Source organism: Mya arenaria, chromosome 3 (assembly GCF_026914265.1).
Source record: "Mya arenaria isolate MELC-2E11 chromosome 3, ASM2691426v1".
Taxonomy (NCBI): domain Eukaryota; kingdom Metazoa; phylum Mollusca; class Bivalvia; order Myida; family Myidae; genus Mya; species Mya arenaria.
The window spans coordinates 11232837-11304925 of record NC_069124.1 but is presented as its reverse complement, the minus strand read 5'-3'; the positions used below and the strand labels follow the sequence as shown (position 1 = coordinate 11304925).

Below are 72089 nucleotides of genomic sequence, written 5' to 3'. Positions count from 1 at the left end.
TTATTACATTTAATATAAAATTGCTTATAGTTCTGTGAAAATATTGCACATATTGCATTGAATTACTGAGTGTTAATTTTAATATGATATGCGTACTTTGATTCCGTAGTATGGGAGACAAAAAATTAAGACTTTAATTGCCAATTTCCAGCAGGACCAATTTATATCAGGTTAAGTATGCACTTAAATTGTCGTGACAAAAGCTCTCTTTGCTCGAAATGGCTTTTAGAAATTTGTTTGAAAACAATAAAGGGCAAACACAGAGCATCCATGAAAACACATAACAGCTATTTTGTTGAATAATACTAGCAGCTATGCCTACTCAGATTACTCTAGTTTGATAATAGTTCAACGTTGTATCCGTTGGTTGGGATTTGAAAATGATGTAAGCCTAAAATAATTTGAAGACATTTAGTTGCATCTTATTAACAACATTAGATAAACGAAGAAATGTGTTAGTTAGATAACTGAATATTTTCGCCATAATTACTGAATACAGGATGGTTGAGTTTGAAAATAAACATTATGAACAATAGTCATCTTTTAAACTGCTGTTTGTTTTCTATAATAAAAAAAAATTAATACATATTTTAAACAATTGTCAATACAAATCTTGTAAAAAGACCAATGGTAGGCCATCATCTGACATCCTCGATACACTACTGTGCAATGCTTTGTTGTGGAACTTGTGCGATTTGGCAAGGAAAATGTCGTTATTATGAACAATTGTTGAGGCAGTTTCATTAATTCGGCCAGGGAAGCCCACCGGAAATCTGACTGAATTGCACATAAACTCAAACTAATAGATTTCTCAAGAAAAATAATTCTCACTGACGAAAGCTCGAATTGAACTCGGTTCGCCTGATCACTACACATTTTACATCAGAAACTTAAACCACTCGCACAACTGGCAATATGGGGCTATTGAGGAGTTTTTAATTGCAATAGACGAGTTAATTGGTAGAAGATTTGTTTCCCCTGCCTCATGCAATTCCATATAAGGTGTCGGCACACAACAAAAACTGTCGGGTCGTTGTATTCCTTTGTTTAGTTATAAACCAATGTTTCATCTCATTTAGTCTTTTATGTATGTTGAAGTTTTCACAAGGTTTACACTTTATTTGAGGAAATGTTGTTGTGGTTTAAACGATATTTTGCAGGACCTCTTTCTTGGGTGGGTGGATTCAGAGATGACCTTAGAGATGCGGCCATGTCTGTGTCACATGTGACGTTAAAGATTGTGACTGTAAACCAATGATGATAGAAAAAAAACGAAACTATCTTGATATGGTTTTCTGGTGTTAAATCGACAGACAGTGTTCATAATGTGTGAGAAAATGGTGATAAATCTGCAATATGTTCTGTTAAATCATAATTGTACATATAACAAAAACATGGGAATTTCGTTCCGGGCCGGCACCATAAACGAGAATTTGTCAGTCAATTTCCCCACGGTTGTAACGGAATTAAGTACCGTGGTTGCCGACGATAGTGGTAGATAACGTATACAATGATAAAAGTGAATGAATCCGGCTGGTGTCGACTTTCAACAAACATATTTTGTTCTGATTGAGGTTTAAAAATAATGTCTCTAAGAGTATAAACTAGATGCATTATTTCACTAACAATTATCTATTCTACCATTTTATTGAAAATCGCGTCTAGCTTTTTCGTGTGTTGCAGAAAATAACATCATGGATATTTCTTTTGGGAAAGTCGTTAGGTATTCGGTCATAGGACATTAAATGTCCGAAGAGGTGAAACTATATTTAAAAGCATGCAACATCAATTAACGATATTGTCCCCTATGTTTTCAAGAGTAAAACAAATGAAGCGAACAGTTTAATGTAAAGGAATGCATGTCGTATTATATTACGTACTGCCCAATACTTAATAGTGAAGATCCTGTTGTATTTCACTATGATGTTACCGAAACCATATATTGTAAATGACTTGCTGGATGCTGACTTATCGTGTGTGGCCGTGTTTTATGAGCACGCATATTCCCATCTCAAATTGTTTCTTTAGAATAAATATCCCATTAAATCAGCGCTAGGTCAAGAGATCCGCAATTTACTGACTAAAAATAGCTTGCCCTGTCATAACTTCAACATATAATTTAGATATTGTTTTTTTTTTCCTATTCTTCAAGTTCTTGTTTGTCTAATTATTTACTTTGGGCTATATTTCTTGTAGTAATGCTTGTTCTTACATTAAATGTATTTGTTAACGTTTGGATATAACTGAACAAAACAACAATTACACACTTTTGAAGAATGTGTATTTGTAAAATAGTCTTGTTATTGGATACATTACCCATTAGTCACTATTGGCCTAGACCGATAGATCAACTAATAATGAGCAAAAATAGAGTGTGATTTATACCGAAAAGTGGTCTATCGCTAATTATTTTCTCCAATCATTGGCTTAAATTCCTCTTCATAGAAAATTGATTACCTCATCGACTAGACTTCTTTTCATCACTGTTCTTACATAAACAGACTTGACGTCCAATTTTGAAATGCTCTGATTATTTTAGGAATTCAACAATAATGGATTGTGAGCAGAAAGATATCTCTGGCACGTCGTTTTTCAAGTGTATAGGAAGAAATCTGTTTAAAGACTCATAGACTCAGTTTATTCTACGTATTTTCTTTTGTCATTTAATAAAACATTTTTTTAGTTCATTTACTTGTCTATAGCTTATCATTTACTTTTGTATAATATATTTCGCACAAAACGTCGTTAACTCAACTAGTTGTGCCTTCATCTGCACTTACGGCAAACTGTTGCTCTTAAAATTATTATCTATGCTAGTCAGAGTCCGAGATTCATTCATTGCCAAGCGCATGATTTACCCTCGTTATTAGAAAAAATATCCTCTTTCCTTAATTCGTTGTTAAATGGAGTGTCAAACAAGAAATTTGCTTAGTACAATGTTAACACGAAAACAATATGGCAAAACCCAGCACAAATCTGAACTAAAATAGAAACAATCCGCACCAGTGAATGAAATTTGTCTAAAGATTTAAAGTCAGGCATACATACAGATAGACAGGCAAGCAAGCAGGCATACAGCCAGACGGACTGTCCCATACAGACTCAGGTTATATCATTTTGATTTTTGATATTATTTGGATTTTGAGGGTCCTCGTTAATCAATTGATGATATCAGAATAAACTTCAACTGTTAAAAGCAGTATATGGTTATATTTAAATAAACGTTTCATAAGTGCAAAGTTGGTCATTAATCATGCTCCATTTTACGCGTTTGAACAAACAAACTTCTTTCCTTGCACCATCAGAATAATATGAAAGTGTGGTTCTAGACTGGAATTATCTGAAAGTTTGTCTGCCAGACACCGATAATCTAATTTAGTGTATTAAATTCAAAGAAATATATTGAACTGAACAAAGTCTGCGTTGTACATAACTTGGCATGAACAAACACAAACATTAAACTGTGTGTGAATACTATTGAACGATGACGAAACAATTTAAAATATATTAATATGGATAATAAATGTAACACATTGAAATTGGCTTCATATCGTATTTCCTACCAATACCTGTACTCTTTAGAATTTTCTCAAGAGTCTAAAAGACAATGTAATCTTCCCATGTCCACCAAGGATATGCTAACCACTTATGGAAGTAAAACTGTACATTTTTGTTGTGCTTATTATAGTATGATTTCTAACACGGCAATGCTTATTCTGACATATTTTATATGTTTAATTCGTAAAATATATTGTTGTCTCCCCCAAAAAGCTACATCAAAACATTATTTATGTTGGACAAGAACAACAACTTTTTCTTAGTGTAAAGACTAATAACCTGCATTTTTTCTAGTGGTTCCGCTCTATCAGACAGTCCCTGTTACACAACAACAGCCAGGAAGGCTGATTGTATATATTTCTCGCTTGTATTCTCTTCAACAAAAGAGTCTTGGTACATAAATATAGAATGTCGTGTTATCGGTCCCAGACAGGTACGTGTCAATTTGTTTGAATTATGTTGTTGAAGTTCTGACGCCACTATTGGTAAACTGTTGTCGGAAACCAAAAGCTATTAAAATCCCCCAACACCGGACCTTAGATTTTTGTTCAACCCTAGAACTTTTGTTGTCCCTTTAATCCAAATTTGGTGACGTGCTATTGCCAAGGAAGATAAGTGAACAATCTGTTTCACGAAGAGGCTTTAAAGAGCTTAGGCAATTATTAAACGTTTTAGACTAAAGTGTGTCCACTGTACGGATGCATTTAGGTCGTCATGACATTCGATCGAAGAATATTCCATAACAAGATAACATCATATCTCCGGTGCCACTACGATGTAATGATGACAGTTTCATTGTTAACGAATGTTTGTTAAAGTGAGTGAAGTGAACGTTTTTGAAAGCCTTATAACAGAATGAATATATCAGATGTAATATTCGGAAAACAATGTGACTAATGCATAGGCCAATTAGTATTACCTTATGGTTTACCAAGATGCTAAGATAATTAAATTTATTGCCTAAGAAATAAATTTATTTATATTACTTTCAAGGGGTACAACTCGTTACAAAGTAAATAATTAGTACCGAGTTTATAATTTGAATAGTATTATTTAACCGTCTCATCTTGCTGATATCACAACGCAATAATTTCACAGATAATTTATGCTAACCCGATTTACGCAGTATTTTCATAAGATTTTAATTTTCAAGCTAAATACCAATTGAAGGTCTTCAGTGTTCATTTTTTGATCGTTCTCGGAGTAAAATTATGTCGGAAAAACTTCTAAAACAGGGTTTCTGATATCATAAATTAAGGACTCTTTCAAAATAAGTTAATGGTCATTATACTACTATCTCAAAGTACAATAGTAGTTGTAAATCGCTGATTGCTAACAGTATTGCTCATCTCGATTGTTATGGTAATGTTTTAAAGAAATTTCGTAAATTTAATTAAAATGTTTTTAAAAACTAGTTAGACAGATGAAATGAATAGCTTGGATTTTATTTAAACCCTGGATATAACGATAATATTTTGAAGAGTACTTGCCTTTTTGTTTTTGAAAATGAAATCCTCATACAAAATATAAGGGTGAATATAGTGTCCTTACATAACAAAACTTTAAATGCTTTGATTTTATTAACATTTTGCATATTCGTATTATCTTTAAAACCGTTTTTGGCTTGCTAGGAATGTCCAGCGTGTGATGTCTCTTTCTTTTAAGATTTAACGTAATCATTTCGAAGAAAAGTTAAGCAAAAACATGTCCTGTTTTTATTCTAAATAATGTTTCTTTGTTTGTTCCCAGTTTTAGTACAATGCTTTTTTAATGAAACTCTATGATCACACAGATTTAGACCTTTTATTTTATAAGGCAGACTGTGTGTGATGTTTATAGTTTCATTATAGAATGTTTGAATAAAAACATAACAGGCCGAATTTGAAAAATAATGGTTTTCCCAATTATTTGTTTTTAATAAATTTGGAAGTGAACTACCCAAAGAGCATCCCTGTGAATGTTGATTAAAATTGGTCAAGTGGTTTCATTTACATTTTACGGACCGTTCCAAGGCGGTAACTAACAATCTTTGATTTGTTTGAGGAGTTTTGTGCTGTTTTTCCATGTTTCTTATTTGTGATTATTTTGTTTTGGTGTTCTATGCCTTTGGCGTTTACCCTGTGCCATTAAATGGAGTTAATGTTTATACATTTGGCTACTGAGCTTTTTTCTGTAGTTTTTCATATATATATTTATGCCCAATACCGTTCTTTGTGTCATTATTGAATTCATTGATATTTTGATTGATATATCTGTTAACTGGAATTCTGCATTCAGAAAAATTGTCTTCAAAGAGCATCTCTAGAGACCACATGCCTGTTTCAACAATGAGGTTACCGCAAGGACACAAGAATGCACACCACAAAGACAAAGTCAATGCAATCTATGTAAGTTATGCAAGTAAGGATAAAATAGCACAAGTTAAAAGTTTGATTATTTACAAGTGTAACTTAAATCAAGTCAGGACAGTCATAACTTTCAGACAATTAAGATATGTTGTGCTTAAACGGGACTAGAAAGCGGATTATTCCCCAAAGACAATATTTGGTCAGGCCTCATGCCACTGCCGGGAGGTAGAATAGTCCGATTTTAGCTCACATGTGCACAACGTTCTCAGCGTGAACTTTTGTGATAGCGTGATTGTCCGTCGTCTGTTGTCGTCCGTAATAAACATTTTCCTCAAAACAACTTCTGCTCTTTAATTACTTAGGCAATTTCAAACACACTTCACATGAATGTTCTTTGCGTGGTACTCTTATAGAATTCTTTAATACAAATGAACCATGCAGAGGTCTGGGTGCCATGGCAACCGAAAGCAAGGTATCATTTTCTCAGAATCCGCTGACGCTATTTTAAAATATTTTAAAAGAAATGTTCTTATGATGAACCATATAACAGTTTATTTGCAAATTTTATCAGCATCACAGCAGATCCTTACTCGTTCTCCTAGTTTTTTTAAGTTTTTTGTAGATGTTTTTAAAATCGTATTTTCCGATCGTCAACGCATGTTTGTCCTTCATTAATGTATTGCATGTTAGATGATAGAGAAGATACCACTCATGATACAATTTTTTGGCGATGATTCTGAATAATTTTCAAACAATCACGGAATTTGAAGTCAAATGTTTTAAATTTCTAGAAGAATCCATTCTCAAGTGTAAATTTGCGTTTCCTTGTACATATGCTTGGACTAAACACGTTCATCCTATGTACTGTACGTGCTCGTTTTAACATATCATTACAAACTTTACTAGAGTCGATGCATGCGCTAATTGGTGTGCGATTGGCAATGAACAGTTAGTTGCAAGCATGCAGCTCCTATATTAGATCCGATGTCTATTATTTCGCAAGTCAAAGAGTACACAGGTCATGGTTCATAATCACGAGTGTTTACAAAATATCGCCTCATGTTCAATGAGTTTAAATCATGTTGATATTAAAATATTAAGTGTTTGATGTTTTAGAACTGCACCGGCAAAGAGAGAATTCATTTCTGTGGTAAGTTAAATTTTGTCATTCACCATAGAACTGTAATTAACTATCGTTGAATGCTGCATGTTTGCTGCATAAGCGGTTGGTGTTAGTGCACTTGTAAATTTTCTTACCGATTTTCTTCGCCAGTGTCATAATCATGCAGGGTGATGGGATTTTATAGGCTATTGGTTGTTGAGGTCGGTTGTTTGCGGACTACTAGTAAGATTCTGAAGCATTATATGTGGGTTTCCGCGGACATTTCAAAATAAAAAATTGAAGTCCTTTTTTCGGAGATCATATGACTGTAGATAAAATCTGCTATCCAAATTAATTAAAATGTACACTGCACCTTGTTATTGAAACAATATGTATGTAAGTGACTATCTGACCACTATCAGGTGTATACAATTCGAAATCATTTAGTACTACCTAGCAGCTCTAGATGCATCGTTTTCACTTTTCCCGGATAACAATAGGTCTTGAAGATCGATCATGCTGCTGAACAACACGACAAGCTTATCTAGTATAATGTTGACACTGACATTTAAAGTAATCTTGATTGTATTTTGCTCGATTCTTTACAATCATTACAGTTATCAACTTCATACTTATTGAACTTATTCACAGTAACATGGTGCACTAAAGTAACTCCATGTTAAATAGTGTAAGAGATATGGCCCTTTGGAACATCTTAAACATAATATCAATGTTTTTATTTTATTTAGTTTCTAAAACGGGATTTGTTATATTTTCACCTGCTTGCTGACGCCAAAAAAGTCCAGAACGTTCGTGCTAAAAGAGATAGCTGTAAATTTATAAATAATTGTACTATTCCAGTAGCAATCCAATATTTATATTGTATCGGCTATATTCTACTATCACAAACACTTCCCGTAAAATACGGTGAACAATATGATCAACAGCCATGAGAACATCAAGCCATTACGTTTGCGAATAATCTGAGTATCTAGGCGTATTACTTTAGTCTGCTTTTACGAAAGCTAATAACCGTAGCGTTGGGACCATATGTTCCGAATTTAGATTTAACTTTATTGACAATATGAAATAAGCGCTTTGAGATATGCTATTTGGAGGAAATGTTATCTTTCCTCGTTGTCTCAGAACGTATTGTTTTAAGCATTTGTTCTAAATGTGCAGTGTTTCGACTCTTAGTGTGGGGATGGCATTTGAGAAACTCTTAACTACATAAACCGAGAAATATAATATTTTTTACCCAAACCATACAATCTTGTTTGAAACGGGAATTGTGTAAAGGATAAGGTTAAGAGTAGGATTAGGGTAACACTTAAATAACCTCAGACTATATATAATCTTATTGTAGGCATTCTCTAGCTTTTAATTTACGACCGTTTTAATGGTCAGAGGATGGCCAACTTCTTGTTTTTATCAACAAGCAATTACAATTTAAGACAGATCTGAAACGTTTATATTAAAATTGGATTGCAATATATCTTTATTTCTCATTTCTAATCCACGCTAACAACCTCCATTGTAGATGATAAAGATAGTACAGGAACAACAGTGTTCGTACAAACGCAAACAATGAATTTTGATTAATGGCTAACTATGATCTCCTTAAATTACTGTTGTATTCGAATGTATTACCGGTATTTACTGTAAATGTTTATTTTCAGAGAACGTTTATTTAAAAAAAAACTTATAAGCCAGACGTACAATTTTCAGATAGAAGCTGGGCTGTAGTCTTGAATGCAATAACGAATATTCCCAAATTAGTTGTTTGGAAAGGTTTACTTTATTGTATTTATGTGTTGCCATATTTTATTGCCAATAAAGTGACGTTTACATCACTCAAAGAAAAATAATCGTGACTTATTGCAGTGACCTATGCGGTAATGACATGTCTTCACTTTGAGAGCTAAAAGAGTTGACTTGGAACTTTGGAGTAAAGAGCTTGGTCATATGGCTTCGTTGCTATGCCTGGTTCGCATTACTTACACAGATACACATTAGACCACAACTAATAGACACACACACACACACACACACACACACACACACACGCTGCAGCGAATAAACATAAACAAGTAATTTGTTGATATTTGGAAATGTCCGTGAATGAATTCATTGCGAAATGACCTGAGAGTTGTATAACCAAGCTTCTGCTCTGATAATTTCACGCGAATATTCCAAGCTCCGTTTTTAAAGGTTTGTTATAATATCAGATCAAATTTTAACTGCAAATAACAGTAAAGAATTTAATTACAAATAGGTTTAAGAAAGCAATCGTATGTTCTGATTGTGAATGCATGTCAATGTTAATTTTAAGAAATATAAAATCATTTTAACTGACAGCAAAAGAACAAACGGGGATATATTTAACGATTGTTCCGAATTGTTTAGCAAGATGTTCAGCTGTATTATAAATAAACTGAACTGATCAAAATGTATTATTGTCGAAAAGGAATAGTCACAAAAAGTGTTTACGTTTGGAGAAGAAAGTGATCAATTGTATCGTTTTCATTCAATGCATTTTTCTAGCTTTACATCATAGCACAAAGGCATTGTTATTATTGCAGTTAAGCCTGAAGTGGTATACACTAATTTTATCCTGCAAACTTTCAAGAAGTAATGGTACTAGCTTGTTTTTATACTCTTACTTGTTTTAAAGCAAGAGGCAAACACTCAATATACGTAGAGTTCTATGAAGATAGAATGCGGGCCCATTTATTCCATTTCCGGCGTGCGATTACTGGTAATATAATAGTAAGTGGCAATTATTCAACTGATTTATTATACATGAGTGTTGCCGTAAGTACTAACGCATGCTGGGCCATTTCTGTTATGCTTTCTGTCCAAATGAAATATTTGATAATTTCCTGGACTACAATCGCAATGGGACATTTATTTTTCCAATAAAGAATCGCATGGAACTAAATGTGGTCGCGTTATTTGTTCCTACGTTCAGAATTCCTGGTAATAGGCACTTGAAAATGTATGTTACTTGTTTATATATTGCGTTTAGTTTGTACAATTGTTTATCCGTTTCTTCCATTTATTACATACAATGTTTCCGTATTTTGAAAAACAGATTCCAAGACTTGTATTACCGATTTACAGCAAAACACATTTATATTAGATAAATTAAAGATGCCGTGACAAATGCTCCTTCTGTTTAGTATGTCTGTGAGATCTGGAAACAACAGACAGTAAAAAAAGAACAGCCATGAAAACACGTTTCCGTTAATTAGGTGAATAATATCAACAGAAAAAACGTACTAATGACACTCTCCTTTTGGGAACAGAGAAGACTTCAACAGACAAAATGTCATCTCCGACACCTGCGGACAACAGTTTTGACTGTTACCAAAGTAACCATGATATACTGTTTTGATACTTGGTCGATAGTTTATCTTAACAAAAAAGGATTACATTACCTGATCAAAATCGTAAATGATATATTTGCCGTGAAAATAAAGACCTCATAGCGCTAGAGGGAAACCGTTCATACTGATGACCGGGGAATAGTTCATTCGTGAGAAAACGTATAACTGTCTGATAAACAGCAAGATATGTTGTATTTATATGACGAATGAGGTAATAACTTTTAATAAAAATTTCTCGCTTAGACCTGATGCTCTTCATTTCACTGACACTTTTAACTAGCGAAGTAATCTGCCTACTACAAAAGTGACTGTTTTCCTTCGTTGATTCAGTTTTTTCCTATTAATAACTATCAGCTTAATAGCGCCTGATGCTATGAACATATTTTTCCATAGTGTACAAGCAATTCCATTGTACAAACATTGGGGTACTGTAAAATAAAAGTTGAAATAAAACAAAAACAATTGAGAATAATTGTTTGATTCATGAGTTTATTTCTGTCTGATTTCATAGTTATTATTACGGTTGCATAGATGTGACCTTCGTGATATTTTTTATCTGGTTAAACGGCTTACGTATCTCGTGTTTACTATTTGCACCAATCGGCTAAACTAAACTAACCTAAAATACACTATTTTACCTATAACTAGAACGGATTGATATTTTATACAAAACCACTTGCCGCTTTTGCAAATTATTGGCTTAAATTTTGCAAGACGTCGTTTTTCTGTTTACCACATTGCTTGTATAAACAGACTAGACATAGGAAGACTCTGATTGTCTTAGATATTCAATAGCAATGAATTGTCAGCAGAAAATACATGACTGACACATCGCTGTTAAAGACGAGTATATATCAATCTCTCTGTCAACGATCTGATGAAGGAACCCTAGACAATGCTTTTTCTGCGTTTTTTCTTGAACCTGAACAAAACTTGGCTAGTTGATGCACTAATTCACTAATCTGTCATATATTCTAATGAGATATTCAGTTCCAAACACCGTCAGACAATGATGAGTTTTACTTTTATTAGGTTTATTTCTAGAAATGTCAACATGTTACTCTCATGTGTAAAACAAGTCTGCGTAGGCTTATGAATGTTACATTGTGTCTGCTGTAAAGAAAATGTCATGCTTATGTCCTACTTAAATGATATTGCTGATCAATTTATACTGTATATTATTGCGGATCTAGATGCTACCTTTCCGGATCTTTCCGGATTCCAATATGTTTTGGATTAACGATCATGCCACGAATATGTCAAGTGTACCTAGTATAATGTTGAAACCAAGCAAATATTGCAAAACAAAGGCCGAACAAAGTGAGAGAAATACGCATTATCAGTATATATTACACTCGTGTGAAGGAAGGCAGACATATAGACAAACAGGTATATCTACACACAGACAAAATAACAGACAGACAACTATAAAGATATATAAACTGCTTTTTGGCACGGTATATGAAATCGACCAAATCAATAGGTATACTTCTTTTGTTTTAAACCAAATTAGAGTTGATGCAATAATAGTTGTACAATACCAATAATTGTTATCAAACAATAATTTATTGAAAAAAATACTGTAGCAGCTTAACCACAAATGATTTGTATGGCAAAACAGAGATGATGGCTAGGTCTTGTGTCGATTTTTCACACGCATCCATTCCTAAATCATTTTTTCTGAATTCAAGATAAAGGCAGCGTTTTGCTAGTCTCTCAGTGTGAAAATGTATACACTATTCTAAATAAATTCTTATTTTTTAAAATACAATAAAAATAGCAGGGACTTGTACTGTTGTCGTTAACTTGTTAGACAGGCAGTAAACCAGATCATATAGATGTAGACAAATACGCTATAAACTGCTATATGTAGAATGTTTCTCTTATGAATTTAAATAAAGAAACAATATGCAATTATGTCTATAATATTGTATATAAATGAGTTAATGTTACATGTTTCATACATGTGACATAACCGTTTGACGGTTGCCATTCCAGAAGTAAAATGAATGGCTGTTTGATTGTTTTATGTTTTTCATCCCTAAATTATCCAAGATGGCATAAATGCTCATTCACTCTAGCACTACAACAATCAGTAACGAGATCAGACACATACATCATTATATTCACATAAAAAGCCCGATAAAATGGTTGAAAAGTACGTGTTTTACAGAATGCTGTGACAATTATAGACGTGAACTTATGGTTAGACATTTGGTCCGACATTTTTCAAATACTAAAAAACTATTAAATATTGTTTCCATACAATAACTCACGCTGACAGGCTGTCAGAACACTAATATCACGCTGCCAACATGTAGTCAGGCTACAAAGCTGCTCATTCCACGATGCAAGGTCTTCAGACTGCTAACTCCAAGCTGCCAGGTATTCAAACTGCTAACTTCACGCTGCCAGGCCTACAGGCGCTAACTTTACCCTGAGAGCATGTACGCTACACACCAGTGCAATATATAATGTTTGTATAGAAATTTAAAGCCAGACAAATAGCCGCTCATCGAAACAAAAATACAGACAAATATGAGGTCCATTTAAAAATACAAAGACACTGTCGAATTGAAGTTTTCTCAACGTCCGATCTCATCGACTGGATTTCGCTTCATCACTGTTCTTTCATACACAGACTTGACGTCCAATTTTGGAAAGCTCTGATTATTTTAGAGATTCAACAGTAATGGATTTTCAGCAGAATGAAATCTCTGGCACGTCGTTATTTAAGTGTATATGAACAAATCCGATGGACTCCTAGACACAGCTTATACTGCGTATTTTCTTCTGCCATTGAATAAAAGTAGTTCTTAGTTGATTTACTTATCTACTCCAGTCACTATTAATGATATATTTAGTACCAGACATCGTGACACAATGACTGGTTGAGCTTTGATCTGGGCTAACGGCGACAAATATTGCCAAGCGCATGATTCACCCTCTTAAGTGATATTAAGATCCCTCTATTTAATTTATTGTTAATTGGTGTAGCAACAAAACAAATCCTGCTTAGTATAATGTTAACATGAAAACAATATGGCAAATCCCGGTATAGATAGAACTAAACTAGAAACAATCCGCACCAGTGAATGAAGTTCCTCAAAAGATTCAAGGTTAGACCTAGAGACAGGTAGGCTGTTAAAAGTTGGGGTGGTACAGAACATGGCATGAACGAACACTATATCTAAATTTGTGTGAATACTATTAAACGTAGATAACAAATGTATTACCATCGATGCCTATTCTCTAGACTCTACTTATTCACACTAGGGTGTGCCCATCGAGGGTAGGGTTTGAATCGATACCATTATCCTTTCTCTTTATAATCAAGTCCTTCCGAGCATATGGTTCGGAAAAGACTTAATTCCGCTTATTTGATTAAATTAAGGGCTACTCTTTATCTATCCCTAATATAAGCTCATGTAATTTTCCCATGTCAACCGAGGGTATGCTAACCCTTTATGGAAGTAAAACTGTACTGTTTTTGCTGTGTTTATTATGGTTAGTTTCTTTACATGTCAGTTCTTATTCTGACATGTGTTTTATCAACGTGTCCATTTTTCTAAGTATGTGACGTTTTAAATATTAATGCATTTAACGTTAAACTTGTAAAAGATCATGCAAACAACGTAAGCTTATCATCCTGTAGCTTCAGGCTCTTGTTTTTCCCCCAAAAAGTTATATTAAAACTTTATTGATGTTAAGATATTGATATCATGTGGAGCGAATGCTCACGTTAGAGCGCCGTGCCACTTCAGTAGATTAATGTTTATTAGTTTATGATATCTAACACTCTGATTTTGGGTTTCCATCAAACTGACTTCACAGTAAACTGAAATGACTACTACAATGAATTAAAACACCCTTTAATAAAGAACATTCGCGGAAGTGGACGGAGATTAAAAAAGAAAACGCACTAAATATCATTTCATATGCAATAACTAGAGTTAAGATAATTGCCTAGTGGTTATTTACACTGATTTTTCAAACAGTGACCCTGTGGTCAAAACTGGTCATATCCTACTGCCCACTTGCTTAAAGCACGGAGTGCTTTTAGGTGATATTTGGAACGTTCACTTTCCGTTGTACTTTCCTATTAAACCACTTGGCCAATTTTAATCAACTTTCACAGGGATGCTCTTTGGGTGGTTCACTTCCATTATTTAAAAATTGATTTAGGAAATTCACTATTTTTTAAATCGGCCTGTTATTTCATTTTCTACTAATCGAAACTTAATCGAAGTGTAATGAATATTGCAACATATTATTCAAAGGAAATTGGTCTGATAGCATAAAATCATTTTTATCAATTTAATTCATATTAATTAAGTCTTATTTAAATTTAGTCAAGAATTAATAGAATGGAATAGATGATAACAGCATATTCCAAAGACATTCGGTGTGTTCATTTACATTAAATATAAATTGTTATTATAGTAATTAATTGCTACCAATAACGATTGACATGTCAACCATATACCAAAGCTTATAATTACGCATGGTTACCAAAAACACAAGACGCACACATGAAATAAGACTACCCGATAAACCTTTGTGTTACTGACATGGCAAGGCTAGTTACCTCCCTGGGCGTATGACAAAAAAAAATACATGTCTAAATAAGGATCATTATCCACATGCTTACGATACAAATCAACGTCAAAAGTGTGGTCATGCTGAATACTATTTAAATAAAACAAGAACACGTATTCTCATTTCTTTGCAACATAATTTAAAAAAAAATAGAATTTTACAGCCCTTGTTTATCATTTCTGAAATTTTGTGAACACGTGGCCGTTATATTTAAAGACTTTTCATCAAAAAACGAAGCGACAGGACAGTTTGCCTCATGTTTAAGGTTTGTCTTGCGTGACACGGAAGTGCGAAATTTGTTGGGAAATGATGAAGAGCAAATTTATTACTACTATGGAACCATATGATAGTTTTATTGCAAAACATATTAGCAGCACAGCGGATCCTTAATCGTTCTCCTATTTGTTTTAAGCTGTATGTAGAAATGATTATAAATCGTATTTTCTAGTCGTGAATGCATGTTTGTCCGTGGTTAAAGTGTTTATGCAATTAGATAATAGAGAAGATACTACTCATGATAAAATTTCTTGGCGATAGTTCTGTATAATCTTTAAACAATCTCAGGAAATTTGATGTCATTAAGATAACCCCAATGTTTTAATTTTCTAGACGAAGCACTCTACAGTGTTTTCATTTCAAGGGTAATGTTTTTCATTATGCACTTTCATGGTAGATCAGCGCTTCCTTGCATGCATGCTTAAACTATGCTCACAAAAATATCAAACCGTTACTTGTGTGAATCCTATGAACAGCTAGGCGTATTACTTTTATTCTGCTTTTACAAAAGTTCTTAATCGTACCTGTTTGTTGGGACCCCATGTTCAGACCTTAAGTTGCATTTTATTCTATATGAAATAACTACGAGCTAAGAGATGTGTTATTTAGAAAAAATACGTTTTTCTCCGTTTTTCTCCTTTCATTGTGTCTAAAGGTGTTTTGTTTTACACTTACTGATATGTTCTAAATGGGTAGCGTTTCTACTCTATATGTAGAGGTATAATTTGAGAAGCCTTTAACTAAATTAGCTCAAAATAATCAAATGTTTCTAAAACTTGAAACGGGTAATGTGTAGAGGGTAAGGGTATTTGTAGAATACGGGTAACCCTCAAATAACACAGACTATATTAGCTCTTTTTGTAGTCATTATCAGTGTTTTAATGAGTAGTGAGTAGAGGAAAGCCTAGCTCTAGTTTTTATCAACAAGCAAATACAATTTACGACCGATATCAAACTTTATATTAAACATGCATTGCAATATACTTAATTTATCATTTGTCATCCAAGCTATTAACTAGAATGTATTATTTTTTTACAAGACAAATGTTGTAAAATTGTACAGCTGCTCTTCAGCTGACTTTATTAATTTCAAATAAGTCGGCCCCAGAACCGCCATTGCAGATGATAACGATGGGACGGGGAAAACAGTTTTCGTGTAACTGCTAACAATACATTATGATTAATGACCAACTTTGCTCCCATGAAATTGAATGTATTTCTGGTATTTATTGTTAATGTTTATTGTCAGAGAACGTAACTTGTTATGTTTTTTAAATCAAACTTAAAAGTCAGACGTGAAATTTTCAGATAGAAGCTGGGCTGTAAAAAGTTATCTCCTGTTTTCTCTGTAAGATTTTTAGGAGTTGACGTGGAACTTGGAGTTAAGAGCTTAGTCATATGACTTCGTTGTTACGCTTGGTTTGCATCACTGGCATAATTACTTAATAAACCATAACTAAAGAAGGGAGCATAAACACAAGTACCGAACACGATGTTCGTATAGAAATACTAAAATTTACAGACAGATTGACATACGAATACACATATACAAGTAATTGATTGTCCGTGAATGCATTCATTACAAAAGGGCCCGATATATTTACAACCCTGCTTATATCTGATCATGTCACGCGAATATTCCAAACTCTGACTTTTAAAGGTTTGTTACTATATCAATAAAAAACTTAAACGTTTAATGGCGAAAATGACAGAAAATCATTAAATTGAAAGAAAGAGTTTTACGAGAGCAAAGTTGGTCATAAATCATATTTTATTGCCTACATTTGAACAAAATACTTTCCTGACCTATCATAATTATTTGCAATGACGGTTTTTGTCCCAATACATTCGCAATTGTGTGTTCCATACGCCTATACATTTGATTATAGTTTATTGTATCTTAAGAAGGCACACTTAAACTATTTGCAAACTTTTGTCTTGATGTTATTAAATAAATACTTCCTTAATGATAGCGTAAATGACATTACAATGCATGTTAAATATAAAAATTAGATCAGTCGTGAAGCCTATCCTAAGTTTGAAAAACCACCTTCAGAACCAATGCGGAAACACGGTATTTTCTCTAAAGAACATATCTTTTAATTATTTATTTTGTTAATAAAATGCAACTGAAAGTCAGAACATCAAGTAACACCGGAAAGATACGATGTAGACTAGCTTTAAAGAAAATTAATATTGATATGCCTAGTTGCTAATAGGTTTCGCCAACATAATGCTTATACGTTTTCGTGCCTTTTTATTTGCTGTTTATTAAATATTAATAAATAAGAGCAGTTTCGTGAAAACTATGGCTGTTATTGCAAAACATATATGCAGCACAGCGGATCCTTACTCGTACTCCTATTTGTTTTGTTTAGAAATGACTATAAATCGTATTTTCAATGCAAACCATCACGAATTTTGATGTCATTAAAACAACCTAAATGTTTAAAATTTCTAGAAGAATCTAGTCTCGAGTGTTTACATTTTGAGAACAATGTATTAGTCGTGCAATTTCATTGTAAATTAGCGTTTCCTTACACGTATTCTTGCTAGATACAAATTTTGGTAGAGTCCATTCAGTCGTTAACTGGAGTGCGATTGGTTATATAACAGTAAACCGCAAGCATTCAACTCCTTCATTAGATCCGATGGTTATCTCATTATGATATACAGTGATTCCGATGTGTAACATAATAAAAGGCTTTCATTTATTTGAAAGCATGTTTCATTTTAAAAGGAATACGTTGACATTGTAAAATTGGTAACATTGGCTTATGATACACGATATGGATGGGCGATATTGAATCTTGAAACAATATGATCAACAGCCATGAAAACATTAAACCAATTTTTTGCGAAGCATATGAGCATCTAGTCGTATTACTTTTACCCTATTTTACGAAAGTTCATAATCGTACCGTTGGGACCTTATGTTCAGAATTTAAATTGAATTTTATCGACAAATGAAATAACTAAGTGCTAAGAGATATGCCATTTGGATGAAATACTATCTTCCCGCATTGTCTCAGAACGTGTTTTTTAGCATATGTTCTAAATGTGCGGTGTTTCGACTGTAAATGTAGAGATATAATTTGAGAAACCCTAAGTTTTATAAACTAAAATAAAATAAAATGTTACCCAAACCCTACTATCTTGTTTGAAACGGGAAGTGTGTAAAGGGTAAGGGTATGAGCAGGATTAGGATAGCACTTAAATAACCTCAGACCATATATACTTTTATTGTAGGCATTCGCTAGGTTTTAATGGGTAATGGATGGACTACTTCTTATTTTTATCAACAAGCAATTTCAATTTACGACCGAGCTCAAACGTTTATATTAAACATGCATTGCAATATATCTTACTTTCTCATTTCTAATCCATGTTAATAACCAGAATGTACACATAATTATGGCAAGACAAATGCTTGAAAATTGTACAACTGCTCTTCAACTGACTTTATAACATACTATACTCTTTACTGGAAATAATCGGAGGCTGAAACATATAATTTCAAACTATTCTGGACCCGAATCGCCATTGCAGATGATAATGATGGTACAGGAAAAGCAGTTTTCGTGCAAACAAAAACAATTAATTATGATTAATGACCAACTTTTATCTCCTATAATTACTGTTGTAGTCGAATGTATTACTTCTATTTACTGTTAATGTTTATTTTCAGAGAACCTAAGGTGTTTCTTTTAAAAAAAAACACTTATAAGTCAGACGTGATTTTTTTCAAATAGAAGCTGGGCTTTAAATCTGTCAGGTTCTTTAATTTTTAATGCATAAACGAATATTCCCAAATAACAATTAATTGTTTGAAAATGTTTACTTTAGTTTTACTTTATTGTATGTATGTGTTGCCGTATGTTCTTGCCAATAAAGTGAGGTATACATCACTCAAAGAAAATATAATCGTCAATTATTGCAGTGACTTATGCGGAATCGTCATGTGATGAGAGGTTAAGGAGTTGACTTGGAACTTGGAGTTAAGAGCTTGTTCATATGGCTTCGTTGCTACGCCTGGTTCGCATTACTTACACAAATACACATTAAACCATAACCAAAGAAGGGAGCAAACGCAATAGTACAGAACAAGATGTTAGAAATTCAAATAGGAAAAGCAAAAGGAATAGTCCAAACATTTTTAACGTTTGGAGAAAGTGTTGAATAGTACCGTTTTTATTGAATGCATTTTTCAACTTTTACATCGAATTATAGACAAATTGTAGCACAAATACATTGTTTTACTTTATGCCTGCAGTAGTATACACATATTTTATCCTGCATTTGTTTTAATGTTACTAAACTACCTTGTTTTAATACTTTTACTTGTTTCAAAGAAATCACTCAATATGATAGACACATTTTTGTTTTGTTTTTTTCAATTTTATTTTCTCAAATGTACATGTACATTATACATATATTCATAAAGTTTACAAAAGGCGTGTACCAAATTCAATCATGAAGAAAATACTTGAGTTTTTCTGTTTTTTGGGTGTTAGTTAAGAAAGTAAGAAACGTAAGATAGAAGAAGGTAAGAAAACAATGTGAAATTTACATTCTTACATTGGTGTAAACTTGCGGTATTCAAGAATCAAGCTTGTTAAGTACTAGGATCGATCTACCATGAAACGTTTGCAATTTATTTTTGGCCATAGCTATTATCTTTTCTGTTTGCAGTCTCTTTGAAAAATATGGAACAAAAGCCTCAACGATAGGCGTACGTCCTTCAAACTTTGATTTAAAGAAAAGTATTTTGCAAGAAGTATAACGAAGTTAATTGCATATTCATAATTTCCATTTAAAGACTTAAAGTTACAACAAGTGACATCACTGTTATTTATTGTTGAAATATCAACCTCAAATATGCTTGTAAGAAAGCGTGTTATTTTGTTCCAGAATATTTGGGTGGAGTGGCATTCCAAAAACATATGTTTGTTCGAATCTATATACATTGAGCAACACTTACAAAGACTGCAAGAACTAATATTGTATCGATCAAGTTTAATATTATCAGGCAGTATTCTAAGAATAAATTTGTACTGAAATGCTCTTAATTTTGTATCAATGCAAAGTTTGAATGAGAGGGTATAAATATTTTTCCAATTTAGATCATTTACGCTTAGTTCTGCCTCCCATATTTCTTCTTTTCCATTTTACACTGGTTTTTGGTTTAAAATGAGTTTCTGGTATACAAGCTTGCATATTTTAGTATTTTCAGTCACCTTATTTAAAAAAAAAACGTAGGTATATTGTAATTAATTTCCTTTAATTTTAATTTTGATTTCCAATTTTGAGGAATACACTTCAAAAGCGTGAAATATTTCATGTAATCATGTTGTTTAATATCGTATATCGGTGTAAATCCTCAAAATTGTAAAACTGTTTTTGTTGAAAGTTATATACATGCTCAATGTATTTTACACCTTTGCTGTACCAATTCTTATAGAAAAATGTGTCATCGTTTTGTTGTCTAATGTAACTATTGTTCAAAATAATTTCTTTCTCTACAAGTTTACTTCTTTGCTAAACGTTACACTTGCCCATGATTTAATTATATCACGAAGAAATTTCGATTTTATTTCAAGCCAGATTACATTTGAAGATAAAGTATTTTCCAAATCTTACCATCATGTTTCCATATATTTTTACCCATTTTGAATCTTTTTGAAACAGCAGTCGTTTAACCCAACTTGATTTTATTGCACATTCGAATTTTAATATGTCTAGCATTTTTAAACCTCCATTTTCATAACTATGTATAATTTGATTTCTTGAAACTTTATCAGTGTTATGGTCCCATAAACATTTAAACATTTTTTGTTTAATATCATTTAAAAATGTATGTGAAGGTGATTCTGGTACTGTTAATGGGTACAATAACTTTGGAATTGCAAACGTTTTCAGAACTGTTATTTTTTCTAAAAGCGAAAGATTCCATTTTTTCATTTTTTCTCAAGAGGCTTCGAATTCCAGCATTTTATTTTTAAAATTCAATTCATTTATGACTTTTGAATTGTTGCTGAATATAATTCATAGTGCCTGCGCTTGATTCATGTTCCTTTCGAAATTGCTGTCGCAGAATCTTGTTTTGTTATCTTTCAGTGATCCCAGCCCTTTTAGCACTTTGATTTGTTTAGAGTTAATCCTGATATGCGTCCATAGTTATCTAAAGTTTGAATAAGAGTGTCGAAGGATTTTTTGATCAATCTAAAATGAAACTAGCATCGTCCGCAAATAGCGTTTGTTTTAGGTCAATATTGTTTACCTTTATACCTTTGATATTTTCATTTTTACTGATTTCAATAGACAATAGTTCGATGCAACAAATTAATAAATACGGGGAAAGAGGGCATCCTAGTCTCACACCTTTACGTATATTAAAGAACTCGGATAACCGTTATTCGTAAACACAACCTTTGGCATCTGAATAGAATAGTTAAACACATTTTATTATATCGTTACCGAAATTGAACTTTTTATGGCATTTTGTTAGGAAATTGTGATCGAGGCTATCAAAGGCTTTATTAAAATCAGAAAAGAATATCAAACCTTCTTTATTATTTTCATTTGTAAAATAAATTACTTCTTGAAGAATTCTGACATTTTCCCCAATATATCTCCCCTTGATAAAACCTGTCTGATCACAACTTATAATATTCTTTAAGATTGGTTTTACTCTATTGGCAATTGACTTTGAAGCTATTTTATAATCTATATTAAGAAGCGAAATTGGTCTCCAATTGTTTATTTGAGTTATATCTTTACCTTTTTTGGAAGAAGGGTGACGGAAGAAGGGTGATAATACTTTGTTTTTGCAATTCTGTCAAACTTCCAATTTCTACTGAATAATTTAAAGACTTAACTAAGTATTTGTTTATTTTCTGGATATTCTATATACTCATCCTTCCTATAAAGTGATTCATAAAATGATTTTGCATCAGCTAGAACTAGATTATTATCTGATACAAGATTGCCATTAATGTTCAGCTGGTTGAATGTTTTTTGTTGTGATCGTTATTTCTCTAAATTTGCAAGATATTTAGTATTTTTTTCAAACACTTCGATCCATTCGGCTTTTGGTCTAATTAATATCCCTTTTATCTTTTCTTCGTTAAATTTATTTAATTTTTCTGTTTTCTTTGTTTAATTTAACTAGATTTTCATATGTTTGTGAACTGTGAAGGTCGGTTTCCATATCTCGTATATTCTGCAATAATTTGTTTTCTTCTTTTAAATCATTATTTATTTTAAAGACTTTTAAAGAATATTTTATAGAATCGTCCCTGATTCTTCCTTTAATAACCTCCCAGAGTGTTTTAGGGTTCGAATTTATGTTACATTCTACAATTTCAATAATTTATTGCCGAATTTTACTGATGTAAATTTCATCTGTAAATAATGAATTGTTGATTTTAAAATAGCCTGGTCCGCGGTTATCTTGAACTTCATTTAAGGCTAATGTTACAATTGAATGATCTGATTTAAAACCAGGTTTTATTTCGCAAGTTCAAGTGATGTTTGTTAGCTCTGATGATGGCAAGAAATAGTCTTATCTACAGAATATTGGTGGCTTTGTATTTGAGTGCCATGTAAACATTTTCTGTAGGGGTTAAAGACACGCCAAGTAACTAAATCGTAGGCGTTAATCATTTGTTTTAGTTTATCTGAACATTTGATATGTGTGTTCTGACAACCATTTAGTTTATCATATTTGAAATCGAGAATTGTATTAAAATCACCACCTATTAATACTGTTTTATCTGAATTTTCTTCCAGCAGTTTTTCTACATGATGCAAAAAATCCGTATCATCAGTATTTGGCGCATATATATTTATTATAGCGATATCTAGGCTGCCTATCTTTAGTGATGACATTTGTAAACGACCTGTTATTATTTCTTTATAATCTATGTCACTATGGGATAAATTAAAATTTAAAAAAATACCAACCCATTTGCTATCTGTGCTATCTCCACTTAAGAAAAGTTCACTATTCCACATTTCCCCCCATTTGTATTTATTGTGAGCATTGGAGTAATGCATTTCTTGTAACAAGCATATCGATTTTTTTTAGATATTATCCAATTTAGGACATAATCACGTTTTGTTCTAGCTGCTAGTCCCTTAATATTAAATGTGCACATTTTTATAGTCACAATAGTACCGAATATTTCGTGTTAAAACAAAACACATCCACATTGTGTTATAAAGAGTAGCGGGAAGTAGAGTGAAAGAGAGTGGTATGCATAACAAATGATACGATATATAACATGTTTGAAGTGTGGACAAATGGATCTTGTTGACGTAAATGGTTTTGTAAGATTTTAAATAAATTCACAATTGCGTATAAACAATTTTGTAATTCAAAGCAGTCGGACTGAGTTTAAAAAATAACAGCAGAAAACAACAGAAAACAATGCAGAACTGTCATGCAATTATATAATTTAAGAGTGCTTAGTCAGTTTCATTTTAGTATAAGACGTTAGGGATAAAGCTATGTAGTACATTGAAACATCAACTAGACTTGAGGTAAAACAGTTTCATAGTTATTATGACGGTGGCATAGAAGTGACCTACATGCTATCTTTTATCTGGTTAAACGGCTTACGTATCTCGTGTTAACGACTAAGTAGCTAGTAAAAACACATCCCGTTAAAACGACATATTGGTCAATCACAATTACATAATAATATTAACCGATTTCACAACATAACAATATGGCTGAAGTAAAAGATGATGTTTATGGGCGAATATTAGGTTATTCTGATTGGACAATTATGTCGTTTTATTAAGATACTTGATTCCAATAATTGAGATTATAAGTCGTTTAACTTGGGTACTGTATAATTGCTCGTCAGTATGCGGTATTGTTACAAGTCTAAATTTATTCTGATTAAAATTTCAGCGAAGGGGAAATTTACCTTCTCCCAAATTTATATAATGTTCTTATAAGAAAAAAGCCGTTTAAATAGGAAATTTTAAAAGACATAACGTGTGTATGTGAGAGAGTTTGTATATGTTATTTAATATAATATCCGTTGGTGATCTAATATCAGCTTTAGTCAGTTAGCATTATAATGATATCGCATGCCTTTATAATAGTTCTTTGAAACTTATTTGATGATGCCTGTTTCGTGACTTAAACACGTAAGGTTTTACTAATTTCTGTAAATAAATTTAAAATATCTCTAGCGAGACAGCATATAGTGTACGCATGAATGGTTATGATGATATTTAAAAATTTCTCGCAAAATAAGGTCTATCAGTTGTTCTCATTTTCCCTCACAGGTTAAATGTTAAAACACATCATTGGTTCCGACCATTACTTTCCTATAAATAACCCTATTTGCACCAATGGGCTAGACTCATATACTAAAATTTAAATACACTATTTCATCTAAAACAAGAACAGATTGATATTTAGAATAAAACCACCTGGCGCTTTCGCAAATAATTGGCTTAAATTTCGCAAGACGTCGATTTCTTCATCGAATGTTTTTTTCTGTTTACCACTTTGCTTGTATAAACAGACTAGACATAGGAATACTCTGATTTTCTTAGATATTCAACAGCAATGAATTATCAGCAGAAAATATAGCACTTGCACATCGGTTTCAAGACAAGTATATATTAATTTCTCTGTGAACGATCTGATTAAGGATTCCTAGACAGTGCTTTTTGTGCGTTCTTTCTTGTAACAGAACAAAACTTTGGTTTAGTTGATGCATTTATCTACTGATCAGTCATTATCCTAATAAAATATTCAGTTCCCGACACCGTCAGACTATTTATTTGGACTATTTCTAGAACCTTTACTATTCTTAAACCTAAGCAATGCCAAAATCTCTCATGGGTACACCGAGTCTAAGTAGGCTTATGAATGGTATAGTGTGTCTGGAGTAAAGAAATATGCAATGTTTATGCCTTACTTAAGTGGTTTTAAGGATCAATTTATTTAAAACTTCATTGTGGGTCTAGATGCTACCTATAGGCTCTTTCCGGATTCCAATATGTTTCGGAACAACGATCATGCCGGCGAACATGTCAAGTATACCTAGTATAATGTTGACACCAAGAAAATAAATACTGCAAAACAAACGCCGAACCAAACAAGAGAAATACATATTATCGTTATATATTACACTGTTGTGAAGGTAGGCAGACAAATAGACAACCAGGTATACCTACACACAGACAAAAGACTGAGAGACAATTATAAAGATATTTAAACTGCTTTTTCGCACGGTATGTGAAATCGACCCAATCAATAGGTATACTTCTTTTGTTGTTAATCAAATTCTAGCATTCCGACTTAGAGGCGTTTCGTAGAATGAGTTATGATCTCAAAATGAAATTAAACGTTAAACGGAGGTACACTATGAGACGTTTTAAAAGAGCACAGCTGGCAATGTACCATGTTTTATTATATGTTTTTGCACCAACTGTTTTCTTTGCACCGCCATAATTATTTGAAATTATGGTTCCGGTTACTGATTGTTTTCTTAAAGTTTAGTTTAGTATCTTTAGAATATAAATGGAGTTGGTTGTATAATGCTTGGCATGGACAAATACATCAAATCAAATTTCAATTCTTACATAGGTTACAAATCAATACAAGAAATATAACCAAGAATACTAAACATGGCGGATTGAACTTAATCCATTAATACCGTAATGTTAGAGCAGTTATTCATTATTTAATGTTGTTTTATATATTTATAAAATGCAAACAAAGCCAAATTGTTACAAACAAATAACTTACAAACATTGGTATGTTTGCCGATTTATCTAACTAAAACCCAAATATTCATTCCTGTATTTCAGTCCCACCTCAATTACTGGCCAAATATCGCCCAGAGCCCTCGCAGCTGCCAGCCAATCAAAACCCAAAACAGGCTAATGGAAATCATGCTAAATAAATTTTGCACACGTGTCTTGGGTATCCTCGTCAAATTATCAAAACAATGGGGCTGATTAATTTGTGCTATTATTCTCGCTAGCGACCTATAAACCTGATTTTAATAAACATATTCCTAGCTGCGGCACAATGATATGAGGAAAAAAAGTATCGAGAAAGTGTTAATTAATTAATAGAAAACTCATATATGTTGATGTTTTGTAGTGTTCATGTTTTAATGTTTGTCTTGCTTTAACAAACAAAATTTCACGTGAAAAAAATAATTACCTAGGGTAGGCGTAGGGCTCTTTAATGCGTTTTTTATCAAGTTAAGGGATCTTCTACGCCTATCCATACCTCTTGTCTTACTCTTAGTACTCTTCAAATTCAACCGAGGGAATGTCAAACGCTTGCCTTAGACATTTCGAATCTGTTTAATGTAAACAAATTGATTTATTTCTGAATAATTTCTCTGTCTATGACTAAGACACTGTAAATACATACATTTTGAGCAAGTGTATGTTTTTAAAATCAATACAAACTGATAATAATATATTTTAATCATGTCTTAATTTGTATGTCGTGTAAAACCGCGCAATAATAAAACTAAGCTTTTCCCTTTAAATTCACAAAAGATAATGGTAATACATTTGTGTTGAACATTCGTAATACATATATCCTTGCTTTACCACATTTTCTACATTATGGTAATTTTCCTATGGGTAAAACTTCATTAGCGGTTTTACTATTTCTATGATTATATTCAAGTTCTTTTTAATAATTGGACAGTAAAAAGTACACCAAGCAGTTGAATTCTTTAAATGTTTTAAAAGACCTAAATTCTTACATGGTAAGTAGTAAATGGTAACAGGTTTTAAAAGTCACTTTTAAACCACAAACATGGGAAGTAAAGAACCAATCCTTTAGCAGTTAAATTGCAAGGAAAATTTGTAAAAAGGTACTGCAGTGATTTACTGACTTAATAAGAATATGACTAGATAACTTAACATAGAAACACCTTTACATTTCAACATTATCAAGCATTAACCAGAAACAAAAACTATTTTCATGACATTTTACTGGTAGTCGGTAGCGGTTACGTCACTTGTTTCTATAATCGATTGTTCGAGTTTCACTATCGACTATTGCCGACGTAGGCCTCTCCGATCATTTGTCGATTATAATCGATCATCGGAACAACACTAATACAAAGTCCTGCTTGAAATGTAGGAGGATGTCCGGCCATACCTCTCGAAACGCATGTCCGCCCGTCTTAGGCAAAGACAGAACGATGGACATATTTGGTATCACCGCACCATATTACCCGGTTGATATCACTCACCGCCAATATAAGAAGATCATGCAAAGGGATGCTTCAGATGCATGTAATGCATCAACATAACAAAAATAACCTTGATCTCCCTTCCATGGTGAGTAATTACAAAACGTGTATTAGTAGTTTTAGTCGGTGCACAAAATATATTTAAACTCATTTTCTAAAACTACCGAAATGTATTTTATGATATAATGGAGGCTTGTTTTGAGGAATCCAAACTTACAAAGTTGTTTAAACTACCTAAATGTCTAAAAGTGATTTGTCGGCCGCCGATATAATAGCATCCGTAACGATAGTATAATTAAATAATACAACTTTGAAGATAATGCTGAATAATTACATCGCATACGTCATCATGACAAACACTGTTGGCCGTATTACGCTCTAAAGCAAAAAATTGCATTAACCAATAGGAAATACATCATTTATTTTATTCAGTCATTCGCCAAGCTTGGATGGAAGTCAAACTGTAATTTGGAAAAAGTCTGCTGTTTCTCTGTAAGTGCAGTTTTTAATTTATCATTGAAGTCTATGATAAGTTTCGGCAGGATAGAAGTACAGACAAGTACTCCGTTTGCTATAAAAAGCAGATGTAAATTAGGTGTTGGCCAGACAATAAATGTCCATAAATATTTTTTGTATGCATTAAACTGGATGGAGAAATGTTGGATGAAATGCCACTGCTGTCCGGAATAGTTAAGTACCAGTGTAGTTAATGTAATCATTGTTTCATCGACTCCGGCATAAATCAGATACCAAAACAAACTTTTGCAGATGGAGGCTTGTCTAAGCATTGTTTTAACGAGTGACAAATCATTCAATATTGGAAGAGCTCGTAAGCATTTGCAATAATATAGTTCATATGAAAATGTATACACTGGATGAGCGAGAGACGATATAATAATGACAGTTGCAGTATAAATTCATTACATTTGCTTTAAATAATAAAACCATACGTTAATCTATACCTGCATTAATTTTAAAACATTTTTATTGACAAAAGTAACACATTGTATCAATAAACAATTTTACTTTTCAAGGAAAGTCGCATGATCGTATGGTGTATAGGATAGACCATGCAGTGGCATGACTTCTAAAACATAAAGGAAATACAATATTTCAAGCGTTTATCTATTTTGTTAAATTGAAATTTCAGAGACGTTCAGGAGACCAATGAAAGTATAACAGCGAAGTTTATACACTAGACATTAATAGTTATTGCACTGGATATCAAATGATATCAGACTTTTGTTAGTAATACATATAACATTATAGGGAAATAATTATGTAATAAGTATACTTCATTTGTTTTAAACCAAATTCTATCATTCCGAGTTAGAGGCGTTTCGTTGAATAGGTTATGATCTCAAAATTAAATTAAACGTTAAACGGAGGTACATCATGAGACTTTTGAAAAGAGCACAGCTGACAATTTATCATTTATTTTTATCTGTGTACCACCATAATTATTTGAAATTATGATTTTTATTAAAGTTTATTAAAGTATCTTTACAACATAAATGGACATGGTTGTATAGTGTTTGGCATGGACAAACACATCAAATTAAATTTCAATTCTAACATGAATTACAAATCAATATAAGAAATATAACAACGGATACTAAACATAACAGATTGAACTTAATCGTACCGTAATGTTAGAGCAGTTTTTCATTATTTAATTTAGTTTAACTTATTTATAAAATGCAAAAAAGCCAAATTGTTACAAATAACTTACTAAACATTGGTACGTTTTCCGATATATATACAAAAACCCAAACATTCATTCATCTTTTTCACGCGCACCTCAATTACTGACCAAATATAATTTTGACAAGAGCCCTCGCAGCTGCCAGCCTATCAATAACCAATAAAGGCTCATGGAAACCGTGCTAAATGAATTTTGCATACGTACCCTGCATATCCCCGCCAAATTTTCAAAGCAATGGGTCTGAATAATTTATTTTATCATTCCTACCATGAATTTTACTCGCTAGCGACCTACAACGCTTATAAATTTAACAATTATATTCCTAACTGCAGCACAATGATATTCGGAAAATAAGATATTATATTTTGATGTTTTGTAGTGTATATGTCGTAATTTGCGTCTTTCTTTAAAAACAAATGACATGAAAATACAATTACCTAGGCTAGGCGTAGGGCTTCTTAAGGTGTTTTTTATTAAGTTAAGGGCTCTTCTACGTCTCTCTATACCTCTTGTCTTACTCTTTGTACTCTTCAAATTCAGCCGAGGCAATGTCAACCGTACATGGAAGTTAAATCGTAATTGTTTTGATGCGCTTATTATATTTTGGCTTCTAACATTTACAGCAAAGTCGCATATAAAACATATTGAAGTATAATCAATAAATGTTTTATTAGTATAAGCTGTTGCGGGAAATATTAGAATACCATCCAAATGGTTCAGTCATTTGTTGTTTTCCCCCAAAACGACAGCAAGACGTTGTCTTATTGAAGCAGTAATTCCATGTTGAGTTTATTGAGGCCGACGCAATACGTCCCCTCCGGTATAATTCATCGTTATTTGTTCATGGTGTTAACCCGTTGAGTTTGGGCTTTTGTTTAACTACATATTTAATCGCTGTTACTATGATATTATATGTTTCATTGAAGATAAAATGATTCTTCCATTGCCCCGAGTGTAAGAGTTCATTCCGATCCGAGCGTAGGGTGTTTTGCGGAAACGAGGTTTACCGAATTTCCGCAAAACCTCCTGCGCGAAGGTAGGGATGAAACTAGCGGCTATGGCAGATGCTGTTTCTCCCACCTCAGTTCAACAAAATTAAGTAAAAATGTATTATTTTGCTTGAACTCTTTTGTGTTCAGTGAAAATAATTGCGTATGGATATGTGCGCAGTGATTCAGATTATTTAAAAGTCGAATCGGTCTTTAAATAGATCAAAGGAGAGTAAAGCATTAATTCTTGAAAGGTGCGTAAAACCGTTTCATGGTGACATTTCAAGCGAGAAATAATTAATAAGCATTCTAAATATTGCCACAAAACAAGGTTTCCATGATGTTACAGACGACAGTCTTCAACAAGGGAGGCAATTACAATGTGGCGACCATTAAAAAATGAGTTCCATAAGGGCATTTTATCTGCGCCTGTTGGCAAGATAAGAATTTCTAGCATGGTTAAATTATTGGATCTACTTATCTTAGGTGGGAGAAAGAGCGTTCTTAATTATAGTATAGAATGATAAGGAATATTCCGGTTTGATTAAGAGGATGTAAAGTTGACGTATCACTTATAATTTAGTCGTATATGTTTTGCTAACAACAGTGTTGAAACCTACTGTTCACATTCTGCAACCGGGTCCACCATATAATACAATATATGTAGGCAGTTCCTTTGTAATGGCGGTTATAAAACAGTGCAGTCGCCTCCGTACATACAAAGGCATTAAGTCTGTGTCTTCAAAGACTAGATTATAGAAAATATTGTTTATGTCTAATCTATGACACATTATTTGTAATGTAAACAGGGATGGTTGCTACATATATGGGGAGTAAAAATCGTTTGTTATTTTTTTTCTACTGCATGCAACTTTCCCTCTATTTCCTTTTATTGGAATTAATATATCAGTAACTCAACGCTTGCCTTAGACATTTCGAATCAATTTAATGTAAACAAATTTACCATTTATAAATATATTCTCTGTCTTTGACTAAGACACTGAATAAAACATCCATTGTGAGCAAGTGCATGTTTTAAAAATGAATACTATCTGATAATTATAAATTTTAATCATGTCTTAATATTATGCCGTGTAAAACTGCGCAATTATAAAACTTAGCTTTTCGTCTATGATTTACTCTATATTCACAAATGATAATGGTTGTACGTTTTGGTTCTAAATACATAATGCATATATCCTTGCTTTACTACCTTGTCTACATTATGGTATTTTCCTATAGCGGTTTTACTGTTTCTATGATCATATCCACAGGATTGTGGGATGTCAATAATATCCATTTTAATGTTTAGTAATAAAAATGTTGTCATTGTTGCCATACAAAAACAAGAATATGAAATATATATCCCCGGTGAACTGAAAGTTCGAATGCAGTGACCACATCATGAATTGAGAAAGGTATTTTAGTACATAGTTGTGGTATGTCAGTGGTGTTTGTACGTTTAGTGTCTCTTGCTTAGTGTCTGTTAGACCTGAGCATTGTGCCTTCAAACTTAGTCTTTGTTCTCATTATGGCAGTTAGTCTCATCCTTAATTGTGTTACCAATTGCTATCATTTCTCCTTGTTGCCTACCCTAATTGCTGCGTACAAGACTAAGGTTAGTCTTATGTGATTAAAAGCATGAAAGACGTTGGAGAATAACGTAGGAAAATGTGGGAGAAATGGTTGTAGTCCAATCATTTTGTAGGAAAATGCTTCTTGGGAAAGAAAAACGTGTCGATAAAGTTATCTCTCATCAGAAGGCAATCGTATCCGTCCGCCATATAAAATATCTCCTAAAGAATGGAGTCTGAAAATTATACAAACAACTGAGTCACTATTGCGACGTTATATTCAATAGTTTTGTTTCTATCAGACTGTAATGTACTTGTGCAGTTCGTTGTAAACCATATAAGGTTACATGCTTTAATTACCTCTGTCACGTTTGACAACATTTACTATAACATGAAAGCTACTTTAAGACAAATCAATACACTTTCGAAAATGCAGTACAACTTCTCTGATATTTTTGAACGAATACCATTTAGAAGGGCACATGCCGAACAGACATTGCAAAAGAGCTATCCTTTAAAGGGTTTTCATGCCGACCTGAAAAACAGATTTCCATCAGGACGATTATGTTCACGTGTTAGCACTTGTTCTTTCGTCTTTGTATGACTTCGAGTACTCGGAATAGAAGCAGTAAAGCATAGTTAAAAAGACAGCTATGAACACGTATTAGTGTTGATTTTCTGTACAATATTAGTAGTTACGCGTATTCTACATATTTACATATACACTATATAGGTGTTTGTTTTCGTACATTCAAAGGGTTTAATGCTGCATTTTATTGATGATATATGATAACGGAGACATAATATCACTTTTGTTTGACAACGATCAAGCCCATTTTGTCACTTTTCGTTTTCTTCAGAGGGCTACGCTTTAGAATTGGTTTCGTTCATATCGTGTTTATAAAGCGTTTGATTCAACTTTAATTTGTAAGATAATTCAGTTCACTGGAATTTCGTATTCTGAATCAGTGCTATCTACAAGGAGAAATGACAGTCCAATTTCTCAAGAAAATATACCGTTTAAATGGCAGGGATATCGCATGATCCAAGGAAATCGCAAAGCAAAAAATGTCATTGGATCATTAGATATGCCGATGGACCAATTGATTGCCTATTGTTTCTATATATAAACATGTACCAAATTTTAGAAAATCATTTTACAATATAATAGTTAATACTTCAGTCTGTGCATGTCCAATATATATATATTTATCGTAGCGATCATTGGTAAAAAAAACGTTTTTTTTTGTTAACTGCCATATTAGAAGTTTTCTCCCACGACTATGTTTTTTCGATAAGAGGAGTCATTTTGGATGTAACTACTGTGGTATAGATGTATAAAGGGTTGAAAAGTCATTGGTATTAAGCACAGATGCCTAATACCGTCTACTTCAATAATATTAACTGCTTCTAAAGAGTTGTTGGTGGACAAAAAGAGATTAATTCCAGAGTTCTCAGTAACTTTATTACTATGAAATTCTTGCTGGCTTTCTGTAAGATGGAATTTGTAAGCAAATACATTGAGGCAAGCTTATACTAGAATGGAAAGTAGTTCAAAGTCAATATGAAAACTCATAAAAAGAAATTACCTTCTTAATCGGAATCGATTTTGAACTGAATCAGTTTTATGTTTTAAGCTAGATGCATCTTTCAATAAGTAAAATATTGTGACCGCTTGATATCTACATTTATGTCTTATGCATAATCATTGAACAACAAAAAGACTAACTATTTTATTACCGTTGTAACAAACTGATTTCCATAAGAAGACATTAGTTTGTGTTTAACTTTTAAGGACTAGAAAGGACTGGAAGTTTATCAACGTATAATAATCAGCCAAATTTATTTTTATTGCTGTGTTATAAACATGTATGTTAATCATCCAAGTCTAGTTTAACAAAAGGAGACAACAGACACATATGAATCTACAGAGACTAGTTAACGCAACAAGGTCAATTTTACTACCCAATGGCTACAATACAGCGACGCTATCTTTAAACATACGCATAGTTAAAGTGATCTTAAGAAAGACGCTTTTTTGGCTCCGCAAACATATGAAGGTAAATTAATTTTTCAAACATATATGTAAAAACTAAACCTTTAATGAAACATAATTTTATTTGTTTTTTGTCATCAAAAAATAACAAATATATAATAAAAATTAGGAATAAGTTGTAAAAGGTGGCGTATGGTCATTTATCATGTTGAGCAACGTTTCGGTTATTTAATGCGGCCAAATTATTTTATTTTATTTATATCATGAATTGTAAATTTATGCAAAAAATACGCATTTTGTTCCTTCAAAACATATATTAGTCTCTTCGGGTTTTTTTGATGAAATAAAACAAAACATTTATACATTTGCATTCCTTTTAGGATAATTTTCCATCGTAATATGGATTAAAGGATTAAAGCTCTTTTGATTGTATGTGATTGACAATCTAGATATGAATCACATATCATGAAAAATAACATTTCAAATGGCCAGAAAAAATGACAATCTTAATAATGTGATATTGCAATATTTTGGAGGAATATTTTTAAGATACATATGGCGTCTTTGCCGTGTCGTCGTTTTCATTGCTGTTTAATAGAATAAAAAGTGTCAAGCCTAAAATTACTTAATTAGTCCTGAGTTTTTCCCTTCAGAATGACAAACTGTATTGTTAAAAGTGTTCTGTCAAATGCAATTTAGGGAGTAATTCGTTGAAACAAGTAGTGTTTGGAGTTGAACCGTGCAGATTTAAGTGGAATTAAATACAATTATATTCTGTAGTTCGTTGTATGCCTATTTATATGAGGTTTAAGAATCTATTAAATTGTTAACTAGTTTCGCTATAAATTTGAGTTCAGTGAAATTGAACATAAATTGCATTAAATTTATATATAAATTTCTACCTGAACTTTCTTCTCACATTTCAAGAGATGAATTCGAAGTGGGCAGAATAAATCTTCAAGAAGCTCTCAAACAGTTTTATACAGTTGAAACATTTCGATCGGCCACCCTGTTCAAGAATATAAAGCTAAGATAACCTAAACTTACTTGTGAAAGGGATATAAAGGACTGGGGTTTTATGGGAATTTCAACATATTTTGTGAAAAAGACAATGATACTTCACTTGTGTTCTACATAATTATAAACCTGCGCAGACAGGTTAGCACATCGAAAGCTGGTATCAAAAAGCATTGAACTACAGAGACAAGCACTGTAGTCCACATTTTAAACCTAAAACCCGTTTAGATGATGCACATGGCAGGGGCCCAAACTGCGACATTCACATATCGACACCTCATACACAAATACAAACACAACAAACAGAAAACACCCGCATCAAAATAGCTGTAGCTATAAATGATGATTTTCAACCATATTGAGGGTTCCCTAGATAAATGCTAATTGTGTTTGTTAAACGCTTTCTTCTTTCAATTGTGTATATGGTTATACACACGTAAAAGTATTTTATTCCATTTTCTCCACCGCCTATAAAGAGCATGCGTACATATAGTGGCAGTGAATGTATAACACATTGATCTCTAATGGTCTAGATTGATTCAAGGACCTATAAAGCAAGAGTGGATTGTGCGGTTTTATACCAAACGTATCTCCCCCCTATACGACAATTATTTGTTTAGCTTTCATTTCGTGAGAAACTGATTGTTGAATTTCCTTTTATTCCTTTTATAAACCGCCTAGATGTTAAATTTTGTGAACTCTGGTTATCTTCGGAATACAATCGAACCTGGTTTGTCAACAGACTCAGTGAATCATCGTATTTGAGACACATATTTATTACCATTCTGCAAACGAACGTGGTCCGAGACAGTCCCTTTCTTGCATATTATTGTAAAATAGTCAGTTCATTAATTATTGCAAATCAGCCCTTACTATAATGCGGTTGTCTCCCAAGTCTCCGTCCTCAAAAATCGTCGAAGTTTAAAAAAAGAGTAACAAAATACGCTCATAATACACCATTCTGATTACAAATTGCTATTTTTGTCTTGAGAGAGCAACCCCAAATCCACATGCAAACAGTTTATGCCATGCACCTTCGGTTCTAAAGGAGGGGTGCATGTCAAAGGGTTGCGATCCTAAGCTACGCCACCTCTAACGTCAATTTCGGTATCCGCCCCTGTGATGGGCAGAAAAAGGCCTATTCAGTCAAGCATGGGGTTGTTGCATGTGGTAACATTCACAGCCAGTTTGTAATGATTCATAACTTATGAATATCTTGAAAGAGTGTGTACAGTAATAAAATTAACAAGTTTCTGCACACATAACAAGTAGACAATCGTACCAAGGCTATGACATTAAATGAGGAAGTAACAAAAGGACACAGTTTTTTCTATATAAAATTTAAAAAAAAATATATAACCACTGCACATTTATTTCAATGATAAACACAATTTCTTCAAACACTTTGGCACAGACTGCAATCATGTGTTCCTGATGACTCCTGTTAATGTCCACGAAATGTAAATTAGTTTGGTGGTTCACTAGATGATAACATCTTCATGCTTAACCCTTTCCCATAGTTTGTTTTACACAACAGTTTGAGGTTCAAATGACGGCCACATTGAAATATCCATGATGAACGTGTAACTCTCTGAAAATATAAAGGCAATATGTTAAATCATGAAACATGTCTGATATAATGGATATGTATTGTTATACATAACAACATAGTGGTCTATGTAAATTGTGCATTCAGCTATGAGTCCACTAAGTATATGTCCAGGGCTAGATCCTGGATTAAACATTAGAGGGGGCTTAACCTAGGGGCATAACTTTATGACTTGCACCCCCAGGCCTATCCAAAGAAAATTTTAACAATTTCAAGTCCAAAATGGTGCATTTTGTGATTTTTTTTTATAGAGAAAGTAAATTGGACCATTTCGGTGGATTCGATAATGTGTTTACATACTGATTATAGAAGAAATAATACAAAATCAGTTTAAAAGAGTATAGAGGAAAATTCTTTGTTTCAATGTAAGATCATAATATATTTCACCGAATGAGCACCAAAAGTGGCGTAACCAAGAGTGATTAATATACTATTAGCATTAATTTGGTGAAATATGTTGCAATCTTACACAGAAACAAGCAAGTTCCTTTTTATGAAATGCCTAATAAGAGCTGTCACAGAGACACGCGCTCGACTATTCCACTGCTTTTCAGTGTAAAGCTTGAAAGGCTTTGGCGAAACATGCATGGATCACTGTTAGATTAGATTTCAATGCAATACATGATGTGCTGAGATATTAACATAAATATGGTTACATGCAAAATTTTGACTAGAGAGCACTCTGAAGCTATTGTTTATAGCCATTGAACTGTTTAAAGCTGCACTCTCACAGATATACCATTTTGACAACTTTTTTATTTTTTGTCTTGGAAATGGCAATTTTTAGCGTAAATATCTGCAAACCAATGAAATATCATTGCTGACAAAAAATCAGATCGTAGATTTTCATATTTACGTTCGAAAATTAATGTTTTATGGCTTAAACCGTTACCAACGGTTTAAGAAAAATGAAAAAAACATCAATTTTTGAACTTAAATTAATATAAAAATCTGCGATCTAATTTATTGTCAGCAGTCTTATATAACTAGTATCCATGGATTTTCAGAAATATTGGCTTGTTCCAAGACAAAAAAAAAGTTGTCAAAACGCTCAATCTGTGAGAGTGCAGCTTTAAGAAGGCTTACATAAGTATCAAATCATTGAAGTCAGAGTTATGAACGTGAGGTTTCAGTTTGGTGGCCCTTATAACAACGCCAAGGCTATCACATTACAATTAATAATCTACCAGTACCACCGCTTGAGTGCGAAAAAGTGGCTACAGCTCTTTTAGGAGCTATAACAGAAAAGAGCCAATGATACCTCCGAGTGAGAGACAAAAAGAAGAGCTCATGATATTTATTATTTATTTTACATAATATCACGATTATACGGGCTTATTTGAAAAATCCAGGAATGCAGTCCCATATAAATGTGTTTCATGGGAGATTCATTTGTATTACTCCAAACACTTATAAAATAACCAAAATACATGTGAAGATTAAGAACATTTAAATGGCACTGCATTCCTCGATTTCTCAATTAAGCCCTCATAATTGTGGTATTAGGTAGAATTACGAGTCATTCTTACTTTATCACGACGTCCGCTCCTTGTCTCTAGTTTCGAAGTGTTATTTGCTCTTTTATCTATATATAGCTCCAAAAAGAGCTGGAACCATTGTTTTGGATACGTGCACAGGTCTTAGGTTGACATTTGATTATTGTTTATGATTGTCCAATTGTATTCTGACATTCAAAAATGTCCATTTTATACATTCATGTTATACAACTGTTAACAATACCTACACATGTACATGTACATTGCATACATGCTATCAGCTCCAACTGCATACATGGACTGGATATCCTAAAACAAAACAAAAGCAGAATGATAATTCCTCATTTTGAAAAGATGGAGGTGCTAAAGAAACAGTTTACCCAGTCGACAAGAGCATCCTGCAAGTATGGGTGTTCCAACGGTCAAGGGTCCAAGGATTTGAGCCCCTTGATTATGCGCCAGTCAGTTGTAACCACGCTCCTCAAGTCCGGGGAATAGCGGTGACTTTGACTTTTGGTCCAGCCAACCCCCCGTAAAATCCTAACCCTGCGGGGACAAACTGCTAGTCAAAGCCCTGCCAAAAGCCCCCGCACCCCAGGGGCATCCTAGGTTAGGACCATTCCCCGCTATTTTTGGTGCAAAAACATGACTCATTTCCCCCACTTACCCCGGTATACCCACGGACCTAGGCCGGGGGCGTGGTTACAAATGACTGGTGCATTACTTTTACCTTCTTCTGGTGTCAGAAATAAATGAAGTGACTTAGTCAGACAGTCAACGAATGTGTTACTCGTTAACTGATAATTAATGGGGTAATTGTACAGGCAGAACATGTTTTCTTTCAGTATTATTAAGACTGACAATTCGCCTTATTCCAGAATATCAGAATGCTTTGCGACAAAGGTGACTTCCGGTTTATTTCCGCATTCAATTTCCTAGTTATCGATACGAGTGAAAAGGAAGAGCATAATTGGCAAAATAGATTGATAGGTGAGTAAAACATGTTAGGAACATCAGTTTATACATTTTTCTATAAATTTCTACCGTTTTTTGTAAATGTCAATGACGTTTTCGACGTTTATACCCAACTTCAGTGCACATTTAAGTGGGTGGGGTAAAATAACAAAAGACTCATAGTGGTTCTCAAAGACTTTAAATACATATTAATTGCTATGAAATATGCATTAAATTGTGGTTTGTTGAGTTTGTTATTAATTTAAATTAATAATATTTTGCAAATATTGTGAAATTGTTAAAATATGCAACTTTAAAGCAGTCAAGTAAATGAAAGTTTAAAGCATAATGTGATTAAGAAGGGCATTTAAATACTGACTGCTGTGCTGTATATAAACAAATATTCAGGTCATAGAATAGCAGCTTATAAATAATGTACTAGTAAATTGTAACTTTTTAAATATCTGACTGATATTAAAGCTGCATTCTCACAGATTAAACATTTTGACAACTGTTTTATTTATTGTCTTCGAACGAGCCAATTTATGCAAACCTGCAAGAAAACCAGTAATATAAGACTGCTGACAAAACATCAGGTCACAGATTTTCATATTTAAAAAAATATTTTATTGCATTTTTCTTAAACCGTTAGTAACGTTTTTAAAATTAGCCATAAAATTATAATTTTCAAATGGAGATATGAAAATCGGTGATCTGATTTTTTTGTCAGCAGGCTTATATCACTGGTTTGCAGATATTTACGCAGAAATTGCCTCATTCCAAGACAACAAATAAAAAAAAGTTGTCAAAACGGTGAATCTGTAAGAGTGCAGCTTTAACAGCCTCTTTAGAGTGTTTTATATTCTTATTTTTCTGGCTAACTTGGATGATGATAAAACTATTTTACTTAATTTCAGAGATGTCCATTCCAGATGTTTGAGTCAGCCAAGTTGATGCTCAACAGGAGTAGGCAGTTGATACCATTAATCTGATAGCACCTGCTATATTAGTGGTTTTACAAGATATTTTGGTTCAAAACACAAGAGACTGGATTCGGTTCAAGAACAGAGATAAAGTAAATGAAGTGTGTCAATATGAATTAAAACTTTCCTTGACTGCAAGGACTAAAGAAATGCACACAAGTGACATAGATTTAAATGTTTGATACAAAACGTAGACGTTTAGAACTTAGAATTATGATACAGGAGGTGAAACAACACTTCATAGCCGATAACAGTCGAACAAGAGATTTTTCAAAAAGAAGCAAGATGGGTTTTTAACCATTGGCAAATGAACCTTTAAAGGAATTATTGCATACCAAGGACAATTTATTGTTTTTTGAATTATATAATGTTTAATGTTAATATTAAATTGTATAAAAAACGTTTTTATTAATATGATTGTCTATGATCTTCTTATTCCAATGACTGTTTAACTCCCATGGTTAATATTAAAAAGACATAAAATCGAGTTAACATTTGTTGGCAATAACTAGCCACCCGGTTAACTTAGTTTGTAGGATCGCCGTGCTAGTATACCGGCAACCCTTGGTTCGAGCTTTTTCCTATCATGTTACTTTAGTATTTTTATAGTCAATAAGCCCAGGTGTCGTTAGCGCACAGTAGGTGGAATATTTTCTTGGCCCCAATTCAAACAGCCTTGAGATTTAAATGAAACTTGGTACACATGCAAATTTTCAGAAACAGTAGGCTCATGTCCAGCAAGATCATACATAATATTTCAACACTTGAATGATTAAATACATCTGCTGCTATGTATTCAAATTTCCATAACTAAGATTGTTCATCATTGTAAATATAGTGCTCAAGTTTAAAGCTGCATTCTCACAGACTGACCGTTTTGACAAAAGCAATGTCTGAAAACCAGTGATATAAGATTGCTGATAGAAGATCAGATAACATTTTTACATATCTTTGTTTGAAAATTGATATTTATGGTAAGAAGCGTTACTAACGCTTTAAGATAATGGAGTCTTTTGACAGTGTTTCAAACAACTGAGATCTGTTCTATTGTGAATCATTTTATATGATTGACTGAACTGAAAGCAATGATACCAAAATCAGTTAATCTGTGAGATTGCAGTTTTAAAGGTGCAGGTCCCTTAAGATCAGTTGGCAGGAGATTTTATCATATTTAATGAAGAATCATACATTCAATGATGCAATTCAACTTATTCATTTTGATTAGAATCATCATATTATGAACACCATGAGCTCTGATTTTTTTTTATGACAAATTTATCATATCTGTAGAAAATGCCTGATACTATCATACAAATTATAGCAAAACAAACAAAATATGGTTGTACAGAATTAATATTTATTTAAATATCTATAAAAATAGTTGTTCATATAATAAAACATTATGATGCACATTTTAAATGTAAGTACAAGGACATAAAAAAATATTTAATTTATATGATTATTGAATAATAATATCTCTTATGATAATAATAATAATAGTTAGAAGTGTTAAATTCTAAGCACTTAACATTTTATACATGTATGAATATCAATAATAACAGTCATAAAACAACAGTTCAACCAACAAAAGAGATCCAACAAGTACTAGCAATGGGAATCCAACCAATATGACCTGACAACCTACAGTAGCGGTTCAATCAACACTTCATTGCGGTCAACTCAGGCTCAACTAGATATCCATCCATTAAATACTGTCCAATCAACACTTGTGGTCAAACCAACACTTCTTGTCCATCCATTAAAAGTTGTTCAACCAAAACATGTAAATCAACTGAGTATAGCTATCTGATAAACAATAGCTGTATATCCAACAGTAATTCAAATAACACTAGTTGTCCATCACACATTCTGTCCAACAAGCAGTCCAAACAACACTGGTGGTCCAACCAACACTTCCGGTCCAACCATTTATAATTGTTCAACCAACACGTATGGCCCATCCAATATAGTGTCCAGTAAGCAATAGATGCCCAACCAACAGGCACTAGCTGTCCATCACGTTGCTACCAATCTAGCAGCCCAACCAATTGTAGTGAGGTTCTTCATTGATAGTAATGATCTCAGAAGATAACATCAGCATATTTGTATCATATCTGTTAAGAAAGGAATGGAACATAAAAAGTATATTTTTTATAAAAAAGATAAGTAACTCTCAGACTTATTTATGGATGGGTTTTAAGACAATCTGGACCCTGATTTAATTCCAGGCCTGGGTGTATGTGACTATTCGGGTGGCCATCATAATATTTAAACATAACTAACTAGTAACAAATCATTCAGAAGATTACACAGGTGACAGCATGACATAATTACTCGTTCTAAGTAAAATGTTTATTACATAGTAATAAAATACACCGAGCAGTATAAATATCATAATCTATATTGATGATGATTTATATATGTTCATTCATAAGGCTATTACATACAGAAGTTATACCTGGTAATGTATAGGTTCCTCATTATAGATTATGACTGTCAGATAATGAAACAGACTTATATATTATTTGTGTTAATTTTCAAAACAAATGTTTAAGAATAGATGATAATTATTTGTTGTTAATAATACTCCAATAAGAATAGTAACCGCAGTCTTTTCTTAGCCATCTACCCCACCCACCAGAACTAACTGTCCAGGTAAACAGTCAAGCGATTTATAACTCATGACATTCAAATAATATCACAATAATGTAATATAAACTCATTAAAATGACAAATCTAATCAAAATAAATAAATTCTAACAAACCTGGAATGATAATTAGTCCGTAATTATCGCTGTTATTATACTTCGTTATAACCCGGAAATAAACCGGAAGTCACCCGGCCGCAAAGGATTATGGTATATTGGAAAGTCGAGAAAGTAGCAATGTTTCAGAAAAAAAGTGGTTCCCCACACACTCAAAGTTTCTTCAATATCGAAAACTCAATCAGTTTTAATGCATAAATCCTTTGATAAACCGCGTACTGAATTAATAATGTTGCTTTATTCAAAGATATATTCATACAACTTACTGTAAACGCTGAACTTTTATCCGATTGATGTTGTTTCGGAATGAAAAATTGCAAATACGTTGGTCAAGGTCAATATGGTTATTTTTATCTACGAAATGTACATAAAATACGCAACGGTTGCTAAAGTGCGCAACGTTCATATGAATTTATCAAGAGCAAAAGCGTTCAATTATTTAAATACTCACAATGAGATTTAGAATAACACTTGACGATGATTTCAGTTCAAGATGGCCGACTCTTACAAACGACTTAAGATTTTTTCTTAACTAGTTAAGACACCTCCGACGTTGTCTTAACTTTTTGCCCTATTTATGAAAAACTTAGGAAATTCTTAAGATAAGAAGTTGTATGAATAGCAATTAGGAAAAAAATAGTAAACTTAGGAAAAAATGCCACACTTAAGTCAACATCTTATCTTATAAGTTTTATGAATACCGCCCCAGGTCTTCAAATTGCTAACTTCACCTTGCCAGGCCTACAGGCACTAACTACACTCTACTAGATCTCCAGGCTTCCAACCTCACGGATATAAACGTAAAAGCTTACGCTACGCACCAGTGCAATACATTATATTTGTATAGAAATTTAAAGCCAGACACATAGCCGGACATCGACACAAAACTACAGACAGATACGAGGGCCATTAGAATAGAACATAGACACTTTCAAATTTAAGTTTCCTTAACGTCCGATCTTAGCCAATCTTTGTTGCAATAATTTCAATAGTAAACTGAAAATATAGAATATTCTTTCGTAGATAAAAATATAATATTTATGTAAATAAATTCGCTAAAGTAACTTCCGATCGGGTTGTACGGCGCAAGCCACCAATATGTCCTTTATCAAAACTGGGTAGGTCTTAGAGATCTCTATGTTTCGAAACGGCGGGATAACGTCACGACAATTCTTGTATTTCACATCAGTTATCATTTAAACGTGACTTAATTAAATCAATTCCAAATTAAAAAAATATCTTCATTTCAAGTAAAATAATGAAATTAAATTTGTGATTTCGAAATATATGCTTTATTTATTTCTTGTTCCGTATTTCACTTTTCAGGTTATATGGCGTGATTTGCTCCACGCAAGATCGAAGAAACGTCCAGGAACGGACATCAGAGATCTTCTGCTTCATCAGCACAACGCCCCAGTCCGCCGTACAGAATCTACTACCCTCGAGCTGGACATTTTAGGACTAGGGAGAGTGGAGTATGTACCTTATAGCCCAGAATTAGCTCCAATTTTCTTTGAGGTGTTTTCTACTGTTGAAGGTGTGTTTCGCGGACGCTGATTCGATACCAAGGACAAACTGAAGTATGCAACAAGAGCTATTTTTGCTAAATTAAACCAATTGTGGTACAAGGGATGTTTTTTTGTCGAATGGTTGCGACGACACAGGCGTGGTATTTATTGTAACGGCGTATATTTTGAAAAGATTTGATACACATTGTGTCGTGTGACTTTGGTGACGTTCTGTGATAAAATTACTGTATGCCGTGGTAGGTACATGTGTTTATGTTATCTTACAGCAGCGGTGCTAATACTAATCGGAAATTTATTAAAATTCGTATATTAAATCAATACATAGTGTTGCGTTATTTTAACTGCGTTTTTAGTTATCTTACAATAAATGAACGCCAAACTAATAGTCTACGCAATTTTTAAATTGCCCTCGTTCAATTCTAATAAATACATACAATTATTATAGTAAATCATGAAGCATGGCTTTTGAAACTGAAGTAATGCCAGATAAATAGGTATACGTTTGTTTTTTTTGAATGGCTACATGCATTTTTGATTTCAGAATAGACATAAATGGTCACAAGGAGTTTTGTTGCGACAAGAGTTTTATGAGTGCACAGTGGGTCATTCATTATGTTTTATTATTTGCGTTTATGGTTTTCTTAACACCAATCATAAATAACGTTGCTTTTAAAAAAAGGAAGTGTTGTCTGTCAGATCCCGATGATTAAATTAAAGTTTATTAATTGAGCGAATCTCAACGCCCGGGTTGTACATTAAGTGTTTAAGTCGTACACAACAATGTACTACAATGTATTTATGACTTGTTTATATCAACATTTCATTGAAAACATATATTCAGTTTACTTAATACATAGTAATACAGAATATATATTCCATCGACGTCTTATAACCATATCTGCTATACTCAAAAACTACTCCAAACTGGTCTCTAGATAAAAAGACGAACATCGTTTTGATTCAAAGGGCGCCTAATGAATACCGTATTGTTAATGAGTACTATTTATGTTGTGATGTTTAGGCTCTAACTATAATTCTTAACAAATGGCTTAACTAGCTACTCCGATGAAGCATTATAAGCAACATTTAAATGTACATTATCGTGCGATGACGAATGGGGCTTATTCTGTATACCCTGGAGGAGGTTGATATGTTGCCACAAGAATTCGAGTTAAAATTGCAAGATTCTAGCTATACTGATTCATTTAGAAAGATTATTTTCATTCGTTGCCAAATAAATATTGAATAAGTTAGATTTTTATTACTTGCATTCACTTCCATATTCTTATGAAAGTACAAATAATGTGTCGTTAAACAATAATTTACGACAATTATTGTTTACCGGTTACCTACGAAAAGCTATTTGTATAAAGTTACAGAAATTATTGCTAAATCCTCAGAAATCAAATCTGGTTATTTTCTCTTTACGGCGGCAGGCTGGATCGTTTCTTTCGAATTATTACGCCAATAAGTCGGCCTTTGTCCAAGACATTTTCAAAACATTCACGTTGTACAGACACAACTTAGATGTAGTGTGAAATATGCACAGAAAAAAAGATAACTGTCTTCTTCACTTGTTAAATGACATCATTTTTTTTATTCTAGGTCATTAAATAATATTTTCCTATCAACATTCAAAAGCTTTTATCCTTTTTTAACTAGGTCTTCTATATTTTTCAGATAAGTGTGTTCTATAGTTAACATTTTATTATTATTCTTCACATTTCTATGAATAAATTTCCAAGTTCTTATGCCATTGATATTTTAGATAAATATTCGGTTATCTCATTTTTCATAACAACTGTACTTTTAAAACGCCATCAACAGTTGTTGTTTCATCTTCTTTTAAAAAGATCTGGTTGGAGCGCAATAAAATCAAATAACATAAACCCGCTTCCTTATTAAGTACCAATTTGTAGTTTCTCTTCCAAACATTTTGCGTTCCGTTTATTACAGCATCGTTATATACCTTTATGCTATATTTGCTTGGTTTTTATCGTCAAAAATGTTAAGTTGCATGGTGTTTATACTGTATCGTACCGGCAAGTGTAAATTTTAAATTTAAAAGCAGTGTGCGAATTAAATAAAAAATAATTAATCAAAATGCTTTTATTGGCTAAAAACGAGTACATCATACAAGTATACCGATGCAGAGCTATATGTGAGTCAGCCATGCTATTAATCAACAACATCTTGAAAAGATTGATGCAACAAACATCCCTTTAACTCATCTGAGCACAAATTGTTGGTAGTAAGATTATTTTTTATCACTTCAATCAGCAGCATTTACCATGTTTTTTTGCAGCCACATTTCATAAAGATATTTGGATCTTAACTATAATAGACATCAGGTTAGGTAAATGCATGAATTATTCCCCATCATGAGTAATGTATTGGATCAAATGTTTGAAAAACATTGTCAATTCTTTAGATACCAAATATCTTACCTATGCCAATGAAACTTGGTAAAATAAACAGGATAATGAGTTAATTTCAAACTCGACTAAGGATTATGTCTCGCATATAGAAGTCCTCAAGGTCAAAGAGTGCAAAACTTTGTTGATATTCTTAAGATGAATTGTCAGGCCAATGATGAAAATGTTTTAGGAAATGTGTGGATATGGGCCAAGTCCTTGTGATATAGCTAGAGGCTAGGTGAATAATTAAATCAACCTTGTTTACTTCCAAGAAGCGAAACTTTCTAGTCTCTTCTCAATCTGCATGTAGCTTTATAGAACAATGCTTTTGTATATTGCATCTAGGTCAAGTTCAATGTAACGTTTTGATGGTTAATTGTTTTTAAGAAGGACACAAACACAATTTATTCTACGGATAAGAGACTATGGGCATGATATTGGTTAACGATTCCATGTTATATTATTTTTATAGATTTAGAACAACACAGTATTTACAGTATATCCAGACTTCCTGTAGTTGGTAAATTGCTGAAAAGGGTAGCTTTAAGCATGAATCATAAAGGAAAAAGACTAAGTATTATAATGAATAGCAAATTTTAACCGATTTTGTTTCGGCCCAGAAGACCTTGATGTCCGCTTGCACTGAACACCCTGAGCGACTGAGTCGCGAACTGTTGGTTTAAAGGGACTGTATCACAGATTGGCACCAAAAGAGTTTTTTCTGTAACGAATATCAGGACATTTATCTAATAGAATGTGTTACGCTTTGATATCATAATTTAAAAAAAAAAATGTAAAACAAAATTGTGTCGGAGACCGGGTTCGAACCTGCGTCGCCAAAATTGCAGTCCATCGTCTTACTCACTGAGCTACAAAGGCTTATTTTAATCGGATGACATAATGAAGCTATACACCTACCTCGTAAATATCACGTGATACCACCGACTAGCCAATCACGCATAAGGAATGAATTCTACCTGGTAGAAATACCCAGTAATCTTTTTAATGGAAAAATACGAAAAACTGCTCAACTTAAATAAATTGTAAACTATGTGGTTCTTCAGTTAGTAAGTTTCAATGCATTGTACACATCGATGCCAAGTTAATGTCAGTTTTCGACAATTTTTTTTCTTTTCGCTATTTAATCATACGTGAGACAGCCCCTTTAACGACAGCGAATACTTTGTCGAAAACCGTTCCGAAAGTTTCTATATATGAGACAGTACGTGATTGGATGGATAAACGGTGAGGTGTAGTCCACAAGGAGGATTAGGGACTTTGTTGTGGGCGATATGTGTCTTAACACCGATCGGAAATCGAACGCATTCCATGTATTGAGAGGGTACAAAGGCGTTCAACAGACGAAATATTGCAGAACGATAACAACAAGTATCCTGATAACTCGTTTTCGATTAGTCAGGTTCTGTGTCGATCGGTGGCCACCCTCACATTTCATTGACAGACAGCTGTCACACCTCTCGGACAATTTTCGAGCTTTATTCAGGCTTCTTTGTAATTGAGGAGTCCCTGCAGTTATTTAAGAACAGATCAAGAAAATATCAAAAATATACTTTAAACAAATGCTCCAAGCCTTTATATGTCGGATGAATAAGCAGAATGTTGTAAACATTAAAAAAAAAATGTAGTGAAACAGTTAAAGAGTTTACACAACGGGGAAATGTTCTAAGTAGAATGTGATACTGTGTAATATCGAGTTCCATGGCGTATAGTTGAGAACGTGTGTTAGTAGTTTTAGTCAGTGCACCCATATATTTAAACTCATTTTTCTAAAACTATCGAAATGTCTTTTATGGTTTATTGGCGGCTTGTTTTGAGGAATCCAAACTTACAAAGTTGCTTAAACTACCGATATGTCTAATATTAATTTGTCGGCCGCCGATATTGTAGTATCCATAACGATAGAACAATTAAGTAATACAACATTAAAGATAATACTGAATAATTACATCGCATACGTCATCACGACAAACACAGTTGCCCGTATTACGCTCTAAAGCAAAAAGCTGTATTTACCTCAATTATTTATTCAATCATTCGCCAAGCTTGGATGGAAGTCAATCTGTAGTTTGGAATAAGTTTGCTGTTTCTCTGTAAGTGAAGTTTTTAATTTATCATGGGAGTCTACGATTAGTTTCGGCAGGATAGAAGTACAGACTAGTACTCCGTTTGTTATAAAATAGCAGATGTCAATTAGGTGTTGGCCAGACAATAAATGTCCATGGGGGAAATGCCACAGCTATCGGGTATTGTTTAGTACCAGTGTAGTATGTATTCATTGTTTCATCAACTCCAACATAAATCAGATACAAAAACAAACATTTTCAGATGGAGGCTTGTGTAAGAATTGTTTTAACGAATGACAAACCATTCAATATTGGAAGAGCTCAAAAGCATTCGCGTACAAAAGATAATATAGTTTATATGAAAATGTATACACTGGATGAGCAAATAACGGTATAATAATGAAAGTATGAAAATGCATACTATGTGCTTTAAAATAAAATATACTTTAATCTATACATGCATAAATTTTAAAACACTTTTAATTGAAAAGTAACACATTTTATCAATAAACTATATGTCTTTTCAAGGACATTCGCATGATCGTAATTTGTATAGGATAGAAAATGAAGTGGCGTGACTTCTGATACATAATGAAAATACGACATTTCAAGCATTTATCTATTTTGTTCAAATGAAATTTCAGAGACGTTCAGGAAACCAGTGAAAGTATAATAGCAAAGTTTATACACTATACATCAACTGTTTACCCACTGGTTATCAAATGACATTAGACTTTGTTAGTAATATATATAACTATATAGGGAAATATTATGCGTTTGTGATAAATACATATGTGGAATGACGTTGTTTCATGATTGCAACGTCATTCACGATATAAAACAAGTAATAGTGTTGTGTTTTTTATAAAAGTGTGGTTTTTAAATGAATATTATTTTGACGTCATCAGTAGATATGAATTCTGTCGGGCAGTAAAAGTATCGTAAACATAAGAATGACAATAATGAGGAGAATTGAATAGGAATAATTTGTACATGTATTTGAAAATATTAATGAATGCCTTCTCATGATACTTGACAAAATAAAAAATGATATATATATATATATATATATATATATATATATATATATATATATATTACTTTTCCTCACAAGGATACACGTCACAATTGTTACTTTATTATGACGTTCAGCATCAAACGATGCCAATGCAAATAATTAAAACGTAATTGTATGTGTGACTTCTGTTAGAATTTTAGTTACTAACCTGTATTGTAATGACACGATGGAAGGCGGAAATAGGGATCATGACTAGCAGGACGGAACTCCATATGGCGATCAACAGCCGACGCGCATGCGCATAGGTCTGTCAGAGTCGAGATTTGAACGGCTGACATATGGCGTAGTACCGCTCTTGTGAAATGGCCACCAATGTGTAGCAGCTAAAACCGACAGATACAGCTAAAAAAAATAATTAAAACATTTAAAATATATATTCAAATTAAAACAAGTGTGTATGTATTGAAATGCGTATAATGGCTTTATATCATTTAAAGCTCGAGTTTTCTTACACGTTTTCAATACAACAATATACCTTTACCTTAGCACAGAACACAATCTCGGTAGCTAAGGTCTTGCTTACTACACCGAAACAAGTATAGTCAATATATTCATGAGACAAAATAAGTTTTGAGTAATTTTCCAAGTTTAACATAACAATTACTCCTTGATAGTATATTCTTGCATATATCAAATTAATTCGGAAGACATATACCTATAGTGCGTTTGTGTTGGTATTAACACCATCAGAATAAACTTGGACGATACAAGCCAATTAACCATTACACCATAGCACACGTGTCAGAGAGGCCTCGTGCTGTATTATGTATGTTTGCAGAAAATTGTTTTCAATGCAAATAATGATTCAATTTCATTTTTTGGTACAGAGCTCGCCAAACAAATTCCCATATTTCCGAAAAGAATTGAGTTTATTACTAGTTAATGATATATGCTGGAAATTCAAAAAGCCCACAAACTGTTAACAAGTTTTCGGTATTGTGACAAACGTGAATGTAAAAGTTCAAGAATGGCCATCAAGTGTTTGTGCTTTGTTTGTGCTAACGAGCATCTTTCCAAAGTACTTGGTTCTTGACTAGCAGTATCTCACTGATAACTTTAATTAACAAAAAAAAAACACACAACGCAAGGGCCTCTTGAAGGTCGGTATTTGACATAACATTGGAGAATCTCAGTTATTTTGCATGGCCATCTTACAGGAGTATCTTAAGTAAAAAATGTACATTTGCCTAAAATTCAACAATTTCCTTAACTGTTTTATTTTACAGATAGACAGTGTTATGCTAAGTGTATGTTCTATAATTAAAATTTGGACAATTAAGGTTTTGAAAATGAAAAGAGACATGTAATAGGCAAAATGCTCCTTATATAATAGTTTAAAAACAATATTACATTTACATACACAGGGAGTGACTATATATCCCTTCAATTATTTGTGATCTGTAAATTAAACAACAGACAACTTTGTTCGTCTTAAGTAACATTAGAGTCATGTTGTGGTCACAAACTACAGTTCAAACTCGCTATGTCGACGTCGGATATCTCGACTTTCCGGTTGTGTCGACTTTTTTCTCCGGTCCCGAATTTATTCTTTCTTATTCTATAGAAAACAAATCTGCTTGAGTCGATTTTTCTATCTTGATTTTTTCGCTATGTCTACCTCATATTTCAGTCCCTGTGTTCGACTTTCACACATTTCCCTTGTTTCTTATGCCGAACTGAAGATCGAGTTATAGGTTCCAAAATATTCAAGACGGTTTGCGGCATGTCGCTAAATTACCATGCGTGTCAAAATAACAAACTGTCATAATTGGAGTTGAATTGGTAAGTGTTAATAATTAAAGTTGTTTGTTTATGTTTTTGATTAAAGGGACATCTATTACTCAAGCTATTCATTGAAACACAAGGACTCCTATGACATCATCGGAAAATTGAGAAATTTCACTATACTGCATGTAGAAAACAAACAGACATAACGAATGTGCTATTTTAAGTTGTTGTCATATGTGTTAAAGCGTTTTATTACATTGTACAAGTGTATGTAATTGTGGTTTTATATCGGTTTTGTGTAATCCATAAAGTGATTTAAAAACAATTTGACATAAATAAATCTTTCTTTTTTCACTTTATTTCCAATAATGCGTTACCTGTTTACATGACGGTAACAATACCGTTCAATTGCAGAAGTCGGATGTCCGACATAAATAAAACTCCAATGTGTTGGGATTGGTGATATTTTTTTGAAATTCGGATGTGTCGAATGTTCGTTATGTCGACTTTTCCCCCTAGGTCCCGACAAAGTCGACATAACGAGTTTAAACTGTAGTTTAACCCCCCCCCCCCAGTATATTTTCCTTTTACTGACCGTTCAAAGGCGGTACCTTTGATTAACACACCTAGTTGTTTATATAGTATAAATATACTGTGTTGTTTGTGGAGATTTGTGCTGTTCCTCCAAGTTTCTGTGTTGTAATTGTTTGTTTTTGTGTTCTATGTCTTTGGCGTTTACCCTGTGCCATAAAACGGGTTTTATGTTTAAACTTTCGGCTACTGAGCTTGTTTCTATATATTTTTGTTCATATAAATATTCATATGATGTATTCTATATGTTAAATATTATTGTGCTTTTATTCATTTATAATGTTCTAAATGCTTACTCCCTCCTCTATTTCCAAAGCATGTTTGCTTTAGATGAAACATTAATAATGGTTCTCTTATATATATATGAATAAATTAACCATATGTTATTATGTCTAACATATTGCTTATAAAAGTCGTTATCCTGCTTGATGTGTCACAAATGTGACCTTATCATAAGAAAAATTGTCAGAAGAAAAAGAGATGTCTGTTAGTGATGTTATATGTTATTGCATTTTAAAACTATCGCATTTGACACAAATGGGTTAGCCCACAATCATAGCAACAATCAGTAGTCCTCAAGGGGGAGTGTTTCAAAATACTAAACGAACTAGAGGATGTAACTTTTAAAGAGGGCTCTAACATATAAGTTCAATTATCTGTTTTTAATAATAAATACATCTCGGTGTTCAAGTTTAATATTAGAATACTGAACAGGCTTGAGTTGAAACTTTAAAAGAGGGCTCTTACATGCAATTTAATTGATCTGTATTTATTTTGTAATACACCTTGGTGCTCAATTTTTATAATTCCTATAATATGTTTCCGAGCCGGATAGAAACATCAGACCCGAAGCTCGCGCATAAGGTGGTTATCAGGCTAACTGAGTTACCCGCTACCCAGCGTGCCCGAGGGTCAGTTATTAGTTATATGATGCATTCGCGTAAAACTAACAAAGAAAACTGATTTTTTTAACATTTCAAAAATTCTGTGTGACGTTGTTTAATGACATTATAATGCGAATTAAATGTATATTAATGGTGACGTCAAATACTCTTAAGGTTGAGTTGGTGACGATTATACTTATAAATTAAGAATCTTGTGTAATATATAATATTGCGCTTGCTTGAAATGATAATGTGTTGCTGCTGTTTTATAAACAAGTAAGTTGTAATAAATTATGTGTGGGACGATGATGTGCGTGACACTCTGGCATTGAGGTGCCATACGGAATTTCCCATCACGGCTGTAAATGCCTGTCCGGTGTTCAAGAAAAGCATTTATTACCATCATCCAAACCAGCCTGGTCAGTTAAATCAATTAAAGTATATGCTTCTTTAGTATATTTGCTAAGGAATTGAAAAACAAACCTTGCTGATATGCATTGTCAGTGCAATAATCGCCGTTATTCTAACGAGTGTGTTTGTGGCATTCTCCGTGACCCCCTACCAAGTTTGCCTTTATAAGGTAGGCCTTTACAATCAATGTCAAATTGTCACTAAATCAGATTGTATTGTAATGTTAAGAGTAAACAATTTTCTAGCTCATCATTCAGTTATGGAGGACGGATCCTTACGTGCACAAAGTGCATGTGTACACCCCAATCACGAAACCAGGTTGTATCGCTTTGAATGAGACTTTCTCTGAAATCCCTTTGCCTATTTATTCATAAGCCTTTTAAATCTTCTACACAAACTTTAATGGTATGTTGCAGTTTCTCAAAACTGTATTACATATGTTTACACAGGTGGATATTGACGAAATATTAGAATATTAGCGTCGTATGGTACTGCGTTTGGGTACTTTAAACGCAGCGGAAGTGTTACGCATTCCTGTGAACGTTTGATCGGTTAAGCTAGCTATTAATTCAAACCAGCCGATTACCGATAACACTCAACACTCGTAATTGACAATGAACAAATGGCAAATTAGCTCAGGCGACAATAACATCTAAAAGTGCTTAGAAACAAAATCCACGTTTGAAGAAAGAAAACAATATAAACAGAAAATTGCTTTGCGTCGTATCATAATATTATTCAATTTTTTTTTTAGATAATCATTCAATAGCACAAATCCATATATCTAAAAATATATTTCAATATAAAAAGCAATATTAAAAAGAGAGAATTTAATATGAATACAATATGCGAATGAATTAGGACAGTATATGTTGTTTATGACTTTCACTTTAACAATAATATTTGGATTCCTTCTCTATCACTGACCAAAATACATGCATATCGAATATGTTGCCCCCTTATATTTTAGTTTCAACACAATGCATTGCTTTAAATTGATAATTTGCACATAACGTAAGGATACACGTCCATCATTTAATGTATAAAGTTAATTATACGTATCCGTTTTCATAGTTTGAGACGCTGTTTGTTTGTTAAGCCTCTGAACATTGCGAGTGTTAATTCCGTTGCTATTGGCATGACCCGGTAGTGCCTATTGCATTAAAACAAAACTAAAACTAAAACATTGATTCATAATTTAAACGTCTTCGATGCTGACATCGAGATGTGTATCTAATTGTAGTCGGCTGAGTACTGGTAAAAGATTATTTTCCGCCGGAAATGTTTTTTGTTATCTTGAATGAACTCAAAATCTACTACTACTATTTTCGAATGAAATTTCACGACGAGAACTAGTTTGACAATCTTTATAATGTATGCTTATTATAAGAATGATTTTACCTGCCAAACCTCTGCGGCAAAATGCACTGAAATTACCATGTATTGTATCAATAATGCAACCCCTTCAGAGAATTTTAATTATTTATTAATAAATAAACATCAAATGTTTATGATTGTTAACAAAATACTGTTCATCCGACTGTTATTTGTGTGATTCCTACTTCTACCCTGCTTTTACGAAAGCTTTTAATCGTACCTGTTCGTTGGAAGCTAATGTTCCGAACTTTAGTTCCATTTTATTAACAATATGGAAAAAGTTAATTTATTTTTATTAGAAATATATTTGATCATTTTCGCGAGATCGAATAAAACGGTTGATGCTTACTTGCTAAGCGTCGGAATACTCAGTCGCTTTCTTTAAAGCAATCTCAATTTCTCATTCATTATTCACGCTATTAATCAAAAAGTATTTATTTGACAAGACAAATATTGGACATTTGTACAACTGCTCTTCATCTGACTTCATAACATACTATGATCTTTACTTGAACTTATCGGCGGCTAGAAGATATAATTTTAAACAATTTGGGTCCAAATTGTAGAACAAAGACCGTTTTTGACCTGCAGTCATACCAGCAGTAGTTTTCATTAATTTTATTCTGCAACTTTTTAAAAAAGTTATGGTACTAAACTTACTTCTTTTTATACTTTTACTTGTTTCAAAGCAAACTACTTTCACTAATTATGCTTAGATTTACAAGAAAATTGAACGTGCGTCGATTTAATCCATAACCGGCTTGTGATAACTGTTAATAGAATAGTAAGTGGCAATCAAACAGCCGCTTTATTAGACGTGAGTGTTGCTGCAAGTACTAATGCATGCTGGGCCATTTCTGTTATCGCCTTTTGTCGACATGAAATTGTTGCTTATGTCTTGAGCTACAATCACAACTGGACATTAATATTTCTGGTATGGCATCGCTTTAAACTAAATGTGCTCACGTTATTGATTCCAACGTTCAGAAAGCTTGGTAAGAAATATTTGCCAATTTTGTTCGATTCCTATATATTGCATTTAACTTATACAATTGCTTCCGGCTTCTTCTCATTATTACATACAATGTGTTCGTATTTTGAGGAAAGAGAAAACAAGATTAATAACCGATTTACAGCAGAACACATTTATTTAAGATTTAGATGCCGTGACAATTGCTCATTCTGTTAGGTATGTCTGTGGGATCTGAAAACAACAAACACTAAATAACGAACAGCCATGAAAAGACATTTCCGTTAATTTGGTGATAAATATCAGCAGCTTTACATACTAACGGTACGCTCATTTTTGGCAACAGCCAGAACTGCAACAGACAGAAAGTTATCCCCGACACCTCAACAGTTTTGACTGTTACCCTAGTAACAGTCAATTATTGTTTTATTATTTTATCGAACGTTTATCTAAACAAAATAAACTGTTGTATTACCGTAAATAATATGCCGTCTGAAATTTGAAATTTCCCTGACGTCATAACGCTAGAGGAAACAAGTGCATTCTGTTGACGGGGAATAGTTAAATCTGAGACAAAATGATAGCTTGCATAGAGATGACATGCGTGTTATGTTTTTATTTTGTTAAGTATCTCGTTTTAACGCCTTAGCACATGTAGCTAGTAAAAACGACTTAATAACTCGTCCAAACGACTTAACGTATCTCGTTAAATGACAAGTTGGTAAATACCAAGTGCGTAATAAAATCGCAAATTCGCGAGATTATACATGTGGCTGAAGTAAAAGAATATGGTAATGCGCGGTTAAATGTTAAAAAACATCCTTGGTTCTAACAATGGATGATACGCTGCCGTCGTCAGTGTTTAGAACCGAACAATTTTCTTAAGCTGTTTAATTTGATGATGGCCATGAGAAGTCGAGGTTTCCTATGAACGTCTTTTTGGTCTTATTTATTTGTTTGCCTTGATTTGTTTACATAACATTCAGTACTATGTGTTAGTCCAGGGAGTAGAATGCTTTCATTTCGAGATCACGATTAAGGTCAGTGATAAATGACCAAGACCACGACATCACATTATGCATATTTATAAAGCAACTGGAAAAAAACCTTTTTGGCACTGATGGTATATACCGATATAATAACATGACAGTCATTTTTACACCTTAAACAAGAACGGAAAAGTATTTGTTACAAAATCGCCTTCGAAAATTGTTGCTTTAAATTTGGTAAGATGTCGATTTCTTCATCGAATGGATTTCCTGTTTACCTCTTTGCATGCATAAACAGACTATGCCTCAAACTTCGAATGAATCGGCTTTTCTTCGATATTTTACAGTCATGTTATGTCAGAAGAAATTAATCACTGGCACATCGGTTTTCAATACAAGTATATAGTATTCTCTCTTTGAACAAATCTGATAAAGGAGTCCTAGGCAGTTGCTTTTTCTGCGCAGTTTCTTGTTACTGACCAAACGCTTAGTTGTGCACTAATCCATTGATCAGTCATTATTATAATGGGATATTCAGTTACAAACACAACCAGAAAATGATGAGTTTTGCTTTTTAGGACTTATCCTAGTTTCTTTAATACCCTGAAACCTATTCAATGTCGACATGTTACTCTCATGCTCATTTGTTTCAGTTTTGTATACCGAGTATACGAAGGTTCAGGTATAGTTTATTATGTCGGTAGTAAGAAATTGACATATTTATATAGAAAACAAGGTTTGTGCCTTGCATGGAGGAAGGTTATCTTGCAAGGCGGAGTAATTTATCGTGTCCTTTGGTTTATTAAAACACGATTCGTTACCTTAAAACTATCAGTTACCTTTTAGAAAAAGGGGGACAACTGTTTTTCCTGAAAACCGGCACACTAGGCACCCATTAAAATGTGTTGTGATTTAAACACTTTTTGTAGGACCGCTTTCTTGGGTTGATGGATTCAGAGATGATTCTAGAGATGTATCCATGTCTGTGTCGCATGGACGTTATAGATGGTGACTGTAAACCAATGATGATAGCAAAAGTACGAAACTATCTTGATACGATTTTCTCATGTAAAATTGACAGACAGTGTTCACAATTTGTGAGAAAATGGTGCTAAAGCTGCAATCTGTTTTGCTTAGTCATAGTAACGTGGTAAACATGAGTGATTTTACATATATCAACGAAGGAGATTACGTTCCCGGCCGTCACCATATACGAGATTTTGTCAGTAATTTTCCCCACGGTATGTATGAATTAAAACGGAATTAAATACCGTGGATCCGACGATGGTTGCAGACAACGTTAACAATGATGAAGGTGAATTAATCTAGCTGGTGTCGACAATCAACAAACATATTTCACACTCGTTAAGGTTTAAAAATAATGTTTCATAGAGTATACACTAGATTCATTATTTCACTAAAATAAAGATAATCCATTAAAATAATTATTTATTCGCCATTTTAATGAGAAAATCTAGCTTTTTCATATGGTACAGAAAATAACAGCATGGATATTTCTTTTCGGAAAGGTGTGCTTTGACGTTCGGTATTCTCACAGTCCAAGGAGATTAAACGTCCGAAGAGGTAAAACTATATTTGAGAACATACAACAACAATACACGATATCGTCCCCTATGTTTTCAAAAGTAATACAAATGAAACGAATGTTAAGGCTAACTCCTTTAAATGCAGGTCGTATTATATAACGTACTGGCCAACCCTATATAGTGCAGATCCTGTGGTATTTCACTATAATGTTACCGAAACCATATATTGAAATCGTAACTGATTTGCTGGGTGCTGAGTTATTGCGTTTCGCAGTTTTTTATGAGCATGCATATTCTCTTCTCAAACTGTTTCTTTTGAATATAGATCCTATCAAATCAGCGCTATATCAAGAGATCCGCAATTTAATGACTCCAAATATCTTGCCCTGTCATAACGAATTTCTTTCTATTCTTCAAGTGCTTGTTCGTCTAAGGATTTCCTTTTGGCTATATATCTTGAAGTGATGCTTGTTTTTACATTAAATGTATTTATTTATGCTCGGATATAAATGACCAGGACAACAATTACACCCTTATTCGAAAGTGTATTTGTAAATTATTCGTGTCAGTGCATATATAAGCCATTAGTCACTTTGTCTTTGACCGATAGAACAACATAGCCAAACCAAAAATAGATTGTGATTTAAAACGCAAAGTATCTGCTCGTTCGCTAACCATTTTCGCCAATCATTTGCTTGAATTTCTCTTCATAGGAAATTGATTACCTCATCGACTAGATTTCTTTTCATCACTGTTCTTATATAAACAGACTTGACGTCCAATTTTAGAAAGCTCTGATTATTTTAGGAATTCAACGGTAATGGATTGTCAGCAAAAAGAAATCTCTGACTCCTCGTTATTCAAGTGTTTAGGAACAAATCTGTTTAAAGACTCATACACTTAGCTAAGTCTTCGTAGATTCTTTTGACATTTAATAAAAGTAATTGTAAGTTCATTTCCTTATCCATAGCTTATCATTTTACTATTCGTATGATATAATTGGCAACAAACATCGTAACACAATGACTAGTTGTGCCTTTACCTGGACTAACGGCATAATGTTGCTCTTATTAGTATTGTCTTTGCTTCGTACACCAAGTGGGTGAGAACAAAAATACCAAGCGCATGATTTACCCTCGTTATTGTTACTAAGATTCACTTTCCTTAATTAATTGTTAAAGGGGGTGGCAAACAAGAGGTTTGCTTGGTATAAGATTACCACGAAAACAATAACCAGAACAATTAAGACGTAAACTAGTAACAGTCCGCACCAGTGAATGAAGTTCGTCTAAAATTTAAATTCAGACATACATTCAGACAGTCGGCGGTCAAGCAGGCATACAGTCAGACAGACTGTCCCATACAGACTCCGGTTATATAATTTTGATTTCGAGGGTCTTCTTAGATAAAATAATTCCAGAATAAACTTCAACTGTTAAAAGCAGTAAATGATTACAATTTATTACATGTTTCATAAGCTGGTCATTAAGCATGCTCCATTTTACGCGTTTGCACGAACAAGCTCCTTTCCTTGCACCAGCAGAAATAAATGAACTTATGGTTCTAGACTGGTCTTATCGGAAAGTTGTCTGCTAGACGCCGAATATCTAATTAAGTGTGTTTAATTTAAAAACAAATATATTGAATTGAACTTAGAGACTTGGGGTGAATATAACATGCACAAACATATACATTAAAACTTGTAAGAATTCTAATGAACGTAGATAACAAACAATTTGAAATATATAACCATACATGAAAAATGTAACACTTTAGTATTTCTGTAGTTTTTCACATAAGTATTGGAAATATATTATATTACCTACCAATACCTGTAGGAACTCATTCACCCTCGAGCATCCCAAACAATGGTAGGGTTGTATCGCTACCTTTATCCTTACCATCTATGTTTTAATCATCCGTTCGAGTGTTTAGTTTGGGAAATACTTTTTTCTGCTTATAAAATCAAATTAAGGGCTACTAAACCTATCCCTTAAACAAGCCCATGTAATATTCCCATGTCCACCGAGGGTATGCTAACAAGTATGCTAAGTACATTTTTGCTGTGCTAATTATGGTAAGTTTTTTTACATTTCTGTGCTTATTCTAACATGTGTATCGTCAACGTTTTCATTGTCCTAAGCATGTGACGTTTTAAATATTAATGCATTCTGTTTAAAAAACTTTTACTTTGATTTTGGGTTTCCATCGAACTGACTTTACAGTGAACTAGATTCGCTACTGCTATAAATATACATGCCCTTTAAGGTACTAGGACATTTGCGGAAGTAACGGAGATTGAAATAAAAAAAAACATAATGCATGAAACATCCTTACATAAATAACAATAACAATGGCTAGAGCTAAAGTTATTGCATAAAGCACTGTCTAATGGATACTTACACAGATTCTGACCACGTTTTTGTGATATTTTGAACGGTCAATTACCGACGTGCTTTCTTCTTACCTTCAAAGGGATGCTCTTTGGTGGTTCACTTCCTTATTGTTTTATAAAAGATGAATTCGGACCTCCATTGATTTTCACATTTGACCTGATATTACATTTTGAACTGATCAAAATTTTATCAAAATCTTATACATGATTGCAACATATCTCTCACAGGAGATTGGTATGAAAACGAAAAATTCGTGGTAATCCAGGGCAATTAAACTAGGTTTTATCTAAATTTAATCAAGAATTTATCGAATGTAATGGATGATTACAGCATATTTCAAAGACAATTGATGTATTTATTTACATAAAATATGTTATTATAGTAATTAATTACTACCAATTACGATTGACATGTCAGACGTATACGAACCTAAGAAAACGCATGGAAACCAAAAACACAAGACGCCGAATTGAGAAAAGCATACCAGATAAATCTTAGGATTACATTACTGATACGGTACGGCCAGTTTACTCACTGGGCGTATGACGATAAAATTTTACATGTCAGAATAAGGACCATTAACCACATGTTAACAATACAAATCAGTCTCAAACGTGTTTTCATGGTGAATATTTTTTAAATAAAAACAAGAAAACAAATTTTGATTACTGTGCAAAACGATTTCTAAAGCTAGGCGTTTACATCCCTTGTTTAGTTTCTTTTTCTGAAATGAGTTGTTTTGAAAACGTGTGGTCAATACATTTAAAGACTTTTCACAAAATAAAGCAACAGGACAGTTGCCTTAAGTTTAAGGTTTGTATAACACGGAATCTCGAAGTTAGTTGAGAAATGTTTAAAAAACAAATTTTAAAAAACTATGGAACCATAAGACGGGTTAATTGACCTTACGACAGCGGCTACTAAGCCACGCTCCCTGATATCAAGGGAGCGAACTATGTCTATGTACGTCAAATAAACATGGAAGCAATGGCGACTCGCGTCGTTTCGCTTACCGATATTCCTGACGGTTTTTGGCCAAAGTATCATAAATATGACATTTCACTGCGACAAAAACAGTAGGCAAAGGAATTTGTAACTGGCTTAAAGTAGACCTGGGAGGAAAGTGCCCCCGGTGTGGGACTTAAACTCACGACCACCAGAACACTAGCACGGCGCTCTAACCAGCTAAGCTGACCGGGCAGCTGTTTCTAACCCACACATGCTACCCTCCTCCATTAACCTGTTAAGGCTGGTGATCCAGGCAATGTCAACCGCAAGAGAAAACCAGTGATGGTAAGTTTTACAAAATATCTGTAGGACCTGTTTTAAAGCTTTTTATAACATTTTGTTTTACTTTGCTGTACAAAAGTTATGGACTATTTGTCCAGAAAAAAACAACAACCACAAAACATACAGTTAGCTATTTTCTTGTCAATATTTCACTATTATATACATGTATAAAGCAAACATCAAATGCAGTAGCATTTACAGCCAGAATTAAAATATTCAACAAGACATGTAACTGATTTAATTTAATAGTGGCATCTTTTATTTATTTCAGGAAAGTGTGGTCTGTTGCAGAGAGTCCTTGAAGTTGCTCAGCATGTTGTGTTGTTGGATTCTTGGAAGGACGTATATCTATGATGTTAGCTTTAGTTCTGGAGTATAACACCAGCATATTTAATATCTGATTTATTAAATACATTATGGTGTTGCAAACATTACTTTGATATTTCTTTGGTGTTTATATATGATATAGTCTAGACCTGTGTACAACTCGTTATTGCAATGGCAAATATATTTTAAAATATATAGCATAAGCAAAATTTATTTTTCAGTGTTAAAGCTGCACTTTCACAGATTGATCGCAAAACAGAAATATGTGACAGCGCAACTTGAAGAATGGGATGAAATATCATTTATTTAAAGATTATGGATTTACGTAATCTGCACCAATATAAGAATAACATTGAAATCATGTACATGTTTAACTTGTTCATTATTCATAATAAGAGTCTACTGTACAGTAAGTCTTTACAGCACATGATTGGCAAAATCAAGTGAACTCAATAATTGATTTAAATGTACAGTGGGGTAAATTTATTTATACATCAAAAAAAACCTTAACGATTCAGACCGTTCTGTTCTTGTCTTTTGGGGGTGGCTCAGTTATTAAGCCGGTCCCGGTGTAAGCTAGTCAAATACAGTACAGTAGCTGCTTGAGGGTCAGGGTTTTCTTGATTGGGTTTCCCGTCGAAAAAAGTGCTGATATGAAAATAAGAAATCTATGAAATTGTGTCGAAATGACAGCTACAATATCCATTATTTACATAGTAACCATACGAGTAGATGAGATTCGGAAGCATGCGCTGTTTCGGACAAAAATTTAATTGTACAATATATCCTGATTTACTTTGAAAGCAAAGCAGTTTATAAGCATATTTAACGGTATCAACTAAAATATCTCTACCTTGAATTAAATCATTCGTGTCCATGTTGAACCTGATATTAAATGGTCATTAATGCCGATTTGACAACACAAGCGAAAGCATAAATGTAAGATGTTTAAAGTTTAAAAAAGTAACACTAATTTAGGTCACGGACGGACAACTTCAGTTTAAAATAAATTTCAATCAGATTCACCCCCCCCCCCTTATTATAAGCAAATAAGTAGTTTTGTTCAGAGACATACTTTTGTACAGACGTAAAGATGTTTCGCCTTTGAACGATCTTTCAAAATTTCCAAGTTCTATTGTTGTTGATGTCTTCAACAGAGTCTGATCCAGCGATTGCATTTTTCTAAATGACTCGCTGGTTTCGAAAACGGAATGAGTTACACATCGGTCAGGCTAACTTGTATCCGAATTACAAGTGTCATAACAACAACTTTTTACCATAATACTTAAAAAGGCGAGGAAATGCCAATGCATGTATAATTATGACGGACTCTGGTCAGTTTGACGGACAAAATGGCGGATAACAACACGGCTTATCAGCGCTGTATTCTGATTGGCTGACCTGTCAATCAAATCTTGTCGTAAAGTCAATTGCAAAACACATTATTAGCACAACGGATCTTTACTCGTTCTACTGTTTGTTTTAAGCTGTCGAAGAACTAATTTTAAATCGTATTCTTTGTTTTGATTAAGTAAAATCGAATGGGCAATTTTTTGATGGCTGTCGGTCGATTGGACTAGTTAATCATTTCCTGGAAGTCAATTTGAACGGGACATCTAAATTTTTAGTACTTCTTAAACCTTACACATGTAATTGTTAACATGTATACGACAATTGAAAAATTCAAAAACACATATAGTATTGAATTTACTGCATAACGTGTATAATATATTTTTCTTTTTATAATATACTGTGATTCCGCTGTGTGACATAGTTAAAGACTCTCATTTTTTTTTCATTCAAAGGAATAAGTTTACATTGTAAATGTGGAAACAAAGGCTCATGGTGCTCGATATGGCTGTTCAATATTGAATCCTGAAAAAATGAACAATAAACAGCCACAAAAGCATCTGACCGTTATTTGTGCGTATACTGCATCCAGTAAGTTGCATTTTGTACTGATATTATGAAATAAATAAGAGTTAAGAGATTTGCTATGATGAGTAAAAGCTGTTTTCTCACATTGTCTCTGAAGGTGTTTTGTTCCACACTTACTGAATTGTTCTTAATTGGTAGCGTTTAGAAGACCTTACCTTAATCAACTCAAAAATATCAAATGTTACCCAAACCCAACTTTTTAGTTAGAAATGGGTAGTATGCAGAAGGTAAGGGTTCGGGTCCTATTAGTGTAACCCTTAAATATCTCAGACTATATCAACTATATTTGTACGCATTATCTAGGTTTTGATGGGTAGTGTTAAGAGGATGTCCTGGTTCTTTATTTTAGCAACAAGCTAATACAATTCATGACCGACCTCATTTTTTTACATTAAACATTTAGTGTCTGAATATGTTAATTTGATGTATTGTGTCAGCATTTCTAGTTTAGTTCTAGTTTACGTGTTGCCATATGTTCTTGCCACTACGTTACATACACACCATTAAAAGGAAAATAATAGTAAAGTATTGCAGTTACTCATGTGGCAATCTCCTGTTTTCTCTTGACGAAGCCGCGGAGTTGTCGTGAAACCGCGAGTAAAGAGCTTGGTCATATGGCTTCGTTGCTCAGCATGGTTCGCACTCACATAAATACACACTAAACTAGAATAGTTTGCGGCATTGACCTCTAAGAATCTAAATTTCCAAGTGAGATTGACATATTGGAAATTATCCACTATTTTCAATCGACCGAAAATCTTTAGGAGGCATTAATTTTCATTAATACACTCGATACGGCTGTATTAGGTTGGATTAGAATTTATAACCCATTTTTTTATTGTCAAAGATTCAAGGCCAACGTTGCATTCTACTGACGATATATGGTAAAGAAAAACTGACAGTGTTCCTGTGGTGGCTCCGATATTTTCGTCCCAATGCTTGTTTTAATATTCTTACTTGTTTCAAGTAAAACTAAATGACACTCAATATGCATAGACCTCTAAGGAAATAGAATGCGGGCCCATTTATTCCATTGCTGGGGTGCGATTACTGGTAATAGAATAGTAAGTGGAAATCATACAACTGCTTTATTAGACGTGAGTGTTGCTGTAAGTACTAACTCATGCTGGGACACTTCTGTTATTGCTTTTTGTTGACTGGAGATTGTTGGTTATTTTCTGGACTACAATCTCAACTGGACATTTCTATTTCTAAAATGGCATAAGTTTGAACTTAACGTTCTCATGTCATTGATTTCAACGTTCAGAATTCCTTGTTATAGCTATTTGCAAATTTCTGTTACGTGTACCTATATTGTGTTTAATGTATGCAATTGTCTATCGGTTTCTTCTCATTATTATATACAACGTTTCCGTATTCTGAGATAAAGATTCCAAGAATTTCATGATAAATTTACGGCGGAACACATTTATTTCAGCTTTAGATGTCGTGACAAATGCTCATTTTATTCGATATGTCTGTGAGATCAGGAAACAACAGTCAGTCAATAGTCCTGTTCAATAACTGTTGTTACCTCCCTTACCAAATTATCGTTCGTAGTTGACCTCAACTTCCGGTGAGTAACAATTGACAGGATAATGGCGTCGAATAAAGAGGTCGGTGATCCGTGTCAATTTGACAAATTATCAGTGCGTGAACTTAAGATTTATTTACGAGATAGAGGAGCACATGTGTCAGGAAATATACCGGAGTTGATAAAACGTGCCCGAGGCCTTGTACAAATCGGAAAACGGGCATTGAAAGAGATTAATATTCAGGACAACATTAACAAACTTGAACGACAGGAGGAATTATTTACCACGCCGCTAGGTGAAAAATTGCCAGAGCCAGGCAGTTTAAAAGGTTGTTGGGAGGACGATGTGTTACAAATTCCCTTCTTCAGGACGCAGTATTTATACAATTACCTTGTGTTAAACCGTTCACGCACGTTTGACAATCAGAACATGAATGCAAGAAAACAATTTAAAGCCACGTGTTCTACGAAGATGGACATGTCCATAGTGTGAAATACAATCAGGTATCACATAAATGTTCCCTCTGCTACGTAAGAACAAAGGTTATTCCGTCCTTACCAGGGTCTTATGTTAAAAAAAGGATTATGAACCATTGGCCTGTCTGTCTAAAGTATCGGGAAAGGTTCATGCTGCTGGATGCAACTGTGCTGCTGAGTAAATTTACTATTCACATTCAGAATAAGATGTATACATGCACTTTTAGATAATAACATCTCCTTTTGATGCAGGGTGTTGACATACTCGTTATTTTATTATGCATCATTATAATGATATCCCATCTGGCAATAATGTTGGTGTTCTAATAAAAGCTTAAGATGCACCAAAATTGCCAGTGATGACAGGGGCATAGCTGACTGTACGCAGCTGTGCAATGACATTTCGACTGGTCAAAGTTTTTGTTATAAAAAAAGCCTGAACTTGAAATACAAATCGAAGGGGCTAGGGGGAGTCCATCAAAAAAATAACTTTGATCTGCGTCATTCCAAAATAGCCCTAGCTACGTGCCTGGTTGTTTGAAAATACCCTGAATTTTAAATGCAAACCGAAGGGGGGGGGGTGGGGGTGTCGTTCAATGAACTTATTTCAATCAGCGTCATCCCAAAGTAGCAGTAGCTACGTGCCTAATTGTTTGATGGAGGTGTTAGTTAATGAATTGATTTAAATCATCGTTATCCAAAAGTGTTCCTAGCTCCCTGTTGTGCGTCCGTTCACGGTTTTGTCAGATTACAGGTTTCTGAATAATTCTAAATTGCAATGAATAATGCAGAATTTGTTATCATACTCGTTCAACTTTTTTTTCATGTTTCAGGGAGGGGGAATCCTGCAACCATGTTGCTGCGTTGCTGTACGCCCTTGTTGATATCGGTTCCAAACAGAAGGATGGTTTGAAGGCGCCAACTTCAACAAAATGTAAATGGAACCAGCCGAGGAAAAGAAAAATAAGCCCTCAAAGGTCTCATCATCTTTTATTCAAAAAGCTGAAATTTGAAAATGACACTTTACAGAAAGTTAGCCCATCTACTAAATGTAAAGTTGACAACCTGCACAATGTTAAACCTCTGAATTCATTAGCATTTGGGGAAAAACTTAAAAAATGTGCTCCACGCTTTTTTGTTGAGTGATTCTTAACATGTTGCACCAGAAGAGCCAATACCAGTGCTACACAAACTTCATTCTGTGGATTTCTTTTACAAAGACAGTGTTGACTTAAAAAAAATAATTTCGAAACATATTTTAAATCATTGAACTGTAAGCAGGATGACTGTTTTCTTATTGAAAACTCAACAAAAGGACAACATAAAAGTTACCATTGGAAAAATGCAAGGGCTGGCAGGTTAACAAGTTCCAGTTTTGGAACTATTTGTAAGATAAAACCTGAAACAAAACCTGATATCTTGTTGCGATCCATTTTGGGGTACAATGACGAATTTGATACTGCAGCTACTAGATGGGGCAGAAGCCATGAACCAGCTGCCAAGCGTGTGTACCAAAGGCGTATTCAAATAAATCACCCCGGGCTGAAACTCTTTTCATCTGGCCTTGTGGTAAAGCCAAGTCTACCACACTTGGGATCAAGCGAAGGATGGAATAGTAGACTGTTGTAAGAAATGTGCTCACACCAAGGGGGTCTTAGAGATAAAATGCCCATATAAATTTAGAAACTGTTCACCAGAAGAGGCCTGTGTGGACAAAACATTTTGTTGTTCTATAGTGAATGGCGAAGTAACCTTGAAAAAAAAAACACAGCTACTTTTTCCAAGTTCAAGGTCAAATGGCCGTAACAGAAAGAAAATGATGTGTTTTTTGTGTGGACTTTGAAGGGTCATAGTGTGGAGAGAATACTTTTTGATAATGATTTTTGGGTTGACATGCTAGGTAAACTGAACAGTTTTTATGTAAAGGCTGTTATACCAGAATTGTTCATAGATCGTGTCAAACGGGGTAAAGAACTAATGTAAAGAAACTTAATGTGTTTAAAGTGTAAATAGAAAAAATCAAACAGTTCTTGTTCATTATGTGTAAATAGACAAAAAAAGAGTTTGTTAAAACAGAATTGGTGCTCGCATGTTGTTGTTACATTTAATAGTTTGTTTGTATGCGCTTAAGTTAACTATAGACCTTGATTGCTATGCAAAAATATATGATATCTAATTAGTACTGATTATAACTTAAAGTAAATAAGTGTTAATATTATTGTTATTCTAACAATTTTTTTGTATCGTACATATAAATACCCGTTTGGTCTGGGAAAGCTGTCAGTTACTGGAACTGAAACCAAGGATTGCGTTAGTTATGGAGCCCTGCGTCCATATTCGTAAATGGCTCAAGTGTTACATTGAGACTCGGACTCAGAAATGCAACATTTTAATCTTGTTGTTCAAATGTTGTTATACATGTCAGAGCAAAGATGATACAAATTGCTGTATCAGTAAAACATATTCTGTTCGTCAATCAAGCACACAATTGCTTTTAATTTAATTTTGTATACATTATTTGAAACATTTAAAGCTGCACTCTCACAGATTCACCATTTTTTCCTTTTTTTTCCTTTTATTGTTTTGGAATTAGCAAATTTTAGTGTAAATATCTGTTTGCAGATATGTACGCAAAAAAATTGCTTGTTCCAAGACAAAAAATAAAAATGTTGTTAAAATGTTCAATCTGTGAGAGTGCAGCTTTAATTCAGTTTTTTTAGTGCGAGTCTAAAACTCAGACTTAAAATGACTCGCTTATGTTTTGAACAAAAACAGTTTTCCCAGTAAAGCAACTGAAAGCACTTATTGATCATTAGTTTACTCTATGATATATAAATTGCACAAAAAATACAGTTTGTAGCATAAAAACTATTTTGATTTTGTGGGGTTGGGATTCAGTCCCACACTTCTCAAATATAGAAAAAAATGAAAACAACCAGCTAGCCCACACGGCCACCGATACTATATATCACATGAACATTTTTGTGTCGTTGATTAATTCTGTGATTTATACCTATGTTTTTATGATCTTATTAAATGTATCATCATGAACTGCTCTTTTTCATTGACAACAATACTGATAATAATTGAATAAAATGCTTGGAATGAAAATAATTAGTTTTTTTTTCTTCTATTATTGAAAAACAGTGTTTGTGTTCAGACTCAAGAGTCAAGTGAGTAACCAAGTAAATCTAAATGTACAGATGTCACTTGACGGCTATGGTTTTTAGAGTGTTGAATCAGTTCTTTGATTGTTAACTGGTATTACATAACTTCATTTAACTGGAATGACAAATGCTATGATAAAGTCTTTAACGAGAGTGTTTGTTTTGTCTTAATGAATAATGAGTGTAAGTCGGTGGAGGTTAGATTCAATCAGTTTAATCAAGCCAGAGCACTAAACTCTGCAATGCCAATTCCAGCTCAAAGGAGACTGAACCACAAATCATAAAATAGTACATTAAGTGTGTAACAGCTTATTTTCAGAAGTAAAAGTTACAATTAAATTGGTGATTAAACCAAAGCAAACAACATGCAATTGTGATCTTAACTAGGCAACATCAATTGGCAAGCCAAAATAAAAAAAAGTTGTAAAAATGGTAAATCTGTGAGAGCGCAGCTTTAAATAGTATGTATATGATATTTCATGTCATAAAATGTAAACTTTTATTAAACAAGTTTAAGAACATATTAAGAAAGAAGCCTGAAGCAATGTTAATAAAAGTATATTCCCCAGTACTGTCTTTTAACAATGATCATATTCAATCTTCATCATCATGTACTAATGGTGGCAACAACATTGACAGAACAACACATGTTTTAAGGATTTTTAATGCTTGCTTAGACAATGTTATAGGCATTACACCTTTCAAAATCCTGAAGTTTTTCACTCTTTCCATAGCACGTTCTACGTCAATTCGCAAGGTTGCGATTCTCCTTGTTTCCTCAACTTGTAGGCGGTTAAACTTTTGTAATTTCAAGGGTGGAATAATCAGGTGCATGCCGCGTGGTGTTGTCAAATCTGATATTAGAAAACCCTTATCAGTCATTATCCCATCACCAGCTTCACAAAAATCAAGGAGTCCTGACTTAATTGTCAACTGTTTATCGCTAATACTTCCACTCCATAGGTCCGAAACGAAAGTTTTAATTCCAGATGGACTTATTCCTAAAAGTGCCTTTCAAGTTATATGTGACTTGTAGTGTGAGTACATGATTGATTTGTTAGCAAGTGACTGTGGTGTTTCTGTGTAGAACTCAGTGCAGTCAATGATTATGCGGCAGTTCGGGTATTGAACTTCTGTGGCATTGTAACTTTTAATATCTTTCTGGATGGCCAAGCAATTAATGTTGACAGTTTCACACTCATGTATGAAATCCACTGGTTTGTTATGTTTGAACATGTTGATTTCGACACATGGAATCTCCTTGCTAAGTCCTCAAGAAGAAGCCCTAATCTTAAACGCATCAAAACTAAAATAAATCATCAATAAGTCGTAGCGCTCTTGGCCGGCCCTTGTTTTCTCCATTTCCGCATCTATTTGTGTGACTCTCTACATCATCCATTTCATCAAAAAGTAAATGAAAAGTTTCCACATTAGGTAGACCTGTGTAAAACATACACATCACATTACTTTTAATGTCTTCCACAGTCAGGTCAGGTTTGTTAACTTGTACTCCAACTTCAGAAGTTGTTTTTGACATACATTTACATAATGGAGTTTCAAAGTATGTTTGTGTTGAAACACTACACTTAGTAACTGAAACTGAACTAGTCCCTTCCGTCTGAGTAGAAAAGGACACTCCTACTTTGTCAGCCTGTGTGTCTTTATTTAGCGTTTTCTGAACAGTAAATTCAATCTGGCCAGCATAGTCATGGAACTTGATTGAAGCATACTCGGATACACTGCTTGTAGTTAACGTACAGTCTGGCCCAATATACTCAACATTCTCCGCCTCTTGGCCTTCCTCATTACATTTGTATGCCGGTTCTGAACTTTCCACCTGAAAATACATAAATAAACAGGATTCTTAGTATTTCTTATGGTTCTATTTTATGAGTATTATTTTCGATATTTCACAGAAACGAACAAAAATCTTTGATATGATATTCATGATGCTACGTTGCTTATATGCTGAAAGGCCCTGCAACGTACCATCCAGATCCAGAACAATATTTTGTACGTTAACTGATTATACAGATAATAAAACAGGTAAAGAAATCCCCCTTGTTTTAGCAAACTATAAACATGTAACATAACAGAACCAAATCTTTTGTTTGACTATTTTCCAATAGTGTTGGTAAACAGTGAAATACATTCATATAAAGTTTAGATAAACATGTTCATGATGTTGTTCAATATATTTAAAATAAGTAGCTAGTGATTCACAAAGAATGATAAACAAGATGAAACTAGTTTCACAACGACAAACTCGGCTTACCTTTGATAATTTAAATATCTTTTCCTTGTTGTTTATGATAAACACACACGGAACGGGGTTTTCCTTTGTGTATTTGCCGTTGGCGAAGTGAACAGAACTTAGGCGATCATTTTTCAAATTTGACACAAAGTTTGGACTGACAGTTTTCAGACGTTTAATCCAGAGTTTTCTTAGCTTATCGTCCGTTGGGAATCTATGCAACGTTACACAAAGTTCATTCACAACTTTCTCCCTGTAGTTACTGCAAATGCAACAATAATGTCGCTTTTTAACTGTCGATTTTGGTGTAGATTCGCTCATTTTCGCACAAGTTTACTTTGCTCTCCACCGGAAGTCAAGATAAGTTCTCCACGCGGAAGAGCGTTCAGGGGAGGTAATATTTAAAGGGAGATAACAATGGTGATTATTACTAGCCGTTATACGTTATAATACTACTCTCCTTTTTGGTAGCAGTCATAACTGCAAC

At 33.4% G+C, this 72089-nt stretch overlaps 1 long non-coding RNA gene and 1 pseudogene across 1 annotated transcript; one reads left to right on the top strand and one right to left on the bottom strand.

The window, feature by feature from the left end:
* Nucleotides 1-36163: 36163 nt before the first annotated feature.
* On the bottom strand, nucleotides 36164-42931 carry LOC128225625 (uncharacterized). Its single transcript, XR_008259666.1, has 3 exons — nucleotides 42881-42931; nucleotides 38161-38221; nucleotides 36164-36398 (listed from the first exon to the last, which is right to left on the bottom strand). It is a non-coding gene; the product is annotated as an uncharacterized LOC128225625 (long non-coding RNA).
* Nucleotides 42932-65768: 22837 nt separating this feature from the next.
* LOC128225663 (uncharacterized) lies at nucleotides 65769-69618 on the top strand (annotated as a pseudogene).
* Nucleotides 69619-72089: the final 2471 nt, after the last annotated feature.